The sequence below is a fragment of the Clytia hemisphaerica genome, unplaced genomic scaffold (genome assembly GCF_902728285.1).
Source record: "Clytia hemisphaerica strain Z4C2 unplaced genomic scaffold, Clytia hemisphaerica genome assembly, whole genome shotgun sequence".
In the NCBI taxonomy this organism is placed as follows: domain Eukaryota; kingdom Metazoa; phylum Cnidaria; class Hydrozoa; order Leptothecata; family Clytiidae; genus Clytia; species Clytia hemisphaerica.
This window is the reverse complement of record NW_027103829.1, coordinates 546,452-618,540: the sequence shown is the minus strand read 5'-3', so window position 1 is coordinate 618,540 and position 72,089 is coordinate 546,452. Positions and strand designations below refer to the sequence as shown.

The window sequence follows — 72,089 nt, the reverse complement described above, 5'->3', positions numbered from 1 at the left end:
TCTTGTGTGATTTCACTAGGGGTATAATCAAGGATGTACACAGACTTCTAGGTAGTTCCTGTGCTTGGAAAATTTTATTGATAAGGTTGGTAGTGTATTGCAATGAAATGCTGTCAAGGGCGTGAATAAAGTGCTCAGATTTCAAGTGAAACGGATCACGCGTTTTGTCCTTTGATAACGTGTTAATTGCTTTTTCAACCTCGCATTCAGATATGTAGAAGTCTTGCGAAGAAGTGTTTTGAAGGTGACTTAACAGCTGTATTAGATGGGTTTCGGTCTCTTTATTATTGATGCCTGGTGTCCTTGGTTCGTTTAAAAGACTTTTAAAGTGGTCATGAAACTCGGAGGTAATCTCTGATGTGGAAGTTTTCCCTTTAATGGTGAAAAGTTTTTGTGTTGGGTTACTATTCATTTTGATATTTTTCCAGTATGTTCTTGGATTAGATTTTCGTATTTTTTCTGTGTTAATATAGTGTTCAAAGTTGGATTGATTTTTGCAACGTTTGGCCATGGTTCTAAAACTCTTTCTAGCGTACAGATATCTTTGGTACGTGACATCATTCTGGCAACGAGGGAAATTCTTGTCTCTCCAGAGGTTAAACATTTGGTTTAGTTTGGTACGTGCCTTGGTGAGATCTGGGTTCCACCATTTCTTAGCTGGAAATTGGAAAGCTGTGGTATTAAATTGATGGTAACTTTTCTGAGGCACATTGGAGGAAAAGATTGTTAAGATTGTTTATGTCAGTCTGTAGATTTGTTGTGTCGGGTTGGAGTTGAATGGAAGCTGAGACTTTGTGCTTGTAGATAGAGAGAAATTGTTCATTTCGCCAGACATAATTTGGAATGTGTACTAGTTCGTGTGGTTCTTCATTCTGTATGCGTGGTTCTATTGAGGTAGAATTGCGAGGTAAGTCTAGGATTGCGGTGACTGGCAGGTGGTCACTGGTATTTGTGGCTGATGGATTTAGCACTGCAGAGTCGACTGTTAGATTTGTGAGTCCATTGGAAATGAGGATGTGGTCAATGTAAGAGTGATTGGGTAGCGATAAGTGTTGGTACGTATACTTTGGTCCATTTCCAATTGTCATATCGATAGGGGTTAGATTGTGTTCTTCTATGAATTCTGTGAGGCATTTCGAGAGTCTATTTTGTTGGGCCATGCGGGAGGTGACTGGTACTATAGGACAGGATTGGAAATCGCCAAGTATTAACGATTCACAGGAGTCCATGAATTGTTCTGTTATGCCAGAAAGTGCTGCTAATTGTAGACTTTGGACTTCACTGGAAACCCTTGGGATTTCCTTTGAGAAGAGAACGATGGCGAAAAGTTGCACAAACACACAATGGGCGGAGGGCGTTTGAAATGGAATAAGTTGGGCGGGCTGGTAAATATACGGCCCGGGCGGCAACCAAAAACGCGTGGTAACTTTAACTTTCACAACACTGTTAAGTCATTTTCTGAGAGCGAACCTTCTCCCTCTGCTGTATGTAGTCTCTCCCCTACTTCCAAATGCTAACTTTTCCAAGCGACGAATTCTTTTTACCTTTCTTTTCTTGATAGGGCAAGCTTCCAAGAATTTGACGTTTTCTGCGAGAGCGAAAAAATACGAATACAATGGGTAGTTTTAAACATTACGCAAACGCAAAGTAAATATAAACAAATAAGTCTTTTTATAGCCATCCTGTTGGCGTCATCAAAAAGGCCGTGTGAATTGACCTCGTCAAAAATGGACAAAATAAACAGTGACATCACCATGTCTTTTCACACAACAGACAAGTTTGTCATGGATACTAAACAAATATCTAACTGTTTATACAGAAACGGTAAACAGAGCAAGGCAAATATACGGTTCTGACACAGTTGCCAGATACAAATAACTTCGTATCAGCTTGCATCCGCTACTTACTCTCTTGGTTAGAGCGGAGGAGCGGAATCGGCCCTTTTTTCGTACGAAGTTGGCAGCTCGGTTGGCAGAATTCGACGTAAAATTTAGACAGAATTAAAAAGGAAATTCGGAATTGGCTAGAATCTCACGGAATTTTGACAAAAATCTTGAATTTTAAAGGAATTTTCGGTGGTGGAATTGCGGAAACCTCCCTTAGAATTTTCGCCTTGATTTTTGTCACCGTGCCCTTTTGGATTATGCGGTGGCAAAAGGGATTCGAGTGAAGACGGGAATTAGGCGTTTTAGTATTCTCGAATTCTGTTAGATGAATCAATATAAGGCCTGCCTCAAAAAGAGCACATGATCGATAATGATGATAATACCGTGAAGCTATTAAAGAGTTTCCACTGACACATTCACATGACTCTAATAATCTACCAGAAACAATAGATGTTATATTATTATCCGAAAGAGCAGCGATGTACAAAAAAACATGATGTCATAGCAGGAGGTGAGGCACTACAACAATAATTAATGTAGCAGCGTATTTCAGTGAAAGATATTTTAGCAAAATTGATATGATTTTATCTAAAAATGAAATTCTACTTTTACCGCATAAGAATCTATTTTCATTTAGGACAAGATGCTTTTGAGGTGAAGTATTAATGACTTGAAATGAATAGGGCTACATCAATGTGCCTTTCATATAGTGGGTTTTGATGAGATGTTTACGAATTATAATTCTGTAAACGATGATAGTATCACTTTCTTGCTGCTGCCTATATGAATATGTCAAGCAAATCAAAGTATATTCAAAGAAGGGAATTGACAGGAGGATAAACGAGTGTCGTTTATGCATCACTAGTAACTCACTTCATCAATAAATGTAGTAAACCTCTATGCATGCAATGATCTGTTGTTTATTCGGATTCTAAGAACACTTCCAAAAGGAGTTCCTGTTTATTATGTATATTTTCGCTGAAAAGTCCGGTAAATTTTTGGTTCATTTGAGGAAAGATTTTCTTATCGTACATCTGAATATTCCCTGAGTGTTTTTTTTTTCATTTTACCAAGAAAAGAAAAACTATAGTCTGAATCGCAGACCTCTACAAAATCGCTGGTAGTATAAGGAGCACGAATGCGTTAGTGGATGCCAGCAGCCTAGAAAAACGCCAGAAATTCCTTTTAAAAGCCTTACCATCTGTTTGAATCTACTGATGCAGATTCAAAGAAAGTAATGTAAATGTAATTCAAATCTACCCATCGATCATTATGAAGTCAGTTTAATACTGATTTTATATGGGAGTACCTGTGTATTCAGAAATTTACACCATTGACACAGAGCGTAAAAAAGTGTAATGTCAAAAGCGGTAAAATCTGGCGATTTGCTAGTCCAGTTGAAATCATCGAGATATAACCTATTTGTCTTTAGACAATTCGGGTCTTAATTCTTCTCTTTTACACTAAATGGCGGCAATATAATTTAGAGAGAGGTCAAAGTTTGGTCAAAGTCCATTCTGAAAATTGATTACAAGTTGAAAGATTGTTTTATCTGTTTGTCTCTAGATTAAGAATTTTGTAATTAATTTCGCTCTCAAAAAATCGAGTTTGTTGCCATAGAAATCGAGATAGCTTTTTTCACTATTTTGATTTCAACACTGATCACACACAGTGTCGTGCTAAGACTGAATGAAATTTTAATCTCCCTCTCGTAAAAAACATTCCATTCTTTTCTAAGTGAAATAGCTGTTGTATATCCTCTTGTTTTTAACATTATCTTTTGATAAAACTGTGATTATATAAGAAGTAACAATTAATTAGTGTGCCTTGAACTTTGAGTCTGTCCATGTTGAACTTTGAATCTGTCTCAAAGTTCATCTAGCGTGTCTTTTTCGCCGGCTCCATGGCGGTCTAAATATACTATATATTTAGAACGCCATGGCCGGCTCCCATTAGAACACAGAGGTCTCGATTTAGCCAAGCATTTCAGCCGTCAAAAACTACAGTGAACACTACAGCTTAGCTTTCTCTGAAATTAATCTGTGGGGACAAACTGTAAGAATTTTATCGCGCTTGTCCAAAGAGTCGAAGATGGAAAGCACATATTCCCATGTTATAGCTCACTTTACACCCGTATAAATATTTCATATTCACAGGTAAAAACAAAGTACATGTGTATGCATTGTAATCATTAAACTAATTTGCTAAGAATATTCAACAGCCTAGAATCGATTATTCACAATTTCTCTCCAGAGTTGTCTTTTCGCCGTTTAATTCCAGTTTTTACAGTTCTGAGGAAAAGAGAGGAGAAGTGTGATCTTTCTCAAAAGTGATAAGGCTGAATCCAGGTCTTCACAATTAGTATCATGTGATTTGTAATGTTCAGGTATCATTGAAAACCCCGAGAATTAAATTAATCCAACTTAATGACGCTATATCCAACCGGATTTAATAATTCCGTCGCTGCAATTAAATCTAAGACATATGTATTGGATGTGTAGAGGGAGGAATTCCCGAACTAATCTTTGTGTTAAAACGTATTGAATATTCAATATTAAACGCTCTAATCTACTTTCCTGTGCATGCAGTGTGACGCTGTCTCTAAGACCCAAACGATGTCGCAATACTCATCTACTCATCTGCATTTGATGAGGTGAAAGTGAATTTTAATCGACCGTTTACCTCGACACAAGCAGTAATTGTTTTATTGACCTCTTTGTAAAGATAAAGATTCTTTGAAGGTGTTTTCAAAGGTATGGCTTCTAATGTGTCCAAGAATCAAGCTCGAATCAAGTCCCTTAGTTGGAATCTTAAGATTCTGGTAGTGCGAAAGGCTTACATAAACACTAAATTACAACGGTTGTATCGCGTCCATCAATAAATCAAAAGATGGTGAAAGTGGTGATAGCCTGAGAATAACTAGCTTAAGTCTTAGTTGATGGATACAACTAGTAATATCACTTCAGAGGGTATGCTCAAAACATGACTTGCATAAGAAATAAGCATATAGCACATGATGTGAGATTTAAATGATCAAAGTGTGGCCTCTGATATCGATCGATGTGTCAGGAGGATAATCCGACAACTTTGTACAGAGATTTTTGTAAGGAAATCTATTCAATATTAAAACTGACAGATCCGTGAGGCTGATTACCACTCACTAGAAGATTTAGAGGATTTGTTATCAAAGATGGAGAGCACCAATTCTAATATACGGAATATAAAACCAAGGCAGCACTCTCCTTCACATAGAAATAGATGTCGGCTAACTTGTTAGTAGTTGATGATGATTGACTTAACATCTTATTAAAGATGTTTCTGTTTTAAGTAAAATGTCATTAAGTTGTCAATTGCTCAAAGCTCTATCACATGATTTTCATCTAACTTAATTAATGACTCCATCTGTCATTACAATAGGCGGGATCAAGTGGTATTGAGATAATGAACAAGAAAAGTTGATTTCTTGTGATTTAATCACTTTTATGGGAACAAATTAAGAAGTTTTTAAACTTGCTAATGCGGTGGTTTGATGCACCATCAATAATTTTATGATGCTCTTATGGCGACACCTGTATGGTGTTGTTAGGTTGTTCCATAGTCCGTATAAGAAACCCCAGTCTGGATGCCTTTTGTTTCTTTCTATCATTGCGAACTTGAACTTGCGTTGAGAAATTGAGAAATTATTTTGTTTTGCTCAGTTTTTGATCATGTGATTAACTTTTGAACCGATCTCAAGAGGAGTATTTGGTAACGTGATCAAAAACTGAGCAAATCGATTTTTATAATCGTTATTAACAAAGGAAAAAGTTAACAAAAAGTTACAATAATTAGCTTCCAGACTAGGGTTTTTTATACGGACTATGGTTGTTCGGGGGTTGTTCATATAATCTAACATGAGTAACATTTTAAGCACAATGGCTATCAGCGTGAAATTGACTACATATATTAATCAAACCTTCTTTCCCGTTGGAAATTCTTCCCACACTGGGGATTAAAATTTCTATCGAAATCTTAATGGGGGATTGAAATTCTATTGTTCCAAGGTCAAAAAATCCAGTAGGGGTGGTTTCGGAGTGCAATTTTTTTTCAATTGAATTATAAGTGGGGATGAAAAGAAAGTCAATTTTCCAGTGGGGCTGAAATTGTAGGTTATATTCCCACTGAGGACGATTTTTTAGCCAAATTTTCCAGTGGGTCGGTCTGGGGTCCCAGCGGGTCTTTAACACATGGGTGTTATATCTGATAATTGCACATTGAGAGATGTATAAAGCCTTTAATAGAGTAAGTTCCATTTCGACTTTGAAATATATTTTCAAAATTTCAGTTTAAAATTCTCTACTTTGAAATGTAATCTTGGATCTTAACCAACAAAAAAAACCATAACAACTTTGGAAATTGACCAGACACGTCCACAAGAGCTTTACAGTAATTTAAAACCATAAAACTGTAAAACCTCTTGCTATATAATCATCATATATGTCAATGACATTCAAATTTGAAAAATTTAATCCTCTGTAATCTAGTTTCATGTCAAAGATTAACACCTTATTTACCGTAACACTGTTTTTAGAAATTCATAATTGTGAAAGGTTTATGTAATAGCTTTATATGAGAAAATTAAAAACTAGTTGTGAGCAAGGACGTCCTTGATATGACACTGTTCATTATAAATGAGAGTGAAACTGTCAAACTCGAACCTAGTTCCTTATGATAGCGCTCACGAAAGTGTTAAAGTTACAGCTGGAAAGGCCGCTCGGGTGAAACAAGGCATGTCCCAAATATATTTTGCGTGACGCACACCGCTTCCCATTATTCATTAACTTTCATATATAGCTCAAAAGAATCGTATCAACGAGAGGATTTCGAAAAGTGCTGGGTCAAAAATTTACATCAAGCCAATCTCAAGATATCGGCCAAAAACTGATTTTGACGTTATAAAATACATCGAAAAAACACGTCAAAAAGACAATTTAAATGACGTCATTATTGAAAAAAGGCGATAATTCCGATTTGCTTACTACAATCAAATCAAAATTTTGACTGCAGATGTAAATTAACGATTCTAAAATATTTCATGAAAAAAAAATTGAAAATTCATGATGACGTCAGCATTTTTTGACGTATTTTAATTTTTCCCGACATCAAATGACGTCATTCAAATTTTCTGAAAATTTTTGAACAAATATTTCAGAATCATTATTTTACAACTCCAGTCAAAATTTGGTGTTGATTGCATTGATAAAATTGAAGTTATCGCTGTTTTTCAATAATGACGTCATTTGAATCTTACTTATGACGTGTTTTTTCGATGTATTTTATAACGTCAAAATCAATTTTTGACCGATATCTTGAGATTGGCTTAATGTAAATTTTTGACCCAGCACTTTTCGAAATTCGCTCGTTGATATGATTCTTTTGAGCTATATATGAACGTTAAGGAATAATTGGAAGCGGTGCGCGTCACGCAAAATATATTTGGGACATGCCTTGTTTCACCCTAGCTGCCACAAAAAAAAAACAATGATTTTGGGCGACTTTAGTTTTTCCAAAACACGTAATGACTCTAAGCATAACCGTTTTCTGGAATGTTTGCAAAGTACTCACCAGATTTGTTGAAGTCTAAAAAAAAGTTTGTCAGTGAAATTGAACTTTGTATTTAACACTCTCAAAGTAAGACTCTTTGATCTGGTCAGTCGGATGCCCGTCGGATGTATGATGCTATATTAAGCTTCCTAAACTAACGCTGAGCCTTTTAGCTATGCAACTTTATAAAGCCATTACAAAACAATTATTATAAAATTAGTCAGAAATTACGCTTGAAATTCGAAAACTAGTATTCTTATCCTGTGTTTTATCATTGATAGCAAACCAAGCTGTTTGTGTTTTTTTTTTTTCGAGCGTGTCTCCTACATTCACCACAAGGAAAGTTTGCTAAAATTTAATCGGGAAAAACACCCTATAATTTCAGCCCCACTGAGAAATTTTCTTTCATTTCATCCCCATTTGAAATTCAATGTAAATAATTGTAGCTGGGAACAATAGAATTTTTACCTCCAGTGGAATTTCGAAAAATAATATTTTTAGAAATTTTTACTCCCACTGGGGAAAATTTCCACCCGAGCTGTGAGACAGGGATGTCTAATTGTTTTCTCTAGTTATTTTTTCACGATTTGCTTCAAACGGTACCTTCTTTGAATCCAAGTGAAGAATCTCAGAGGAAATCCCTCCTTCTCATTCTCTTCATAATTCTTCTTGATGATGTTTTCAACTTCGATTGTTTCATAGAGCATGATTTGTTTCACGTGAAAGTTGAACTCTCATCAGCAAAGAAAAGAAAAAAGGGTTAAATTAGGGGAAAACAGAAGTTCTTCAATTATTCATCAGCTTCCAAATTTCGACCAAAGTCCAAAGATTATTTTAGTAGAAAATTTCTAATATTTTTTTCAATATTTATTCATATTTTTACAAAAAAAATAAGTTCCCTTTGGGCCTTTGGGGGTGATTTTGAACTATGGAATTGACTATCTGCTTAATTTGAGGGTTCCGAGGAAACCTATCTCCCACATAGATAACAGTTGAACTGAAAAATGAAATAAATATGTTGGTTTGCCCTATCTTTCGATTCACAGTTTTCCAATAACTTTATCAAAACATAAACATTAGCTATATGGAAATTTTCAAAATCAAGACAAAAACTTTTTAGACCACTGCTGGGTTTTATAATTATGGGACTAATGAAAGAAATATCAACACTTTGGCTGAATTGGAGAGCTTTTCCTTTTTGCAAAAACATTAATTCTTTCTGAGGACCTAAATCTTTACCTTTTTTCTCTCTTTAAGATATTCAACGTTTTTGACCAAAGAAAGAGTGTAAAAACCTTGGCTTCTGCTCATCCCCTAGGGAAGAAAATTTCTTATATAGGAAGTATATACACCCTCTGCTCACAGATCCACTGGGACCCCTTTCCACTGGAAAATTGGCTAAAATATCGTCCCCGGTGGAAAATTATCCTCCAATTTTTGTCCCCACTGAAAATAATCAAATAAACCAATCCTCACTACAAAATAATTTACTATTTTTCCCATGCCCATTGAATTTTCTGACTTGAAAACAAAAGAAATAAAATCCCCAGCCATAAAAAATATGGGAATATCAATCCCCATTGAGTTTTTTCTGTTGTTTTTATCCCCATTGACTGAAAAAAATCCTACCGGATCTGTGAGAAGGGGGTGTGTATATCTATAGAGGTCTGCGATATTCAGACTAATAAAAGCTTGTTTTACAGCCTTTGAAACGGTCATATGAAAGATAAAACACTAAAAAATCGAGATGGTTCAAATTTCTCGGAAACTTGATATTTTTGTTTTTCAGATGTTCAGAGAGACAAACATTGTAAACTACATGTCTTTCTTTGTTTTGTTTTGAAACACAAGATGCGATAAGATAGATAGCAAAGATAATCGCATTTTAGAAAATTGGAAATAACATGGAATAACTTTCACGAATCCGGACCCCTACTTACAAAATGTCAGCCAAAAACTCTTTTCTTGGTGAGAAAAATAGTCTAAAATCTCATCCCCATTGGAGAAATACATTCCTTTTCATCCACAATGAGAAAACAGGAATCCCAAGAGGGTTAACAAGTGAGCCCCCCAGCGGTTGGGGATGGCGTGATAGTGGGTTTTTGGTGGCATGAGAAAGCATGAATTTGTGGCCCACTTGGGGATGGACTCGTAAGACATCCATTATTCTCAAATTGTTATCTTTTTTTAGTTCCAAAGGAGTTGTATCTGATTTACGTTCAAATTTCCCTCAGCTAGAAGTCAACTTGAATATTTTTAGTAATAAGTGAAAACTTTAAACTTTAACCAGTTTTGGAAAAATTTGTCAGATTAAAAAAATTGAGCAGTTGACTACGAAATTCATGAGGGTGCATCATACATTTGTTATGTCACCAAAATAATTTCAATTCATCTTTTTTCTATCAAATCGTTGATCGAATTCAAAACATAGGCAGGGAATTTCTTCTTCATTTCATTCAAACTCTTGAATAGGAAACAGAGCCATGTGGTCCATCACACGTAATAAAATTTCTTCAATTTTTAAATATTTTGCTTTTATTCCATCAAAATATATCAACACTTATTATCTACGTACGTGTGCTTCACCTCATGCAGATTAAGATAAGCGTCTTTCAGGTTTCCCTTAGTTTCTGACCGCAACTTACCTCATAGTCATGAAAGGGTAACGCTTCTTTCTGTTTTTATTTCGTTTAGAAGTTACACTTCTCATTGTACTCCAGGAAATGCCTAGAAAAATGACGGGTATCCACCCTATGGACGCCTTTTTGGAAGCCCTGTAAGACTCTTGCAAGTCAGAAAATTTAATCTCAGTTCCAACAAGGTTCGGAAAAATAGGAAAATTTCAACTTTTTGTCTTTTGAAATTTGGTCAGATTAGTCCCAACAAGTGTCATAAAATTCACAAAACTTTTCTATTTTCTTCCTTTTTAGTCCCGCTAAGGGTAACTTGGTATTCTACACTGGTTCACTGTCTCAAACATCACCGATGGACCTAAATTCCATATTGGGGATTCGAATCCAATGAATCAATGCGCTGAATGCTATCCCCACTGAACTTTCTGACTGAAAACAATGGAACTCAAATCCCTAGCCATAAAAAAACATAGGCATATCAATTCAAATCGCGAGTTCCAGTCTGTTATTTTTACCCCTACTGGCTGAAAAAAAACCACTGGGCCGGTGAGAAAGGGGTGTCTCTATCTATCAAAAAAAAATTTACTAGTTGAAAGGACTTAGATCAGAATCATTATTGTCGATATCAAAATTCCCAGTTTCCAAGCACATTGTCATTTGAGGCGAATCACGCCTTTACCTGTCAGGTTATGTCATCAATCACAAGTCAAAAATAGTAAATCACAACACCACAACAAGATGATACGAATGAACAGGAGCCAAAAGTTTTAGATTTCTGCTTAATTGCAAGACAATACTATGCTTACTATAGTATTTCCCTATCATTGTGGTCTCTCATGTTTTTTTTTGCCGACATTGTTGTTCTGCGTAAAATAAATTATTGTTTTGAAAATTAGATGCCCTGCAAGATTGACTGAAGATTGATTAAAAATGAAAGTAAACATTGTCAGCAGTTTTGAAAAAACGAGCAGACAGTAGTCGATAGTATGAAGACTATTCTCTAATCTATCACACCTGGCCTATATCACAGAAATTCGATCAAAATTTCGGTCCTACTACAAGGGAACTTATTTTGGCGGGAACCTTAAGGTATTGATATTAATTTCACCCCCATTCGAAATTCAATGAAAATAAACCACACTCTAAAACCAAATGGATATTCTAAACTAGGAACAATAGACAATAATAATTTTCATCCCCGATGTGAGAACAAATTCCACCGGATATTGTAATCTAGTTAGACGGCACTTGTATAAACAGGCCCCCTAAACAGTGTAAAATAAAATTGGAACCGAAATTGTCTGAAACTACAACAAGATAAAAGGACAGCAAATACTCCTTATTTTCAACTTTCCTTATTTTGAATGAACATCATAAAAGCAAATTCTGATCTGGCACTCGTTCTTCAATATGATTTGCATCAATAAAGAGGTGAATATATAGTTAGAGTATAGTTACTACAATCAGTTCCAAAATACTTGGCACAAAAGGAAAATTCCCCACGAAATTTTATAACCACAAACGATTTGTAAGTGCTCCAAATTAGGTTGCAAAGGTAGAGTTTAAACGCTAGACTTAAGACTTAGGAGGACACCTCGCTCAGGATCTGAGGATCCAAAAGTTCAAAAATGGTCCGAAATATAGCCTAGAAACCAATAAATCCCTCCCAGATCGAAATATTCGACGAAATCAAGTTGAGGGCCCGAAATTGACATTCTCGCTCGAACTTCAATTTTCGAAACATTGTAAAATAGCCATAATTGCCAATATGTTATGGCACTGATTGTAGATAACTTTAACTCTAGCAAATGCTCAAAATTCTTTATTTTCACTAGCCTATTAAATCTAACCTCAGAAATAACTGTCAAAAGGTTTTATAGTTTAGCAGAATCAGCCCTGGCTTCCCCGACCTATTTTGGATAAACACTGGCCCATAAGATATTTTAAAATATTGAATAAAAAGATAGATAGGAGAACCAAAAATATTTTAAGAAGCTCTAAAAATACTATTTGGAACTATTAAAAACACTATGGGGCCAATTAAGTTTTATGAATTTTCTATTTTCCATTGCTGTAATCAACGTTTATCAAAGCTCGATTAAAAGAAATTGATAGGTCGAATTCTATGAAAAAAAATGTTTAGGGAAAATTTTATTTCAATTGTGTAAATTTCAGAAGAAACTATTCCCCTTTTAATAAATAGATTTACTTATATTTACGATAAATATGGAGTCTTCTAATCAGGGCTTTATCGCCGGGAGGTCTTTTAATATTCTTTTCAAGACCACTAGTGGTTGCTAGTTGGTTGGTTAAAGGTTTACGTGCATTCATTTTGTGTGCAGTTAGAAATAGAGTCAAAAACAAGGTGACGAAAAAGTATCAAACAGGCCCGGTGGAAGCGGGGAGACTGGAGAAACTCCAGCTTCCCCACTTTTGAGTAAATGAGATTTACAATTTTTATCTCAAATTCCTAGTGAATTTTATCTCATTCTGAGCCTTTAGCCTCCCCACTTTTACGGTTGTTCCGCAGGGCCTGTCAAACTCCATCATATTTTCAAAATGAAGGTGTTGGACCTAAAAACATACATATAATATTTTAGTAGATGGTTAGGGTTAATTTGAATATCTAAACTCAAACCCAGACCCTTACTTCACTTCTTTATGATTCTGATAGCGCTCACAAAAAGATTGTATCAACGTTAATCGGTAGAATCAAAAACTGGTGCAAGTAGCCTTGGGTACGAGATTGAATACGTCCAAACACAGAAAAAGACAGTGTTCAATAACAGGCGATAGGACTCTATCATCATCATTTCAACCAGGATTATGATGACCTAGCAAGACGTGCATCTCTTAGGTTTAAGGCTTAAAAGGGTAGGTTTAGACGTGAACAAAAGTTTCAAAAGCGAACAGGAAGGGCCAACTCCCTCCATACAGGACTTTCTTAAAAGGACTCAACCCTAAAGATGACGTATTAGGTATGCATTGTAATTTATATAAGCACTTTTCTTGTTTCTGTAAGTCCAACTTTGAGAGAATATGGAATGTATAACTGGCTTTTAAAACACCCCTGTGTCACAGACCCCCTGTGTCACAGACCCACTAGGACCCCAGCCCCACTAGAAAATTAGGGAAATCGACTTTGATTTCATCCCCACTCGAAATTCAATGTTTAAAAATTACACCCCAAAACCATCCCCACTTGGTTTTTTTAACCTTGGAACAACAGAATTTCCATCCCCATTAGGATTTCAATAGGAATTCTTATCCCACTGAGGAAAAAAGTTCCACCGGGGCTGTGAGACAGAGCTGTTTTAAACCACTGAAATTTGGATAATGATCGGTACACTGCACGCTTATTTTTGATTTTCTACCAATGTTGATAAGAAGTTGTGTTAAAAAAAATGACCTAGCGGAATTTTAGTGTTGTTTTCAGAAGAATGTTTTTCAATTTTTAAAGACGTTTACAATTTTTGAACAGCATGCTTCAAAATTTGTTTGAAGCAAATATTGTTTCATAATTTCGTCTTCAGAACTCACTTCAAAACAAGAAGAAATGTTTTCCAAATAGCGATCAAATCTCAATTTGGGAGGAACAAGCTACACGTTTTTTTTATAAGAACAAACTATATAAGAACATAAGGCTTCGATGGCCAAAATGTTATGAACAAGTTAAGAACATTTTAAGGCTTTGCAGACTCTAAAACACCAAATTTCTTAGGAAAATGAATAAAAATGCTCAAAAATGGTGAAAATAAGAACATGTTAAGAACATTTTTAGGCTTAACACTCAAAAATTTAATGAAGGAAGGCTTCAAAAATTTTGGATGTTCTTATAAAATAAAAAACGTGTATTACGTCAAGTTGAAATTATATACGTCACTAAGCATAATTTGTAAGATTTGAGTAAGAAATATTTTCTGAAATATTCCACATAGTGACTTTCCCCTTTCCCCTAAGCCAATTTTGAGCAAAAAGGAAAATTCTTTTGACTGCACTTAAAATACAGTCAATAGTGAATTGATACTATTTAGAGGATTTTGACCCTAACCATCATACAATACTATACTTAATGGACCGTACATCCTGTGCCCAAGTTCAGGAGTTGCCATAAAGCCATTATGGTAATAACCGGGAGGGCACATTGCTATACATTGTATATTGGCTCACTGCTTTTGTAGTTTGAGCACTCTTGGATTGGGTGGAGAGTCTTCATTTAAGACGCTCACTATTTGCATTATGCATCGCTCGCTGCTCGCAGTTTGAGCACTCTTGTGACTCCACAATGCAATCCACAAAATGTGTAACCGTACATCCTGTGCCCAAGTTCAGGAGTTGCCATAAAGCCATTATGGTAATAACCGGGAGGGCACATTGATATACATTGTACTTAATGGATCAAAAGAATTTTTGTCTAAGAATGAAATTGTATATACATTGATAAATCATATAATAGGCTTATTTTTGTCTAATGATACATTACTGCATCAAATACCCGGTGGAGCCTCTTCCCCATTAGAAAAATTGACCGAAGTATCCTCACCGGCGAGAAAAATACCCTGGAATTTGACCCCCCGCCCTGCTCAACACTGCAATTGTTTTTGTTGACTAAAATTTTGAGAATCTCTGCTGGAATTCTGTCCTGTAAACAAATGGAATTCAATTATCCGCCCAAGCGGAACAAGGGGATCTTTCCAACCCCATTGGCATTTAGCTCTTTTATTCTATCATTATATTTTCACCAGGGCACTGAAACAGGGGCTTAATGCTACACTTATATGGTCAAACCTCTCCATTTCTGTACAGTTAGCCTACCAAGCCCTGAGGGGGGGGGGGTACATGTTTTTTATAAGCATAACGTTTATAAGCATATGCAGGCTCAGTTTTTGGTAACTTAACAATAACTACTCATTGTTTGAGAACAATAGAATGCCAAGCATAGTGCGAGCCTGGAATAGGGACAGACACTTGCCTTAAAAAAAACATGTACTTATGTAAAAACGGGTGCTGGGTATATACGTGTGCCGTAAGGGTTTCTCCAGTTAGCCTTGTCTCCCTAAGCTAAGAGTTAAAAAATCTTATCTCTCTAAGGGTCAGAATCTCGACATTAACACGTCAAAAAATGACAAATACTCAAATAGAAGGAACGATTTTCCGAAATTAGTCTCTCTAAGATTCAGGGTTCGGAGGTCCGGGCTAAAAATCAACCTATAGTGTTACTGAATTACTGAGGAATAGTTTGGAAGTTTGGAGAAAATTTCATTTTTGACCTTCTTTACGAATATTACCAAATTTAACTAATCCTTTCCAAAATTTGCTTCATTTTTCTTCGAATTGTGTGACCCTTGGATTTAATTTCCAGATTCTGTGATTTTGGAATCTTTACAGGTCCGAAAAACGACGTATCAATTGTTTCGGAAAAGGTCTAAAGATCACATTTTTCAGACAGCATTTGACGAGGTCAAATTAAACAACAACATTGAAATTTCATCACGTTTGACAGACATACTATCAGAAAGAGGATTAAATGATTTAATCCTCAGCTTAGACATGAACTGTTTTGGAAAATTCGACATTCGTCAAACAAGTCAGACTTAATATTGGGTAATCAGAAAAATGAAACTTTTTTTGCAATTTAGAATACGTCTCCACGATCAAAGTCATTTTGTTCTTTCAAAAAAATGCCATAAATTTGTTTAGCAAGCAAAAAATATTGAGAAATGGCTTAAATCGCTTATGAACCCTCGATCACAACCACAGGACCTGCCGGAAAGTTTCTACGTAAATTGTGCGGCTTACCTGTGGTGTCAAGTTGAATAGGGGGAGTTGAATCCTTTTACGGATTTTCTCCCAAAGTACCAATCCACCCCTTGCTTATTCCAACCATCCCTACAATTATGCACACAGAGAGCTGTTAAACGAATGGTTTAAAAAAAGGAATTAACAACAATTGAAGTTTGTTGGCATTACTAAAATAATATTGATCAGTTCCAAAAAAATCAAGTTACGTATATACAATCTCCTTAGCTCCTTTAAATTTACATAATAGTTCAAGCAAGCAGTTAAAAAATAATAAAATAAATTACATATATACCTGTTTGTTACAAAATAAGGGAGTTTGGGTACTAATTTGTTAAGTAGGTTGAGCGACCAATCCAGCAGCGCCTTTACCAAGTTGTTGTCCAGTGACATTGCTTTGAAGGGGTTTGAAACCGAGTTCTTCTGTGGGAACACCAAACGAACGGAATTTTGCTTCGTACGTTCGAATTAAATCGTTGTGAGCCTAAAACGTAGATGAAAAAGAACATTCGCTATCAATCAAACCGCAGTTGCCGTCAATGCTTTCAAACCATACACTTAACGTGCATTTTTCATATGAATTATCATACTATTTTCAAGCCTAATAATTGCAATCTTAGCTTGCAAAGTTAGGCCAAAGGAAGGGAAACAGCTCAGGGTTACGACCCTTGCTATTTCACATCAATAATTACAACTACCCCTGAAAAAAAGCATACAAGACGAACAGGGTTATAATTTAGTTTACCTTGCAAACACGAGCAAGTTCATATTGAAGATCTTTAATGGCGCTGTTCTTCGAGTCCAATACATCCTAAATAAGAATACAAACACAGTTTCAGTATAGTAAAGTAAGTATATTCATCTAGAGTGGCTGTCGGCTGAACCAGGAATAAGGGAGTCTACCCCCTTTTCTATTAGCGCTAGACCTATGAGATTGAAAGCTGAATGCTACCGAGTGAGCTATCCTACCACAACAGTCCAACGGTCCAACAGTTCTGGTGGCTGGTCAGAAGACAACATGAGAGCGACTGTATTCACTTCATTGGAAAACAAAAGAAATTTCACATGTAAAAATTTAGTGTCTCAAGGAGGTTCAAATGGACTATTTTAAAAGGTTTGTTTTAAAATAAGAGTGATATCGTTTGCTTACTCATCAATTTTAACTCACAAGCTTTTTCAAATTAGATTGGCACGGATATGGAGCAAGATTGATCAGAAAGAGGAAAAGAACAACAACGTTTTGCCTATATCAGCATAATATAACAATAGGCAAACACTGTCCTGATATGAAATATGTGTCTGATATGAAACGGGAACACTTATGTAAAAATAAAACCTTTAACTATTTTACGAACGTACCGCCGTGTAGTTTGCATTAATTGGTATAAATTACGAAAAGCATGATCACAAACAATAATTTTGAATTCATATTCATAAACATCCCGGACCACTTACCTCGAGTTTTCTTGTGACGACTGTCAATGCAGTTGGATCGAGATTGGATGCTGATAATACTTCATTCAATTGTGCTTCCTAAGAATGCAAATGGTTAAAATAAATTGGTAGAATGTCTCTAGAGATCGAAATCTTAGGGGAAATTAAGAATCCCAGGCTATCTTTTAGACTAGATATAAAAAAATTAGCTTAAAGATAAAGGCATTTGAAAAATATAGTACAGCGAGGAGGCCTGCGCAGACTCTAGGAAAATTTTATTAGCAAAAGCCAATAATAAAAAGAAATGTAAAAGCTTTACCAAACTGATGCATAACGCTTTTCAAAAATCGAATTGTTCCGAGTATATTATACATTATGCAAGACAAAAACGAAGCGCGTACCTTCTTCTCAAGGGTATCAGCAAGAGCACCCAATTTCTTTTCCAATAACAAATTCTTGAAGTTACTCTTCTGTTGCACTTCATGTATGGCGGTCACGAATTTATTATATAATTCATCACGCTCATTTTGTGTTTGTTCGAAACGCTGTCGAAGAACTTCATGCTCCCATTGTAATTTTCCGAGCTCTTGTTCTTGTACGCGAAGTCTTGCTTTGGCGCTTTGCAAAGAGGCTTTGTCTTTTTCGTAATTTGCGAGCTGAAATATAATGAAAATATGTTCAAAGCTTCATTTAAATTATTTCGGCAAGGATGTCACATTAAACTTTTTGCTGTGACTCATATTACTGTAATATCATAAGCCAAAAAGTTTAGAAATTCGACATATCTAGTTGTGTAATAAGCTAGTGTTCCGAAATTTTCCAAAATATCTATTACCCTTCACTAAGATATTTGCTAAAAACCCGGATACCTGTTTTTGTAATTCTTGAACTTCTTCTTTAGCTTTTTGAAGAGGTTCAATGAGGCGTCGATTCTCAGTCATCACTTCGTTCATTTGCTTCTCTAAACGCTCTTCCTTCTTACGCATCTCTTCTACTTGTTCCTGTGTATCGAAAGGTAAGAGACAAGATCAGAAAAAAGACCATAATAGACGTTTTATTTTTACAAGAGCAACCTATATAAGGATACAAGGCTTCGGTGGCCAAAATGTTAAGAATAATTTTAAGGTTTCGCGAACTCTAAAACACACATTCCTTATGAAGTTGCACAACAATATCACAAAATGACTCAAAAAGAGCATCGGAAGACTTCAAAAAATTTTGGACATCTATAAAAAAATGTGTAATTCAAAAGGTGTGAAAATGTTATACATGATATGATGCTTACATTTTGATTTTTAAAGATTTGCCAGACTCTAAAAGTAAGCTTCTCTTGATGTAAACCTTTTCCTTAAGATAATACTCAGTGTGGAGAATTCAAGCTTTTCAAAAGCAAACATGAGTTCTCAGTAACACATGAAGTACCGAGAGGATTATTATGTCCAAGAAGGTACTAGCTAGCATCACATTTAATCGTTTTGAGGAACCAGGACAATCGCTCTACAATCAGTGCCGAAATATATTGGCAATTTTGGGTATTCTAACGTTTTTCAGAATTTAAAGCTCGGGCAAGAATTACAATTTCAGTACTTTGTTTCAGGGAATTTTTTGATTTGGGAGGTGTTAAGTGGCTTCCAGCCTATGTTCTCAGTCATATTGAAACATTTTTGAGCTTTTAGATCCTGAGATTCTAAGGTCGTAAACCTTAAGTCTAATGTTAAAACTCAGAGTTAAACTCTACTTTCTGACCGTACTTTAAAGCACTTAATAATCACTTGCCGTTTTAAAGTTTTGAGGGAATTCCCCTTTTGTGCTAAATATTTGGGCGCCGATTGTAGATTATTTATTTACCTTCAGCGAGTTAATAAGTGCCAGATTATTGAGTGTGATGTCATTATAATAGTTCTTGATATCACTGAATGCCTTCTCGTGGTTCTTCATCAACGTGTTGATCTGACTGTTCTTACGTTCTTCAACCTCGTGAATCTCCGTCTTGCGTCGTAATTCCAGTTCGTCACGTAACATACGCATCTTACGCTCGTATTTTGATTCGATTTCTGGAAAACGAAATTAATAAAAATGGGACGTGTAAATAGTGTTGAAAGTAAGTGGAAAAACCATGCGCACAAGACACTTACCAATTTTGCACTTTCATAAGGTTGTCTTAAAAGTAGCAGAAAATAACTAGCTGCAAAAATATATGTTTTCCTAGTTTTTTCAACTCGTAATGATAGAAAAAAACATTGAATACCTTTTGCTTGTCGTTCGAAATCATTACGTAACGCTGTGATCTGTTCATCTTTTTTCTAAACAATTCAACAATCAAAACATGCATTGGGTAAGTCATTTGACAATAGACGATATAGCATGTACAGGTTGGCGGGTGTAGGGAAAAACCTTTGATTGGAAGTTTCTCAGGATAAAAATATCCCGAAATACAACTCATTATTGCAAGGAAAAAGGAAAACCAAAGAATCATGCCATGTCAATTATTGACAAAGTTTGACTTTTCGATAAGAGACAGTTCGAAACTAATAACATTTAAACCAATACATTAAAAACATCAGAATTTTCAAAATACAAACCCTAATTAGTGTTTTTAATAGATCTTCATTTGAAAGTTCTTGTTCTTTGAGTTCCACTTTGAGATTTCGTTTGTCTTTTCGAAGTTCTGATTCGTTGTCATTGTAATCATCTTGTGCTAACTTCAATGCAACAGCATCTTAATAGAAAACAAATAAATATATACATTAGAGTCTTCATAACTCGAACACTCACGGAGTTTTCATAACTCGAACACTCACGAGGAGCACAAATCTGTTCCAGTTATGGAGTAAAACTTATGAAACATTGTTAACTGAAGGGACCATAAAACTTGTTCGAGTTTAGGAGGTATTCGAGTTGTAAAACTTCGAGTTAAAGAGACTATACTTTATGAACTTTTTCAATGATGTTTATCCACAAAAAGTGGGTCTTTAAAATATAAAGTCAACTCAAGGTAGTTTACTACAAGCAACACAGAAAATATACTCGATAACGGTAACCATGAGATAGTTTACACCACCTTTTTAATAGAGGGATACCAACTTTTTGGAGGCCTTTCTGGGGGTACCAAGATTTGCCAAAAAGACTTGGGGGGGGAGGTGGGAATGTAGGGGGAGATCAAGTTAAAAAAATTAGGTTTGAAAATTTGGTTAATTCAAACATATACAAATGATCACGGTCTGTTTATGTTCACGGTTGTTAATATAAAAACGTTTGTCATTTTGTGAAATTGTTGGCTCGTGACTTCATTACTTTGTACTTTTTCACCATTTTGGTAGTACATAGAAAAATTTTCTGTAAAAAAGACTTCATTACAGAGGGGAAGATGGGTATTGGGGATGAAATAAACGTGGGGGAGGTTCTTAACTCTCTACACACTATGCATGGTGGGAACATAGTGACTCTACCAAACCAAAAGTTAATATAACATACTCTCTGCTTTTAGTTCTGTAATATTATTTTGATGCTCATAGAGAAGATGTTTGACTTTTTGTTTATAAACTTTTATTTCCACTTGATGTCTCTCCTCAGCTTCTTCCATTTCGCGTTCTTTGTTCCTTAGATCTGCTTTCCGTTCCTCATACTGTCTCTTGGTGATTTCCCAAAATGTATTGACCTTGTCACGTTCCAGTTGAAAATAATTCCTTTCCTCACGTTCTCTGTCTAGTTCTTCACGCAGTCTTACAATGTATTCTTCAAGCTGTTAAGAAATGATCAAACATGATAAAACCTTACTATTGCATTTGGACACCACCAGATAGTTCTTTTTAGCTAAATTTGACAAAGAAGGGAGTTCTTACAAAGACCCTGTTCTTCTATAATCTTTATCCCACAAACAACTGTATTATTGTAACAGGAGTTCTCTTTTTGTTCTAAACAAATATTTTTGTCAAAATTTGTTCCATCTTAAATTCTTTTATAACAAACCTGTTCTTTAGTCATTTCTTCTGTACTGATCCCATCAACGATTGTGGGTGCCTTTGCTTTGGCAGATTTCTTCCCTCCTTTTTTCTTTGGCCCCTAAAAGAATTTTTAAGAAGAAAGAATTGGAGAGATGCAACTCATAACATACATTACTTGTGAACGAAACCATTGGATTGCTTCATTTATTCAGCAATAAAGATATTTTGCAAAGATAGTTTACCAGGTTATTGAATCCTTCTTACCAGCACAATGCACACAGAGTGCTGCTTTTTTCCCTCAAAATTGTGATGCCAACAAGTTAAATCAAAAGCTTACTTATCGAGCCTGGAATTTTAAATGTCAAAATACCTTGATCAAAGAAAAGAAATTTGGAATGAGCTAGAAACTGAAATTTGTATGTAAACTTACCATTTTTTATGTGTGTTTAATGTATTCAATTTATAATATATTTTTGTTTGTTCTTGCTGCAAGAAGATAAAATTCATGTAAGATTATTTCCTTTCAACATAACAATTATTCCTCTACGCAAATTCCGAATATTTACGTTCAACGGCTTATGCCCAAAGGGTCCCAAAAAAAACAAAAAACATCAATTATTTCGAGAGAAAGTGGGTTTTCAATTTTGCGAAAGATTTTCACTGTAACGACTTCTCCTCAAAAACGCTAATTCCCCCCTGACCACTTTCGCTTTCATTTTCAACTACCCTTCCAAAATTGGTCACGTAACTCTCAAGGTCCATATCCAAAAAATCCTTAATGGCCCCCTCAAGACTCACTCACAATTCACATTAGACTTAAAGTAATATAGATAAAATAATTAAATGCATCTCGTGGTTGACCAAATAGATTCGTATTATCTTTTGTGGAATGCAACCTCATAAGATTGGATTGAAAGAAGAATCCAGCATCCACAATGACAAGAAAAAATCTCCACGCAGTACACACATAATCATTAATTATGTATCAGTGTGTTATTGTTAAATGCTTAAGATTTTCATAGAATGTTTTTGTAGAATGTCATATGGAATAATTAAAAGCTTCAGCATCCCAACAATAACACACAAAAGCATAATTAGTAAATATGTGCACACAATATTTTCTTATGTTGGAGTCTAAGTTTAATTATATTCAACATAAGGCGAAAATAAAAAAAGCCTATTAAAGCATTAAAGCTTTTTTCTTTCACCCGCATTCCGGAAACACTACATTTTTTTATTTTTGCCTAACATCAGGAATGACAAAAGCTTTTTTCTTTTTTAATAAAGGGATATTTGGTATGCAGATTCATTTTATAGTGCTGAGCAAAACCTATTTACCATAATGTGTATAACAAATTTGAACATCCTCTTCTCACAGACCCACTGGGACCCCTTCGCACTGGAAAAATTGGCCCAAATATCGCCCCCAGTGGAAAATTATACTCCAAATTTTGTCCCCACTAAAAATAATTGAATAAACCAATCCTCACTGCACAATATTTTTATTTTTCCCATCCCAATTGAATTTTCTGACTATAGATTTTAAATCCCCACCCATAAGAAATATGGTAATGACAATCCTCATTGAATTTCAGTCAGTTTTTTTACCTCCACTGGCTGAAAAAGTCTTGCCGGGTCTGTGAGAAAGGGAGTGTATTTGAGAAACAAACAAGTAGAATACATGAGATTAAAGTTTGCCCGGTGGGACTCAAAAAAACTATGTAACCATTTAACTAATGTAAGTGAAAAAATTGGGCAATGAGTTTTTTGGAGTTTCTGAACCTTCAGGATGTTCTTAAAGTTGGACTTTGACTTGGTCATTATTAGCATTCAACTTTGATATCAAAATATTTTTTCAAAATTTTTAGATTGTTTTATTTTGTTCAATCGCAAACACTCCTTAAAGTGTCAAATATTTTATTTTATTACCCAATCATTGTGATATCGATTGTTTTCAAAAAATTGCTGTGTGATTGTTTAAAAAGAAGTATCTGATCAAATGAAAGTAAAGTGCTTTAATCCAATCAGAAAGGATTCTTTGAAAAAATAACACTTGCATCAAATTCCCGCTTTCGTTTGAGAACGAAATATAAGAAAAAATTCAACACTTAGAATCAACGATTGAAAGAAATAAAGAAATATGACTGCTCCTCATCCAAGGTAACGAAAAATCATTAGTGCCAAAAATCAGTCATTTTAAAACCTTCATTATACGCAGCAATCTCATTGGTTGAAATTTAAAAAAGACTTTCGAAGGGAGCCACTTACCTTCAACTGTTCAAACTTGGGACGATTGGTCGAGACATGGGACTGTTGAAATTCTGGCCTGTATTTTCACTTACTGTTAAAATTCTCTTTGACAACAAATTTGTTTTGATAACTCCACCAGGTTTATCAATCATACTTTCTGTCGTAACATGTCACGATAACTTTCACTGATAGTGCGCCCTTTTTAACTTTTTTGTTTTCATTCAAAATGACCAGACAGCGATTGGAGAATTAGAGAACGCCCGACCGTCTAACCGCCTATCGCCCGATGGGATCAACAAATAACGAGTGTGTAACTTGCCGCGCAAGTCAAACGCTCCATTTTTGTTTTTTCTTGCAGATTTTGATATAAACATTGCATGGGGAATACTTCTATAATGTCAATGTGTATCATGAGGGGGGGGGGGTTCAAGGGGTACTCAATACCGAATTACCAGCATCTTTTTTCCGAAATACCGGAATACCGGACAAAATAAACCCCACCGTCACCGACAATTTTTAGAATTTATGTTATGCCTAATTCGTAAGGAAAGGCATTTCAACTGCAAGAATTGTTGATGAAATAAGAAGCAAGGGACACCTTGTTGAAACTTTCATTTTTCAACTGTTCTAATTTCAAATGTTGTATGAAAATTATCCGAGCGAAGCAAGCGCAAAATATAATAGCTAATCAAAAGCCCTCTATTATGGCTAAAGATGCGTTTTTCAATGTAAAAATAGGAAAAGGGGCTCCATAATTGGTTTAGTCCGTCCAATTTGCTTTTGATAATCGTTAATGATTTTTTATCAAATTCTACTCTAACCAAGAAAAATAGACATTTTTAAGTGCTTTAACAGATAGTATCACTTTTTAATCGAAGGTTGTGAAAAGTCATTATTCAAAGGATAGTGGATGGAATATTCGGCGCCCCCTCCCTCCTTGAGCAGTCGCCACTGGAGCTCCCCTGTTGCCCCTCTTACCCCCTGCCCCCACGCTACTGCTTTGGGGCAGAAGTTGTATACTGTGTCAAAGTTAATGGTATTAGAAGATTTGAATTTACCAAAATACCGAACTTCCATGGGTAAATACCAAAATACATTTTTAGGCAATTTAACGTCACCGGCAGCATTTCAAATACCGGAATACCGCACATTTTTCTTCAATATACCGGACAGAAAAAAGGCCTATACTGTATCACTGTAAACCTTGAAACCCCCTATTGTATTATATGTCAACTATGTGGATACTGTCAATAAGAAAGTACAAAAATTGACTGTTTTTGCATATTCTTTACACCCCTGACTAGTTTTGCAAATTACAGACTAATAAATGTCTACTAGGCCCTACATTGATACCTGTGGTTAAGTTAAAAGGTCCATCTTGCAAAAGGTATACTTAAAGAGATATATATTTAAACTGTGGTCCTAAAAAAAACGACAATGAATTTTCCTAACTGACAGCTAGTCACACTAAGAAATAAAGCTTTCAGAAAAACAACATCAGTCATCTACAGGATGTATTTGCAACAACAAGGATGAGAGTTACCTGAATCAAGTTCAAGATCCAAAGACAATCAATTAAGATTTGAAATGAAACAAAATGATTGATTGCTAAACGTGCAGCAGCCAATCAACCAACCAAAATTTGTAATTCAATTCCCGAGACAGGGCTTCAATTTTTTAGACCTTGATTATACGCTAAAGCAAAACTAATTCTGCACATGTAAATGGGCCATTGCTTGATGTCCGGCAAAATTTCCGAGAATAGCCTATCTGGCAGTGCGGATCTTGTTGGGTTCTGTCTCCCCTGTAGATCTTTTTCTTGGGAAGTTGATCTTCAAATTAGTTTTCAAGGTTGGCTTGGCTCAAATTTTTCCATCTACAGTATGGCTCAAATTCTAGGCAATTTCTCATTGTTTTTTAAAAATGATTTTAAATTTCATTAAAAAGCACCGGATTATTTTTTCATGAATTCCTTTAGAAGTTTCGCGGCACACTTTTTTACTTGCGAGTCAAGTAAACAATATAGCGCTTTTGCAGCATTAATCTTTGATACGCATTTTGGCGGGACGCTAGTGTGACTAACTGACCGAAAGGATAATGAGTTATCCAAGATCGATAAGTCTTAATAGGGTGCTCCAAACAAGTTGAAATTAGGTACACACGAAGAACCTTATCCTACAACAAGATTCCTATTAAAAAATCTTGTAAAAAGGTCCAAAAATTATAATATTTGGAATAAAAAGGGAAAAAAAGTAAGTCTAGCTTTGCCTTATTGTCAGCTGTTAGGGGGGGGGCATAAAAAAATGCGAGAGCTTATTTGTATCATAAAAAAAGAATCTCAATCGAACGTTGGATTCCTTGGTAATATTTAATTGCAGTCAGGGAAACCATCCAGGATCCTGCCATTCTATAAGCCAGCAAAAACTAAATGACACTTGTAAACTTAAGTTTCTTACCATTTTCCATCGAAAACAACCAAAAACATTGCTACTTTTCAAAGCCAGAGACCAAAACAAATTATCTTCCATGATTATGGCGCTCTTTTGGATCTATTATTAAGGCCATTTAAAATTGTGGAAAGAGTCCCGAAAAAAACAAAGGCACCCGCTGCTTTGAGGGGGGTAACGCCAAAACGCCCAATATGATCTTCCAACAGAAAGCGAGTTAGTTGCTGCACGAGTTACGTCATGCACTCCACAGCAGCACGTCATGCACTCCACAGCAGCGCACAACCAAGCGTGTTTCAATGAATATCAATAATTATAAGAATATCTTATGTGCTTACCTTCAGTAAACTTTGAGTGCTTCATTTAAAATGAAGAAGGGAAGAAGATAAAAAATGAGCTGGATAATTTTTATTGTAACAGTTTGGTCAATCATCCCTGAAAGTTTGAAAAACTTTTCCCTACACAAAAAAAAATTTCAGCCAATTAAGGCACAGCGTGCTTATACTTACTATATTTGCTACATTGTCTAGGCTAAAAAAGTGCGAAAAGACACGAACGCCATTTTAGACCATGGCCAGGTACCTCAAAACGTTTCACTTTTTTTCAAAATGTCGGTGAATAAACTTTTGATATCTTTCTTGGTCAATTTGAGGGTGTTGATTCCGATTTTCAATGTTACCAAGCTTGAAAACCCGTAGTTTTTGCGTAATTTGCGCAATTTGCGATTTTAGGCAAAATTGTAAGCCCTGAAAATTCATGATTTTGGGGGGGTCTTCAAAATCAAAAAAGATCTATACCACGTGATAGAGCTCTTCAAACTGAGCAAAAAAATGTATCATATCAAAGTCTCAACTTTTCTAGATCAAAAGTTATAGGCGATTTTATGGTCAAAAATTGATTGAAAACAGGGAATTTCCCCACAATCTGCATAATTTATGCAAAATTATAGCACTTTTTTACCACAAAAACGCCGTCAAAAGCCGGCAGAAATTGGCATAAATGACCTCATTTGGGTACCGTAACTTGGTCTAATGTCGACACCCTTCCTCTAATTCCGACACCCTTTTTATCAGCTGAAATTTATAGAAAGGTTGAAACTATTTTTCTTTGCTTAGTGGTCAGAGAGGAATAATCCTTTTTCAATCATTGATTCAAGCTTTCATATTATTCCTTTCTCTAAAGAAGGGTGTCGAAATTAGACGAGGGATGTCAACATTAGACCAACTTACGGTCAGGGTTCCGGGGAGTTTGGTTGGTGCCCACTGGTCAGGGGGGATGTGAGGGTACATGCCTCCACCAGCGGGGGTGCTTCAAAGTTCCTCAAAGTGTTGTCAAAGGCTGGCAAAAAGTGCGATCGAATTACGCGCAAAAAAAAGTTCGATTAAGTTCGATTTCAGTATAAATCGAACTTTTAATCGAACTTTGTATTTTGAGAAATTTGTGAGTATTCGATTAAAGTTCGACAACCAAACTTAGTCGAACATTAATCGGCCAAAAAAGTTCGATTAAGTTTGACAAAGTTTGATTAAACATACAGTTTGATTGGTTCGATTAATTATATACGAACTAACTACGTCTGGCAAAATCTGAATAAAAATTGCAAAACTGAAAAAGCAAAGAATTACAAGCCAAATCCTTCAAAGTTGAGAATCTCTATTTCTTATCATACTTAAGGAAAAAATACAGGGGAAATGTGGAATTCCAATAAGAAAATATCAAATAAAGAGCTCAATTTTCGTACCATGATATTTCACTTTCGCTTTGTTTACATTAGAAGGCCGCCATGACACTTTTATCAACAAATTTCCAAAACGAGGCTACAGAAATGCTGACCACGCAAAATATTTGAAAGGGCGTACTAGGTGATAGGGGCGGGGGCTAGAACGGGCGTTGCTCAAGTGTGTCTAGAAAGTACATTAGCTGACCGGTTAATTTAGATAACATCTGTTAATCATCGTTATTGTTGACATGCTTTGCTTATCGAAACAGTGGGCGAGAATTTTTTTTCTCTGTTTCACGAATGCGATAGTAGGGTCAAATTTTCAGTCAGTTTAGCCTTCACTGACAGAGACCCGGAAAACCCGAGTTATTTTTCCCGAGTTATTTTTCCGAGTTACGGAAAACCCGAGTTATGACGTCATTTTCAGAAAATTATGACGTCACACTCAAATTTATAACTCGGTTTTTCTTCCTTCCATTAAATTTTCGAGTTATTTCATGAATTTTAACTCGGTTTTTTTTCCTTCCGTTAAATTTTCGAGTTATTTCAAGAAATGAGCTGTGAGGCTGCTGGTCTCTGCTGGAAATTGGGCTTTGTGCATGGAAAAACATGGGTTAAGGCTTAGGTAAGTATTTTTTTAAATTGCATTGACCACCACTACAACACCTAGCCACTAGCCTAGAGAAATCTGAGCCAGATTGATTCACTTACCCCTATCCAACTTTTATGTACCGTAGGTCGGGGAAACTTCGGAATGAAGGAAACTTCGGACTAAAATCTTTAATAAGTGATTACCTCGCGAGGATTTAACATTTTATCGTACTTTTTTCTTTCTCAGTTCAGAAATGAAGTACACTCGACGATACATATCAAGCGACGGAACGCCGAAAGAAAAACGAAGAAGAAATTGAAGAAAATCACAATATTTTACCATCTTCCATTGTAAAGAGATTTGTTGGATATCTAAAGCGGCGACCTCATTAATTTATTTACGTGATGAAAAGAGGAGACATTGAATGTCACGTTAAAAGTTATTTGGGCTAAAAATATGCATTCCTCAATCTTCAATAGCTCTTCAAAGTTGCTCCGTAAATTCGCCGAGAAAGTCACTGCGAGAATAGCTTTACCGTCAGCCGAGAAAGATCTTCTTTAAACGAATCCCAAGAGAAACATAATGTGATTTCGAAGCAATTATAAGAACTTTGTTCTGACGTCACCAGACATTGATGATAAACGTGCAGGTAATTTGGTGCTTTATTAGTATAAAGTAAGGTAAAGGGAAAACCCTTTTTTTATTAGAAGTCGATGATGGTGGATTTTCTTCATTAGAACATTAGAATATGTCAAACAATTCTTGGAAAATGCTTGCTTGTAAGTCACCATCTGATCCACATAATATGTTGGATGCAAATTCTAATGATTTAAATCTAAGATTATGGTAACTAATTAAAGAGCCTCCGGTACACTTGAAGACGCGTTTGTCATGCTCTTTCCATGGTGGTGTGACAGTAGTGTATGTATTTTAGGCGTACAAACTTTCGCGAGCAGAAACTTTCGCGAATCGTTGGATATAAATGAGAACTTTTGAATGAAAATTGCCTTAAAATGGAAAAATATACCTTAAATCCGATAAAGACGGCTGCTCTTCGACTATAACAGGTATTAAACTATAAAATGATGTCAAAAATTTGATATTTATTACGATTTTGAGGTTCTATAGATTCCCAATTCTTTTGAGAAATTTTCACGAGCATAAACATGGCCCGTTCAGAATTTGCAAAGACATTTACTTTCGCCAAAAAGGCCAAAATTTGTAAAAGTCGCGAAAAATTCTGCTGGCGAAAGTTTATGCAGAAAAGAAATTTCTCTTTCAGGCCATTCGCGAAAGTTTATGCAGACGAAAAGTTTTTGACGAAATAGAAAATCTGTAAAAAGCTGTAATAAATATAAGATTCGCACGGATTCATTGCACTTTTAGCCTGATAAAGCCTCATTCACAAGTCAAAAGACAAAGGTTGCAATCCAATTCATTCAAGAAGTGTTTTTTCCTATTAATAAGCCATTATTTGTTTAAAAATTTTAAAATTAACGATTCGTGAAAGTTTGTCGTAAACTTTGCGCTATTTCGGCCTTGCGAAACTTTGTGCTCGTTTGTACGCCTAAAGTGATCAGTGATTTCGCCAGATCCAGGTGCCGAATTTCTCCAAAATAAATATAATCAATGTATTGTGGCTTTGATGTGAAAACTACCCCTAAGTTATTATCATTCAGCCCATTAACAATAGCTGAAATAGGTTAAACATTTTTATCATCTCGGTAGTCAAGACAGGGGTGTTTCCACCTAAACATTTTGTATTGAATGGTTGTGATAGAACCTGTTTACCTGTTCCTTTTTTGCCTAATGTTAATGAATGTGTCCACGTGAAAAAAATACTGCAAATTGACAATCGAAATATCATTAGCAAAATGGCCGCTTTGGTGCTATGACAGCCGATGGTTCTTACAGCTGGCTTACAAATCATTTTGACTCAAGAAACCTCTGTATCACTATGTTACTGGAGGATTATATGCGGTTTTAGACCATGTCGAACTTATCAGAGGAAGATATTTGTAATTGTAAATTCATTGTCTTTTAACGAGCGTTGCACTCCTTCGTATGCTTCCGACATACTTGCTCTATCGTCTTAAATCCGTAAGTGGGTGTATATAGTCGATACATTTTCGGCTGTATTAACAAACTAAATTTCGTTATCGTAACATTTAACCTTTAACTGAAATCAAAAGACGATAAGTTCAAAAATTTCAAACCCGTCAAATGGTATGTGCTTATTACGCCCCAGTGTCACAGATCATCCAGCCCCACTGGAAAATTTGGCAAAAATATCAATGGGAATTTTTATCCCCTCTGTTGGAAAAGATTCCACCGGGGCCACTGTGAGATAGGGGTGTCTTATTTAAAGTAAGGTAAGACATATACAGCGGTAATGAAGCAGAATTAGACACAGTATTATGTTTCTAGTCTACCATTGAAGCTCTTACTTACTCGGTAGGTATTTTGTATTTATTTCTTTTCATCTCTTTTTAATCTAATCTATAAAACCTGCATCGACGAACTTGTGAACCGCCCGTAGTCCCACTGGTAACAAAACATTTAATTAGTATTTAATTCGTGATTTACAGTACGGCGTTTCGTTCCGATTTCTTTCACTACTAAAACATAGGCAAGCCTTGTGTAGTATATTGGGTTACTTTTAACCACGATCTTGATCGCGCTAACTTCCTCGCACGTCCACCTGGTCCATCGTCGAACAATTATCTAAATCAAAATTGTAGTCTACTGTTGAATAGAAAGTCAATTTTCTATCTCTTGATAAATTGGAAACCTCATCAAAGACCGGGTTTTATTTATTCCGCTGGCTGTGTAGAAAAAAGCTGTGGCCTCCTAGTATAGTCAAGTTGAATATGAAAGTCAACAGTAACTTAAGTTATTTAAAGCGCTATTTTAGCAAACATTAAATTTCACTTGACTTGTATAAAACACCCATTTGTCCACAGCCGATGGCTTTTTGCTGATTTGATCCCGATTTCATTGAAACTACTAAAGTGCATGTATAAGTAATACGGGAATGTATAATGTAATACGGGAATCAAAACTAAATTCTCATATTGCGAAAAATAAAACTTGAAACAGTTTTTTCACAATGAACATTTAGCTCTCTCGCTTATATTTCTATAACACCCATGTTTCACAAAGCCCCGGTGGAACTTCACTCAAAACAACACATAAAAAATAGGGTTGAAATTTTTATCAAAATATCTGTTGGGGTCGTTTTGAAGTGCTTCAATTTCCTAATGAGGTTGAAATTGATGTTCCCCACCGGATACGAAATCTCGGCCCAATTTTTCAAGTGGAGCGGGAGTCGACACAGGGGTGTTTTAAAAAGACCGTCGTTACTTTATTTGAAAGTCGGAAAAGTTTATGGGCTTCCGAAAAAAATAATACTTAGAACTTAGCATCCGAAAGTCCTGCGAAAAATAAGAAAATATCTAATGAAATATAACGATAAGATAGTAACCATAAGGAAACGAGACAGTCTAATCGAAAAAGTTCTTATAAAACGTGTTTGTTTCACCAATTCACTCTGAGGAAGACCCTCTCATCATGTGTTTAGCGTCCATAAAAAGTTACGTGCAAAAACTAAAGATTGGTTGATGAGTTTTATTATTCACACTTCCATCGCACGCCCAGAAAATTAATGACCAATTAAGCGCAATCCGTATCTTTATGTCGTTAATTTCTCGGCTCACACAAATTTGTCTCTTGGTATTTTTTAACAAATAGCACTTCAAATTCAATGTTTTTGTTTTGAAATGGCGCAGCATCCAGTCATGATGGTAGATCGTTGGAGTGACGGCAAATCATTCCGAAGTTTAACATTTTACGAAGTTGACCTTTCTGAACTTGAGATGGTGTTTCTTTCATAATGACCTGGCTGATTTACTTGTAACGTTTGTTTTCTGAAAGACAATAACACAAATGTACCGTGGCTGAAGAGGACCTTTTAGTTTGTATTTAGTTTGCGTTGTAACGCGCGGCCGCGCTAATTATACGCGGCCGCGTGTTACAGTATGCGGCCGCGTGTTACAATACGCGGCCGCGTATTTTTTTGAAAACGAAAACATGCGGCCGCGTCTTTTTTCGAAAACATGCGGCCGCGTCTTTTTTCGAAAACATGCGGCCGCGTCTTTTTTCGAAAACACGCGGCCGGGGAATAAAACCTGCGGCCGCGTGTTTTTGTCAAGAAAAACACGCGGCCGCGCGTTATAAACATGCGGCCGGATCTTTCTTCGATTTTTGAAGCCGGAACTTTCTAAAATTCGCCGGAACAGCAAATTTTCGCCGGAAAAATGGTATTTCTTGAATTTCTCGAGCTGTACTTTATATTTTTTCATGAAATTTTGCACACAGATGCAAAATGGCAATACCTAAAATGTGACAGAGCCCGATTTTCAATAAACATTGTTTGTACATTGACTTTGTTTGAATCTCTGATATGGACAATAATAGTAATAGCGTTAAGTTTTCGTTTGTCGTTGTTCATTAATTATGCCCTTGCAGATTGATTATTAGCCCTCTAGTGCTATTTGCGCTCTCCGCTTCGGAGACCTACCTTTGCCTGAAAACTCTCAAAGAAAAAAGAAGATAAGAGGGGTATGAATGTTCGATCTGAGTATAAATGTGTTGTGCTTAGACTAGCTTTCAATCATTAACTTGGCTGGGAAGCCAACTACCTGCGGAGAGATAATATGCGAACGGAGCGCGGGAGATTGTTGAAATGACTTCCTCGGAATTAACACGAGCTAAATTCTTAGCTCTAAAAATCACGAATACGGGGACGGAAAATGTTTCAGGCTAGTTCACTGGATAAAAAAAGGTGGGTGAAAACGTTAGTTTATCTGGTGGCAGCTGTAGAAATTTTATATTATATTATATTACATAATTGGTTACTCGAAACAATAAAGATGACACGTTGTTCAGAAAATGGTAAATATCTAATAAAACGTCTCAATAGCAAGTTAACGACCAATCCAATGACGAAAATTCCTGCAATATGTTCAACTTAACCTAAATTTTCTTTCGACAGGCTAATATCCTCAAGGTTGAAAATCTTTAACTCTTTCGATTCCGCCCCAGCTAAAATCGTTCCACTTTTGAGGACCTTATTCAAAAAACTGGCACGCTGAAAAGATAGCCCTTGAAATGGGCTTTCCAACAAACCCAAACATGGCCTAATTTGCTTTAGAGGACGTCTATCAAAATAATCCTGCATTACTAAAAATAGACAAACAATAGAAAAACGACAATACTGACGAGTTAGGCTAACTAAAGACAAAAAGAACGACAACTTTCGCACTCAGATCATCAAATTGAAGCCCAGTGTCACTGCATACTGTGTCTGGGTAAGTTAACTTTCTAGATTTTTGAGGGAGTAATTTGGGTTTCCACAACAAGAGAAATGAAATTACCTGAGTTTAAAATCGATTGGGTCGGTTTAAAACGCGATTGGTTCAGTTTGAAACGCAATATAGGTCAAAACAATTAAATGAAATTTAAATGTCAATAGACGATATCGGCTTTCCAAATTCTCCCCGAATGATTACCCATGATGCAAATTCACGGACGATATCGACTTTGATGTGCAATGCATCATGGGTAATCATTCGGGGAGAATTCGGAAAGCCGATATCGTCTATTGGTCAACTTTTATTGCATATGTCATTAAAAGCTAAAAATAATTATAAACTTTTTGTAAATTAATGTCCGAAGAGAATTTAACCCTCTTTTGCACATGACATTAAGGAATTTGCACTTCACGTAGAGGCTTTTCGAAGAAACGCTTGCATACGAAATCTATCTAAACGTGACAAACCCTACTACCGTCAGCTACATAAAGAAGTAGGGTTTGGCACAGGCTAGGGATATATGCAATAAAAATGGCGCGTTGTTGAAATTTTTATACTACTTTAACCGGATTAACTTTCGCGAGATAAAGTTTCGCGAGGTCAAAAATTCGCGAAATGTTGCGCATAAATATTCGCGAATTGGAGCTATCCCAAAATTTTGCGAGATAAACTTTCGCGAATGAAGAAATTGATTAAAAAACAAACCACCAAACCACAGAACCCAGCCAACTCCCAAGGTTCTAGTTCTCACCAGGGCCATGCAATTGTGAGGATTTGACCATTTGGAAGTGGCTCAATAGCTCCAGAGGTCGAGAAATTAGGAATTAGTAATGGAATTGGAAAAGTTGCAGAATTTCGCGAGATAAACTTTCGCGAAACTCGCTAAAGTTTATCTCGCGAAAGTTAATCCGATTAAAGTACTTTTTCTAGATTAAGTTTAAGTAGGAATTTTTCTCAATTAGAAGAAAGTAAAATAAGGTACAGACTTTTTCTGTAGAAATCAATCGTTAATTAAATACATCTATTGGACCTTTGGTTTTTTGGCTTGGTGTTTTGGAAAAGTTGGTACCAAAAAATCGGCGCTTAGCTTTATCATAATTAGATCTAGTGAAATGTGACATTTTCCAGACCATACTTAGGAGGACTTAGTAATCCGATTTCCCGGGAAAAACGAAAAAACCAAGCCGATCACCTTTTAAACCGACCTAATCACTTTATAAACCGACTCAATCATTTTCAAACCTCCGACTGTTGTCTAAACTGGATATTTTTGACATACCACCCCACACAGTGCGCCCATTGGTGGGCATCATTTTGGGTAGACTAGCAAGCGTCCGGTTTTCCTGAGACACAAGACGCGGAAATTGTGCTTATTATAAAGTGATGTGCGGGCGGGGAAATTATTCTTATAAAAAAAAACGCTACGGGAATGAGAGGTTTGTATTCAGTGAACGTAGTGAGCGTGTTGAAAACGGAGCTACAGCGAAATACAACGACTAGTTACTAGTCTACATTTTGGGAGCCGTCGTGTGTCTTTTTTTCAAAAAAGACGCGGCTGCGTGTTCTTCATAAAAGATGCGGCCGCGTGTTTCTCATAAAAGATGCGGCCGCGTGTTTCTCATAAAAGATGCGGCCGCGTGTTTCTCATAAAAGACGCGGCCGCGTGTTTTTCATAAAAGATGCGGCCGCGTGTTTTTCATAAAAGATGCGGCCGCGTGTTTTCAAAAAAAGACGCGGCCGCGTTATCTGGCACCCAGATGGTGAAATTTTCAGCCGACACGCTAAGCTCTGAAGGTCGGGAAAATTTTCAACATCTGGAAGGTTTACATTACGGAATTTTGCGAGACCGCGTCAAGAATTTTGCAGCGGGAGGTCTGGTAACCCAGCCCTCGTTTTCGGGGATTGGCGGGTCCAACCGAAATATTTCTACCTTTACGGGCAAGGGCTGTTGAACCCGACTGAGGATGCGGCACATCAAAGGCCGACTATCATTCCTCTCCGATGGGAAATTGGCCCGCTCCCTTTAGAGCTTTAGCGTGGGCGGCCGCCAATCCGCCATCGGAATATCAGATAAGCGGCCGCGTGTTTTTCACGCGGCCGCATCTCATAACACGCGGCCGTGTATTATAACACGCGGCCGCGCGTTTAAACATGCGGCCGCGTTTCTTGAAAAATACACGCGGCCGCGTGTTAAAAGGCGCGGCCGCACGTTGCAACGCAAAATAGATACAAACTAAAAGGTCCTCTTCAGCCACGGTACAAATGTTATGTACAGTAAGTTTGGTTGATCTTTTTTTCATATTCCAGGAGAAATAAAGAAAAAACTTGAAAATCTGTCCGAAGTTTCCCCGACCTACGGTATGGTAAAAAATCTGATGATGGCAATTTTAAGTTGCGACTGAATTCTGGCTTTATATAAGTATCTAAACTTGGTTTCTTATCAACTGACAAAAAAAACAATTAAGATTTTCCTGGGCTTGTTTTTGTAAATGCACAAAAATTTGTATAATTTGTTCAACACGTAATTTTCAACAAAATATTTCCGATAAACCTTATTCACATTAAAAAGAGCAAAAGTATAGCTAGCTAAAAGCTAAAAAAAGAAAGGAATTTGTTAGACAAATACACCCCCTTCCTTTTTATTCAACTTCCCTTTCATGCAGTTAAATAAAGGCTTTTCAAATTAAAAGAGGGAAAGAGAAAAACATATCCAGACCGTGTCAATTGAACGAATCGAACGCCGAATCAAACGACCCACGGCATGACTCGAACATGTTCGGGCTTCTTGATTAATACCAGACGATCTCAATCGAACGGAATCGACACGATCGAACCAGTCGAACCAAATCGAATGCAATCGACCGATTGAAATTCGATTGTCGAACGCAATCGAATCTCAATCGAACGTCAAAATTCTGGGTAATATTCTATCAGTGTAGCTGGAACCTCGATATTCCAGGATTAGAAAAAGCTATACCTGTTATCTTTTTTCTTTAAAGAATCAACAAGCCATCAACATCGATAAATTACACACATTCCCTCAGAAACTTTTAAAATTATCTGCCATTATGACTTTCTTGAAGCCGTTTCGAAATTAACCAATCGGGTTAGGTATCGGAATTCCTATGGGAGTTCTTTTCCGAAATTTGTAAAATAGCTAAGTCAGCAAAAAAACTTTTCCCGGGGGTTTGAGCAATAAACTGAACTGTTATCATTCGTTTTTTATTTAACCGTATATCTAAATTTGCGCTCAAAAAATACTTTAATAAATAAGTTAATAATATTCAAATATACTACACGCTTTTTTTTTATAAGAATACACTTTATAAGAATGTCCATGATGAAAATGGCCAAAAAATTAAGAATATGCTAATAATATCACCATCATGGAATTTTGCTACTCAAGCTAAGAATGTCATTTTTAGAGCATTTTAAATTATAAATTGCCAATTACCCCCAAGTAATAAGAATACTGTAAGCATATTTTAGGATGATTTTCCCAAAAAAGTTAAGAATATCCATGATGAAATGGATTTACACCATTCTTATAAAAAAAAAAGCGTGTATTTGTATCTCTCAGAAAATAAACACTTACAGAACGACATAGTTTATCATTTAGACTACCCCCTTGTTTGGACCATTCTATCGTGGGTGCAAAATAGGGCGGAAACTAAGTAGCACCCTCAGTGCAAGATTGCCGCCTCATCTTTATTTGCCCGCACGAAAACGAGCTAGTCATTTTTTTCTCGCGCTCTCAAGGAGAAAAGGAAAGTGATCGATATTCTTTGAAGAAAAAACGTCAGAAACAAACCCAAAGACCAAAAGATGTATTTTGTTGGTAAGAATCGATCCTGTGAAGATGAAAATATTTCTGCTATGCGTTTTTTTCGGAACGCTGAAAAACTCTAATTTCGATCTTCCTTATGTAGTAAAGAGGTTGCGAGATTTGGGCTAGCGAGGCAAAAATCGCTAAAAAACTGGTAAAATCGTAATCCTCAAAAATCGAAGTTCCAGCCTCACTGGTTCGATTGTTGTTCGACTGGTTCGATCGTCGATTCCGTTCGATTGAGATCAGACTCACCGCCAGGGGAGCCTTTATAAAAGTACTTATTATATTTACAAAAAATTCTTTAGAAACACAAATTGTTTGAGGGTTTTAGAGTAGAACTTTACGGGGACGTCCTTAACCTGCTTTTTTGTCACTTTGGTTACCAAAGCCTTTTGTTCGTATAGCTTATGTTTTTATAAAAAAGATTTAACAGTCGCACTTTATTCGTTCTAATGTTAAAAACTACTTCACTAAACCTGCGGTAAATCTGGTGGATAGGGAAGTGAAATCAAGGGATCGAAGTTGCGGTTATATATGGCCCGAACATGGCCCGAGCAAATCCGTATCAATTGTAAATACATGGCCCGAACATGGTCCGAACAAAATGTTCAGGCCGATTCAATAATACTTTTTTGTGGCCCGAGCATGGTCCGAAAATATTTTCAGGGTGGTATAATATGATGAATAGATTGAACATACTAAAATTTGAGGGGATTTCGTTCAACAGAATTTCATTCGACAGAACTTTTAAGAAAAGCTCAAAAAACCAACTTTCCCTAAGGGAACGCAGGCAAAAACGGGTTTGTTTACCTCCAGTACCAAACGGTGGAGAGCATCAAAATAATGCGCGCGCATTAGTTTTACAAATAAAGGGAAAGGTGTATTGAACACAATCGAATAATTGCAATTCGATTGTCGAACGTAATCGAATATTACCTAGGATTTGCCGTTCAAAAGCTTCGATTACGTTCGATTGTATTCGATTATGTTTGATTATGTTCGTTTGATTCAATTTCATTTCGTACAGTACTTAAGCGCTCGGCTGCATACGCTAAAAAGCTCTAACGGAGTGATCCAATCGTAATCGAACGAAATCAAAGATCAATCAAATGTAAATGACAACCAATCGAACCAATCAAACATAATCAACTATTATCAATCGAACCAATCTAACCTTACTGGAACGACCTCAAACGCAATCGAACACAATCAAATATTACCCAGGAATTGGCCGTTCGATTGAGATTCGATTACGTTCGACAATCGAATCACAGTTATTCGATCGCATTTGATTACGTTCGATTGGTTCGATTGCGATTTTTGTTCGCAGTTGTTCGATTGACACCTTCTGGACATATCTTTTTTTTTGACAAAAAGTACAGAAAAAATACTTCATGTGCCAGAAATAAGTTACCCTCTTTGACTTGATATTGCAGGCAGTTAGCAGCAGTTAGCAGAAAGACTTTTCAAAGATTGTTTCAGAATCATTCAGAGGAAAGCGTGACTTAAAATATGGTGCATTACTTTTTGATTACTTCATTGGTTCAAAAGTTATGTTCAACAACCTAAAATGTCAAAAAAAGGCTGAAAACAAGGCAGTTCTCTGGAAGTGTCCCTTGTCTGGACCAACATTTATCAGGTGCGCTCAATGAAGTATAAGCCCGAAGGGCTAGAAGTCAATCTCCTTGGTAGGATTTGAAGCCAACAAATCCTACCAAAGTTGCGCGGCCTTGAGTGGCTCGCTTACAGCTCTTTATGTTTTTTTATCTCTTTTTGTTTTTTTTACTGATATATTCGAACATATATTTTTCTAAAAAAAACTACACTACATAATAAAAATTTAACTACGTAAACACAAAAGGGTTTTATATGTACAATTAGAATTTCCTTGGTTGTTACCCGTATTGTAATTTTCTACTTACAAGGTTATCTTTCGCGACCGTGAGCCATGTTTGAAAAATCTCTCTGCCTACAATATCAAATCAAAGAGAGTAACTTATTTCTGGCACACCCGGTATGTTAAAAAAGTCTTTTGTTGAGAAGTGAAAAGCATTTTCAAAACAAACAAAAGATTTTGTTTCTTTTATCACATTGTCTTTTATGACCAATTAGAAGAGGCCAACTTCTGCATTCATTATTTGATTGCGTGCTTCAATGAGCCCATTCACCAATTTTAGTGCAAATATTTGTCGATTTAATGGTGAAATTTCTAAATTTGGCAAAAATTAATTTTGGCGAACAACCCATTTTTGTTTAAATTGAAAGAAAATTAAATTTGGCGAGAATTTATTTTGGCGAATGAACTATAAATTTAAATTTGGTGAAAAGAAATTTTTAGGCAATTTGCCAAATTTGCCAATATTTTTTTCTGCCTAAGTTTCTGCCCTTAAGGTACATGCTTAACTTTATGAGATCTAAACGCGCAATTACACAGCTTTATCAAAATTGTAGGATTATTTAATGTTCCAGAAAAACGTCATTTTGTACACTGGAAAGTTCTGGTGCTCTTCTAGTGCAATAAATCTGTCATTCAAATTTATTTGACCCCAAACTTGATTTAATACTTCCAGTGGACCAGTCACAGAAAATTGTGCACAGGAACACCAGAAATGCACCAGAACAAAATGCGTATGTATATCAAAGATAAAAATAAATGCTGCCAAAGCGCTTTATTGTTTACTCGACTTGCAAGCCAAAGAATAGACCTTTTTGCCTTTCTATCAGCCATATTGAATTATATGCAAAAATACTGAAATGAAAAATCTGTGGTTTGATTTAGTCAGAAAATATGCAAGACATATACAAGTTTACACAAAGATAAAAAAGACAACAAAGTATCTTATAAAGAAATATTATACTCATTCAGTTAGTCACACTAGCATCCTTCGTCCTTTCACAATGACGTCTCCAGGCCATAGTTTTAGCCTCGTTTTGGTGAAAACTCGTTACCACGCCTTTAGAAATGAAAATTTTCAAAAAATGAAAAAAATACCCCCATGTATTCACCCAACGAACAAGTGAGCTAAATTTCATATCCGGCCATTTTTATAGTCTCCAGCCTGCCCCAAAGTTTTTGGACAGACATATTATTTTTGACGGAGAATGACACTTAAAAGGTTAAATTTATTTGGTAAAAGAGCGTGTAGTATTTTTTTTCTTCAGAAATTTGATATTTTGAAACTTCGGGACCTTGGAACTTTTAGGTTGGTATAATTTTTTTTTCTTTCAGAAATTGGATACATTTCAATTCGGAACGTTGGGACTTTAGGTTAAGTGTAATATTTTTTTCTTCAAAAATTTGTATTTCCGGATTCGGGACCTCAGGACTTTAGGTTGTAGTAATATTTTTCTTCAGAAATTTGATATTTCGGGACCTCAGGAATTCAAGTCTGTGTAAAAAGTTTTTCTGATAGAATTTTGATAAATTTCAAATCCGGACCTCAGGACTGTGGGCCGGTGTCGTATTTTTTCAGAAATTTGCTATATTTCGATTTGTGACTTTTGGTCGGTGTAATTTGTTTTCACAGAAATTTGATATATTTCAATTTGGGACTTCGGGACCTCTGGACTTCAGGTCTTAAATATAAACAAAGTAGCAAGGCGAGCGTCATATAGCTCAACAGGTGTAAATTTTTTCTTTCACAAATTTGCTATAAACGTAGTCGTCTAAGAAAACAGCTATTTTTTTTAGAATCAATCTAGTTTTTCTATTTATAAAAACTAGTTTGCTGACGTGTGGAAAGGAATTTCGGCATGACTGATCCTTTTGTTTCGATAATAACATCAAAGCGGGAATTAATTTTCTTCTCGATTCTTTCTTTCCTTTTTCTTTCTTATCAGTTCACGCTTTCTCTCACTACTTTCAAAGCGTGGTTAGCTCAAGCGGTTAGATCGTCTGTCTCATATGCATCGAGCTCTGAGTTCGATTCCAATGGATGTCCAGTTTTTCAATTCTAGATTTTTTTTGTGATTCTCATCACTTTAATTTTGTATCACATTTTCATTAGAGTGAAGAGATATCGACGCGTTATGTAATGTTAATTGCTATTAGGAATTACGCGTTCAATTCGAATCTATGATCTGTTCCCTCCTAGTGAGGAGTTTAATACTCTTATATAACAACCGTATTTTATAAGTGTTGAATACTGAAATTCAAATAACGACCACACAAGAAAGATAAGCAAACAAAAGGATCAAGTGCCAAACATTTTGACCCGGAAATCAATTATTATTCTGCCTTTAAAGTATAAAACGAGAAGTTCAATGATTCTGAAAGAAGTTATTTGACAATTCTCTTACAAAGAATCGCTCGCTCACTTGCTGGCTGAAAGTGAAACTGAAACTGTCAGTCAGCAAACGCAGGCGCAAACGCCTATACCCGCTCTTCTATATCTCAGCCTTGAATAATCGCTGTGCAGCCTGTAACTTTTAATTTTTTTTCAATGATAGGAGTTTCTTTGGGTTCTTTGGGTTCGTGTTATATCAGGTTATATGAAAGTTCTCCAGATTTTGAGCTTGACTCAAAAAATTACTATGAGCTGATAACATAACCTAATGACTCACAAAACATTATATAATCTTAGCAAAGGGATTACCTCAGACTTTCACAAACCTACTCATTGTAGGGTGTACTTGCAAAAAGCTTCATGATGTGATTGTTTATAATTTTCTTTTTCTTTCACCAAGAAGCATACAAACAATAAAGATGTCAAACTATACTGTATACAATAATATATATAACAAGAAGCAAAGCCCATGTAAAAAGCACTATGAAGAATTGGGTAAAAAAGTGATCCGTCCAGATTTTATGAGTGCATTACAATTGAAGTGTTACAAGAAAGAGGATGACTGTTCAAAGCCATTTTCAAACATTGCATTGTCGATTGATGAAGCTTATGTAGAAGCGAAGAAGATTGACATGAGCAACATTTTTAAAGATCAAATGAGTTGTGATCCGATGCAACAAGCTGATGAGGATATAAACAGTAATGTCAAAATCTTATTTGTAATAATCAACTCAAGTCCCTTATTTAACGTATTACCTTTTTTTAGCCTGTACATCAATACAAGCTTTTATATTCTATATTGTTTATCTTTTAGGGCTCAGGTTTAAAGATCAATATGTTATCAATAATGGGACAATCATTGGTAAACATTCATTTTCAATTACTGATTCATTCTTTTATACACTTGCGTTGTGAGATTCAAAACTGATTGGTTGTGTTTGTTTCTAAAAGATATCTTCATAAGGTCAAATGATCTTACTTATGAAGTTCAATTGTTCACCATAATTATGACAAACATTTTTAATAGCTGTAATATCACTTTTTACGTTCATTCTTGTATAGTCAAATCCAGTAAAGCTGAGATTGTTTTGGCCGGTAACGGAAGATTTAATCCCTCTTCCACGCAACCACAATTATTGAATGAATCATGGAGATCTTCACCAGGAAATGAAAACAAGGATTTGTTATTTCACGATGAGATTGAACCAGCTTCCAATTTTACAATTCCTAAAATTGCAACAGAAAACACCTATCAAAACGATAGGAAGTCCTCTGCTTCTGAGCATTCTGAAGAAATAGAACCAGGTGGTGATATTGAAATTACAAGTTCAGAACCTCCAGGTGACAACCAGCAAATATGGACAAATTCTATAGAGATGAAAGAAAAAACATCTTCAACTTCACCAATGCAGATTGATCAAGTTGTTAAAACAGCAGTCGAGCATTCATCTGATCAAGAAATGCCTACAGCTTCAGGGAGTCCAGATCAAAGTAAAGTAGCAACTGATGAAAGTATGCAAAGCAGAGAGGATGATGAAGATCATGAAGATCCTCATCATGACAACGCCGCTGGGGGTGGTGACGATGGCGGTGATGAAGGAAATGCACCACGGGAAGGTCCACCTTCTACTACTCAAGAAATATTGGTATGATATATTTACCTTTAATTTTATCTTGTCTTGTTTTTTTCTCAAAACCTATTCCTTTATCGTTATTTATAATTTCCACAGACCTTTTCATCATTTTTTAGATATAGCTCAGCTGGGGTTTAAATCATGATTCTTCTCATAAATCCTTTATTTGAAAGTTACTTCTCTACTTTAAACCTATTTTATTTATTTTACCCTTTATATATAGGATGCTTTTCAAACTCAAATGTGTGCGCAACTTACCGATCAAGAGGTCAGTATTTTATGGTAAATTGACCACAGTCCTCTGTATCAAAAGACTAGGATTAAAATCGCTTCCTTCATCCCTATAAATTACTTTAAAAGTTCTACAATTCTATAAATGCAAAACAAAGACTTAAGCGAAATCGTTAATAACATCATCACTTTATTTCCTTATAATCTTCAGAATGGATTTTTGGAGCACTTTTTACATGCACACAGATGTTCCAAACTTGTTAATGATCGTCCAGAAAACTTTGACGAATGTTTCCTCACAAATTGTAACAACCCGGATAGCATGGTCGAATACTGTCAAAAGATTCTTGGAATGACTCCGCTGAAAGACGATCAAAATTATGAAATGATCTCAAAAATCCTTATGCATCATTCCAAATTCTGTCGTATCCCGTTTTATTGTAATATGCTTCTGTGTAAATATTACAGGTTTGTGTCATTTGACAAATGTTATTGTTTGCTACCAGAAATTGGTTTTTGTTTCACAGTTTTTCAAATGCCATAAAATGGGTCTTGCATTACGCCTGCAACTTCTAAATTTACCCTGAGTTTTTTTCCTGACCATCTCGTTAACTTTTCACCCATGTGCAAAATACATACTCACTAAATGTATCTCCATTTTTTTAATAGTGATATTTCAAAGCAGCTTAATCTCGACTCCAACATTCCATGTATAAGAGGTCGTAATCAATATGAAGTTGTTTTATCGGTGAGTTCTGGTTCTTCTCTCAACTTGAAAATAGTACTATTAAATTGGTATCCACTGGAAAAAATTAGTTCGTTGCAAATTTGTTTGTCACAAAACATAAATCCAGATTTTTTTGGTGTGGTGCCCCTTTAAATTCAGAAAATGGCACCCCCATGACCATTTTTTGGCCCTTTGAAACCTGAATTTCCTAAATTTTCAGTAAAAATCTTCAAAAATCATGTTGATAAAAGTGAAATTCCAAGGATTGATGACATTTTATGCTTAAAACTTGAATTCTGTCAAAAATGATATCAGATAAGAAAAGTTTTGTCTGATTTAGTTTTTCTCTCTGGAGCTATCAGTTGTTTTTTTCATTTATAAAAATTTTGGTCTCTTGATTTTGTTCCTTCCGTTACGCTATTTAACTTTCATGGAAAAATCAGTATGACCATGACTACTATAACTTCACAAAAGAGTTCCTAATTTAATTTTTCATGGAACTGTCAATAAAAGTATAATAGGCGTAACAGAAGGGACGAAATTTGTGACCATCCCCAATTTAGACTTGATTTTTTAAAATCTATCCCACAAATAAATAAGACGATAGCATTAAAAACGGCTTAAAAGTGCTCCTTTATGATGGTATAGCATATTAAAGCAATGGAAGTTTACAAATGGGGAATAGATTTCTAATTCCAGACATTTTGCAACAGGTATTTGTGACGAACCTATTTTTTTCAGTGGACACCTAGCTTTAAATTTCCAATCCAGAAATTGTTGTCACCTTCCGATACAGCGATAACTTTAACTATGGCCTATTATTGGAAAGGTTTTTCTGTATGGAGGTTTATTCAATTTTTTGATAATTTTGTAGGAAAAATGGAGAAAGCTGAAATAGTCTTTTACGTGAAACCTTTCGTAAGGAATCAATTATTTTTTATGTATGGCTCACTCTTCTTCTTCATCTTTTTTTAGAACTCACCCAACAATGAAAGAATGATTGAAGGCGTTGATTTCTTCATACTCTATGCTAATTTGTGTGGCCAAGGTGCGTTTGGTTCAGTGTATGATGGCTGTTTCCAAAGAACTGGCGAGGGGCCAAACCATGTTGCTGTTAAAATTATTAAAATTGTAAGTCAGCTCGACATAGCAAACTTTGATACCTTTGCAATCTTTTATTGTTGTATATGTCTTCATGGAGTGTTAATGAAGCATGGGGAAAATCTTTTGGTGAAGACTTTACCCAATCGTTTGGATTTAAGTATTAATGGAATAAAAGCAGGCAAAAAAAGTATTTAAAAATATATATTTAATCTTATTTTAGAGGCTCCAAAACACCTATAAACCCTTAGCGGTGTGAGCGGTTTTTTAGGGGACTGGTGATGAAGTTATTTGGAAGATTTGTTTTCGGTTCACTGCATTTTTAGGCAAAGTCCAAACTCAAGAGACACTTTGCCGAGTCCCTGTGGTGGAGTGCATACTTTTTTAAGCATTCGTTAACTATAAGGACGTTACTTCATCGCTTCAATGCAAGGGTATCTTACATTTTTTACAAGAGCACTCTCACACTTGTGTTTCTATACCTTCGTCGAGAATGATTTTCCTTATAAATTCATTACATGTCTCCTTAAAAGCTGACTGTTAAGGGTAAGGCTAAGGGTAGATGGCTGTATTCATGATATGCACCATTGCAATGTCTTCAACGGACCCAACAGCTGATTGGTTGAAAGTGACGTTTTGACTGATTTTACGTCACTTACAATCAATCAGCTATTGGGGTCCGTGATGCACTGTCAGAAGATATTGCAGTGATGCATATACTGCAATACAATACTGTTTTATTGAATGTAGTAACTGACCATATTCGTAAATTTTTGGAATTTTTCTTACACATCTAGGATGAAGAAAAGAAGGCTGAAAAGATAGCATTGGCGAGGTCATTGCAGTGCATCAGGCGCTTAGGGGCTCATCCAAATTTATTGTTACCGAAATGGATTATGAAATGTGATTACCATTATCTGCAAATCATGGACTATGCAGGTATATAAAACCCTTATAAAAAAGACCCAGGTTTAAGGACACGATTCCAATTTGTTAAGTGATATTTTATCTGAAACTTAATTTGAGTATTGTTTTCATTTAATTTTTGGAAACTTTCCCCCTTCTCAAGTCCAATTGCTTTTCAAGAGGCGTTGGAATGGTTAGCACCCTCGCTGCTTTATTAAGATTTTACCTTGAGTCAGCTGAACTGGAATATGAATTGTTATTTTTGTATATTTTTCTGAAAGTTTGTTTGTAGCGGTCAATACCCAGTACGGCTTCAAAGTATTGCTTAAAATTATTAATTTAGCTGCGATGTAATGGGAGCATTCTTAAAATATTTGTCAAAAGTGCATTAGCTAACCTGCGCATCTTTTAGAAGACATAAGTTTTATTTCTCCTAACTTTAGATACCGACCTACTCAGTCATCTAGACACATTCCACAGACACATCAATCATCCTGATACCAACCTTCAAGTGGCCAAAGATGTTTTGATTATACGTTTCTTTTGTTTCCACTTTCATCAAATGGCAAAAGCAATCCAGTATCTTCACAGCCTTGATATGGTGCACGGTGATATCAAGCGTAAGAGTGTCTTTTTCAGTCCTTTTGCCCACTTTCAACTCCCTCGCTTCCTGAAAGTTTATCAGGGTCGAATGATGACTTTCAGGTAAACTCGAAACCAAGCCCCTTTCGCGCTAGGGCATTGACCTTTATATATCCCTGGACCAAGTTGCTCTATTACTCAATCCCGGCCAACCAAAAATCATTGATCGGAGTTTTTTTGATATTAGTACCCTAATGGCGGCATTACTCAATAGCGGTGAAAATGTATCCAGAGCGCGAGATCTACTTTTCCTCGAATACTTTTGATGATGTAGCGCCGTTAGACGTTAATTTTTAACATTGCAATGGCTTCTTCTCGGGTACCAATTCCAAAAAATGACTCAGATCAAAGATGGTGGATATAGCTTGGTCCAGGGATATATAAAGGTCACTGGCTAGGGTTGATAGGTGTGTTGATAGAGCCTCTTTGATGATCGAGGTATATAATCAAGGGCTAATCAAATCCATGCGTTTTGTTGCTGTCTTACTTCCAAACATAAAAAAATTAAATTGCTCTATTCTCTGTCTCTCTATTTACAATAATCGTTCTAGTCAGTCTGGTCAGCTCTCGATCCCAATACACTTGTTGTAATTTATTACATTTTTCAAATTTCAGCTCAAAATTTTGTGTTGATGAACAATTTGATGACAGTAAAATTAATAGATTTCGATTTCCTCAAAGAAGAAAATGTTCGTCAGAAATGTGGCAGCCCAGGTTATGCAGCTCCAGAAGTATGTATTTCTGTAGAAATTCTGTATGATTTTTTAACTGAGATATAAGTTCAGGGGGGTCGGTAGTAAAATCTCAGACATAATGACGTTTACTACGGTGGTGGTGTGACAAAAAATCGAAAAAACTTTTTACTACCCAGGGTAGTTAAATACTAAAATGGGTGGTATCTATGTGTTAAATTTTGAAAATTTTTTACTACCTGGGTAGTTAAAACTGGTAAAATTAGCAAATTTTAGCTATTTTTGTAATTCTTTTAATTTTTTGGATGACTTTTCTGAAAAAATCTGAAAATTTTTATAATTAAAAAAAAATTTTTGTTGGAAAGTTGTTTGCTGCAAACAAAAAATTCTCTAAATTTTTTGTCAATATAAAAATATTTCAATTCTAAGGGCAAAACATTAGATTTTGCACTAAGTGAAAAATGTGTCACGGAAATAATCATTTTTTAGCTTTTTTTTTTGTAAAATAAGTCCGAAAAGCAACCAAAAAATAGGTGGTCTCCATGACAAATTGTCCCAAAAACTTTTACTACCAGGGTAGTAAAATACCTCTTCCAAGAGTCTGGGTGGTGGTATGTAAAAATTCGTAAAAATCCCTTTACTACTCAAATATGTCTGAGATTTTACTATCGACCCCCCTGATAAGTTTACCCCTTAAAAATTTGTTGGGAACATGTTCTATTTACTGATTTGAAGGTGTGACTGTGTCCTCTATAAAAATATTACTTGCTTTTTTAAGGTGAGCCAACATAATACAGTAAACAAAGCTTCGGATGTGTATTCGTTGGGAAGATGTATCATTCCCATGGTACTTGGTGACCAAAATGTTCTGGTTAATGATCATTTCACAAGAGAGCGACTGGTATGATATGTTACGTGTTCGTTTCCTGAGTTTTTTTTTCATTTTTAGCTATGTTTATGATCAAAATAGCGAGCAAGCCTTCAACCCCAGAGGATGGCGCCACCGCGCTATCACGCCAAACTTTTCGATTGATCCATCTTTCCAAGAAAGCGAGAAATAGCCCAAATCACGTCTCAATTATTTTGCGCCCATCTTTCCAAAATTTAGCCTGTTAGACGAAAATCGCTTTTTTAAAATTTGGTTTGTGGGAAGGTACTGACTAACTAAAATTTTGATCATACCACCATACAAAGCTCTAATCACGCCGTCACGCAAACCGCTTGGGGTCTCTCCCATATCTCCAACTATTCTAAAAACATCGCATTGAAATACCTCATCCTTTTCACCTTAGACAGAGATGCTGATGAAGATGAATGAAATGTTTGGGATATACCGTGATATAGCTGGCCTCTTCTTCAATACCACAGAGGTGACGATTTTAATGCTCACGTATTTCTTTGAACTGTAGAACCACTAATTTTTCGCGTGTACACTAAATAAGGATGAATGAAAATGTTTTTTTTTCTTTTGACATTTTAGATAGAATATTTTCGAAAGTTAATAATCGGGGACTGGAAAGCCAATGAATTAACAAGCAGGACGTTTATTAGCAATAAGGCATCTGAGAGAATATGTTTGTTTCCTTCTGTAGGATATATCTGACAAACGCCTTCCCATCCACAATCTGTTATCTCATTTTGAGCATAACAATGATGATTTTTCACCCCAATCACCGTTCTATGAAGCGAGGATGCATTATCAGACGCTCGAAATTGAACCTCCAACTGTCAATTATGCTAGTCCCGAAGAAATGTGCCTCAATTTCGTCAGAAATTGGTTAGTGTGATTTGAGATCTATTTCATTTTTGATTTTTGTAGCATTAAACCTGTAACCATCACTCACAAGGCTGCAAAAGATTTATTTTATTTCTTACCAACACTTTTTTTTTACCTAACAAGGAACCAATCCTATGAATGAAACTTTCGGTACATGTTTTTTTCTTTATAAGCATTTCACTTGTAAGCATATCTAGGTTCAGATATGGGGAAAAATTAAGCATACGGTAAGCATTACTTGAGCCAACGAAAAATGTTTTTTCCTGATTTTGGCTTTTTTTTGGCTTTTTTTGGCTGGAATTTTAAGGCTTTTCAGTATTTCCCTAAATTTTTGCTTTGGATATAAGCATCCCTCAAGCATTTTTTCAGCCTTATTAAGCTTTCGACCCAAGCATCGGAGTTTTTGGATTTTTATATGCTTATATAAAAAAAACATGTAAGACGTCTGTGAAAACTTTAATCGGACAAATTTCAAGCAACCTCTCCTAACCTCTTCATCTCTTAGAAACTGTTCCTTGTTTTTAGGACCATGAGGCGATTAAGAAGATTCAATACATTGAAAAGTTATAAAAACGTATTTGGTTATCCCATCAGTAAAATCGATATAACGATAGAGAATTGAATTCCCATGTTGAAGCTCGTTGACATTCCCGCTACAATCGAAAAAGTTTTATATGATCTGATCATCACGAACTTCCAAAAGACGGTGATATGTGATTAATTAACACAATGAAGCGTCTGTCAAAGACAAGCTTTATGAAAAGAAAGACTTGTTCGTCTACTTGTTCAATAGATGAACTTATTTTGGAAATTGGACCACTACTTTTTTTGTTTTATCCTATCCATAGACATTATCATTAATTTTGAATTTAATATTTTAGATTTTAGAGATATTTTTATTTGAACCGAACTTACTGGAAACCGAAAATTTTAAATCTGAACTGCAAGTGAATTTGATTATTTTGAAATCTTTGAGATGACAAATTAATGCATAATTTTAATGCTGGAGTTTTTTTTAATTATCCACATGACATCCTAATTAGCAAAAGGTCTATTAGAACACAAGGTTAGCCAAAAACTGGAGAAAAATTTTGAGCCTTTGTCTTTAGGTAATTTTTAATTTACCCAGTTTTTTCCAGTTTCTTTTTTTTGCATGTAGTGTATGTGTTTTTGTAAATATTTCATAAAATTTATAAGGGAGCATTTTCTCAGAGCTTTGCATTTTGATGTATTGTTTTGTAAACATTTGTAATTAGAAATTACAAAAATTAAATTAAATGAAAATTAAATTTAAATGGAAAGTTTTCTGCAATTTAGAGTAAGTTTTGAAAGGGCCCTCTGTCTAGTTTTTGCAAAGGAGAAGAAATTTTGGCTCATTCGTCAATTTTCGTGCAATTTGGCGGCATTTATTTTGGGGATTTGATAAAATTTCTAAAAATTTGGTGAGAAATAATTTTGGCGAACGACCCATTTTTGTTCAATATTTTACGATGAAAAAGGGGTTTTTAGGAGAAATAGAGACTAAATTGAAAGAAAATTAAATTTGGCGAGAATTTGTTTTGGCGAATGACCTATAAATTTTTTTTTTGGCGGAAAGAAATTTTTGGCTAATTCGCCAAAATTTTTAAGGGATTATAAACTTGGATTATCTAAATCTGGAGAATGAAACAAAACAAAAGGATTTTGATTATATCTTAAAATCCATTGAAATAATTTATTTTCTTTTTTAGCATCGCAGTAAATTAAATAATACAAAGGTGTATAAGAAAGTTAAATTTCGTTCATTAATAAATTTGTGTGTAAAAATTCATTTTTTGATAAAACATATTCAAAGCACCGCAACCTTCAACCGAACACTTGTAACCGACTATTCAAGCTATCCGTTACAACTAAATCACCATTCGAAAACAAAGACAACGATTTCGGACTGTTGAAGCATCCTGGCATAATTCCTGCTTTTCCTAGTGAGTGCAACCAGTGACCGTCTTTATCAAAGATTTGCACCTCGTGTAATCCTTGGTCAACCACAAAAATACGTCCATGATCATCAGTCGTTATACCAGATGGATATTTAAAACATCCGCCATCTTTAACCTTTAGACACCGCTGTTTTTAAAAACAGTGCGCGCTGCTGCCGCTGTTTTTTTCATGAAAATGGAGGTTTCACGGAAAATGTCATAAAATCTGAACCGCTAAAGCTTAAGTAAAAAGTAAACCCATTTTGAAAAGCTAAGGATCTATTATTTCAGATAATACCAAAAAGATGCCTCATCACCCTTTTAAACCTGACACCACAGCCTCAAATCAAAACAGTAAAAATTCCATGTTTACGATTTTTTCACTTTTTTTCTTTTTTTTGACAAATTGAATGAAAAAAGTGGGTACAAGGTAAGGATTGGTCCCAGAAAAATTATTTTGTTTTAGTTTATGTTATAAGCCACCATTGTGTGAAATTTCAGGGCTGAAGAAGCTCATTTCATCTCAGAATCTAAGTTTCGGCGAAGCACACTTTTCCACCAAAATCGACACTCTGGCCACAACAGGTAAATTAAGTGGTCCCGTTGCTCTAAAATTGGCCCTACACTTACCCTAAACCTGTAAAATTACTACAATAATCATAACAGACTCTCTATCATGTAAATTCAAGCAATAAAACACCAGAATAGTGAAAAAACTGAGGCAAAACAGCCCTGAGTTGTTGGAGCTAGAGATAGGCATGTATGTCAGGAAATACCCCCTAAAACCCCTTCAAACCACATAGAAACTGCCAATAAAGGTTCTCTATCTCATATAATGATATTTATATGCTGAAACCAAGAAAAAACCAGACATAAACATGACTTTTCAGTCCAAAAATCCATCAAACACCCTCTGTCCACCACTAAAACGATGTTTTGTTGACATTTGAAAAATACACCGACATTGAGTTCCGATATCTCGAGATGTATAAAAGCAGGACCCGTAAAATTTTGAATGAATGAACCTTCACCCCTATCCTGTCTGCTAAATTTTACAGAATAGAAAAATTCAAACTGGTCTTTATTTTATTAAACTTTGAAAGGACCCCAGTATCAAAACGTACGTGGTACGTCTCTCGGCCTGTATATATGACGTACGTGGTACGTCTCTCGGCGTCTAAAGGTTAAAACCGAATTCACCAAACGAAAACAAGAACTGTCCGTCAGCTGTGAAAAGTTGGACACGCGCATTCGCAGTGTCTGAAACAATAAAGCGTTGATTAAGGTTATCCCAATGAATGAATTGTGGAAGACAGAACTGTCCTTTATCAGATCCTTCGCTCCCGAAGGAATGTTTTATGTCGCCATGTCCGTCGCATACCAACACACGTCCTGATTCACTATCTAATGCTCCGATTAATTCGTTCTGTGTTACGCATATCCCAGATAAAGTATCACACTTCGATACCGTGATATTCGAATCAAAGATGGTGTTATTTTTACGTATATCGTCACCAAGGGAGACGCAATGTATACATTTCTTGACTGGATCACTGACCAGAACGTTTTTACTGGATTCGTGCACTGCTACATCAAAAACAGATGAAAAATAACATTCTTTGAGTGGCTTTGTATCAGCTGCTATCATAATGTCTCCTTTTGATTGGCTTCGTATGGTAGACTCGTTAAAAACTGTCAGCGAATTTTTCATTGGATCTGTAACGCATACAAAACCCTCCATAGTTGAGATACCCATTGGATCGAGAAACTGTCCGGGTTTTTTACCGTGTGTTCCATACATTTTCAAGTGTTTCACTTGCTTGTAATTCTTTACGATTTCAGCTTCGGAGTGGACCCAAAAGTAGCCATCGTCCTCGCTGGAATCCATGGCCTTTTGACGCCGAATTCGACTCTTCTGTCGCTTTTTTACCTGAAGTGGAAAGATGGATAAAACGTTATAACTCAAAATGTGAGGAGAGTTTCAAAGGGTTTGTTAACTGTCTGGCTATCAATGAATAAATGAACGGTTATCTAAACTTCATTTTTTAATCTATAATCCCCGACTTCATTCTAAACTCGAAATCAAGTAGCTGGAATAAGTTACCGGTTCGTTCAAGCTATCGTTGTTCTCTTCACTTTTTGTCAGAAAGTTCTCGTCATGCGCCATCTTTGTTACAAAAACAGTTTTACCGACAAAACTTGACAAACGTGAGGTCATGTGCTTCTGATTTGAAACTTTATACAATTATTATATAACAACAACTCTCAAAAGATCTTTTTCAGAAAGTACATAGTTTGTGTGATGGCATGTATATCAAATCAACTTTTTAACGAATGCACAGACACCAGTTGAATATCATATGACTGTCATATACCTTTTTTGTATTGACTACACGCTTCTTTTTTTTATAAGAATACACTTTATAAGAATGTCCATGATGAAAATGGCCAAAAAATTAAGAATATGGTAAGAATATTGCCATCATGGAATTTAGCAACTGAACCTAAGAATGCCATTTTTAATGCATTTTAACCTGTAGATTGCCAATTTCGATCTTAACCTAAGAATACCGTAAGAATATTTTTGGATGATTTTCGCCAAAAAGTTAAGAATATCCATGATGAAATGAAAAAACACCATTCTTATAAAAAAAAAAAGCGTGTATTTACATATTTGGCTTTAGGCATGAAATTTGAGATTTTCCTAACTGCCAGTTCTGCCAGTTATACTTTTTCTATTTGTTTAAGTTAACAAGACTCAGGAAAAGAATTGTCTGAAAGATGTCAAACCCTGGAAATTGTCTAAAAACTAAAGTAAGAAAAACTGTTCAATAAGCACAATTTCATATAATGTTTTTTGTTACAAACAATGAAAGTTGAAAGAAAATTTCTGTGCTTTAATTGTCGTTAAAAATTATTCAAATGAAAATGGACGGACTAGTCTATATTTACTGTATTTAAGTATCTTCTTAAATAATAACTTGCTGAATTTCTTTTTGTAGAACTAAAAAAGAAAGTAGTACTTGAGAAGCAAAGATAACTTAAATGCCTCCAATAAACAAGTTGAATTTGTTCAAAAACACTGAATAACTTTCTATAACTTTCCAACATGTACTATCATCAGCAAAAAGAGCACAATAATAAACACACAACACACACAAAACACGACAAAATAAACTTTTTCTTTTAATGAATTGATATTGCTTCAAAAAATAATTAGATTAGATGACGTAATGACCAATTAAAAGATAATTGGATACCGCTGATTCTTATTGAGACTTGGAGAAGGAAATAAAATTGTTCTTTGCCTGATTGTTGTAATGTATTGAATAAATGAAATTGAATATCACCTTTGGGAAATAGCCCACCCGTACAGTGTATTTTTTGGCAAAATAAGCAATGTCTTTTACGCAATCCGCTCCGGCGGCCGCTCAATAATTTCCCGCGCTTTTTGGATTGAGCTCCGGTCTAAATACATAGATTTGTCTAAATACCGGCAATATTACTATACGGACTATCAACTTTCCGGTAATTTCAAATCATAACAAAAACAAAGATGGCGGCTGAAAATGCGACTTCTAATCTTCCCACTCCTGTTTTGGCTGTTTTTGAAGTAAAATTTGAAAATGATTCAAATGGACAATCTTCAAATGTTCCAGAAAATAAAGGTGATCATTATCCTTATATTGTATTTGATTGTGAAACAACTGGGTTGGATGAAAATAAAGACAGAATCGTGCAATTGTCAATGATCAAAGTTCTCTCAAAAACAAAACAAGAAGTTTTTGATGAGTATATTAATCCACAAATTTCAAGAGAAAACCAGCTTAATGGATTCAAGATTCACAAGATAAGTCCTGATATTTTATTAAAGAAAAAGTCTTTTCAGTTCCATGCAGAGAATATTTTAAAGTTTTTCAACAATGTCAAATATGTTTTTGGACACAATGTTCTCTTCGACTGGGAGTTTTTGACTAATGCTTTCATGAAACTTGGTATAAATCAGCAGCAAGGGATACCATGGATAAAGCTACTAAAAGGGCTTGATATAAGACTTGTTGACACTTATAAAATGAGCATTGCAGCCTTTCCAAAGTTAGATCGCTATCGCTTGGTTGATGTAGCAAATCATTTAGGCATTGAAAGTGCTAAAAAGCAGGTTGTTTCCTACAGTGTATCAAGTCCCAAAAAGAAGAAACTTGAACCTGTAAAAATGGTTACTGGAGATGGAGACGGTTTACACGATGCAATGATGGATGTTTTAGTCACAAACGAGATCATTGTTGAATGCATGGAAACACTATCAAAACAAAGCGAAGATATTTTGAATGATTCCAGATACTCTTACCAAATCAAAAACTTAGATTTGATTGATAAAGCTATAAACAACACTTCTGATATGACTTTTGATGAGACAGAATCTTTGAAAAAAGTAGCAAAAGAAACAATGTCTTCCTTACGATTCACAAAAGGAAAATATCTGAAAAACCTTTCTGGAAAAGAACTGACAAATGACATTGATTTTTTGAAGAAACGGAATGGTGTGGCTGATAAAAGAGAGACAAAACTGAGACAGACTTTATTGGATCTTATCCTGTCTTGAAATAGTTTTGAATGAATTAAAATAAAATAATAATAAAATAAAAAGAATAAACAAAACATAAATTTAGAAAGAAATTTTTTAAAACATTACAACATATTTGAGTTTTACACTTTTTTAACATTTATACTAGATGCTAGACTAGTTACGCTTTTATCTATTTCATAGGACTTTTATATATAATTTTTTTATCATATGCTAGACTTAGAAAGGTAATATATATATTTAACTTGGAAAAAGATGTAGAAATCCTTATAACTTGTTTAAACAATTTTTAGGAAAGATGCTATTTAAAGATTCAAAATATAAACAAAAAGTTAAATACCTTATAATCAATCAAAAACATGTTTCGAAAATCAAATCAACAGTTTAAACTGATCGTCCTTTGATAGTGCTGTGCCTCTAGCAGTTACATTAGAAGAAAACCAAACTTTAATCTTAATAGTAATTTATACATGGTCCCATTACAGCAAATAAAGTTACTGATATTTTCCAGTGAAAAAACTCAAATTGTTATTCTTTACGCGTGTGAACAAATTTAAAATGATCCTATTTCATCAACACAGCAATTTATTTTGATTGTTATTTTACAAAAAAAGAACAAAATTATTTTCAAAACAATAAACGAGAAATACAAGACCAATGTGTGGGGAAAATACTCAAATTTAAGTAATATTCCCATAATATAACAATTGGCATTGTGTTACACACTGAGTCATTTTATTGACGTCAATTGTTAGACAATAGATCATCTGAAATGCCGACTATTTGGGTCCAATTTAAACATTTCTATTGAACACTTTTTCATGAAAATCAACTTTTTTCAAAAAGTTTGAAATTAGTGATCTAAAGAGCATTTTCCCTTGTCTATTAGCGTCCAAATGTAGATAGAACTCAACTTGTCAATATAATAGGCAGTGCAGACAAAAAAAGACTGTAACTTTTGATAGAATTTACACTTGAATTTACATTTGATAGCGGTTTCGTGCTTCTCGTCAAGTCAAATACATAAAAGATGTTTTGCAGCAAGAACGTACTTTCCAGATTTAGTAATTTCTACTATTTATAAAGGTTTTTGATAATTAGATATTTCTACCCTTTATAATTATATGAATTTCCGAAAACGAAAGTGAAAATTGTGTCGGAAAATAATGGTCAAGTTCTGTCGCAAGTAGTACTATAAATTGGTAAGGGGCATCTTATCAATGACACATGGCTGTCATTAAGGAAGATTAACGATGACATCTCAATACTTGATTTCTTTTTCTTTTTTACATAATAAATAGTCGAACGTGCGCAACGCACTGGGCTCAACTTCAGTGGCTTCAAATCATTCATAGGCCCAATTGTAGACCCCCAGATATTCACCCAATGAACAAGTGTGCCAAATCTCAACCAAATCCGATCATTTTGGAGGCCTGTAGACTGCTCCAAAGCTTTAGCCTCGTTTTGGCAAAAAACTCGTTCCCACGCCCCAAAAATCAAAATTTTTGAAAAATGCAAAAAGCACCCCCAGATATTCACCCAAGGAACAAGTGTGCAAAATTTCAGCCAAATCGAATAATTTTTGAAGTCTCCAGGCTGCCCCAAAGTTTTAGCCTCGTTTTGGCGAAAAACTCTTGCCCAGGCCCCAAAAATCAAAATTTTCAAAAATGAAAAAACACCCCCAGATATTCACCCAAGGAACAAGTGTGCAAAATTTCAGCCAAATCGAACAATTTTTGAAGTCTCCAGGCTGCCCCAAAGTTTTAGCCTCGTTTTGGCAAAAAACTCGTGCCCAGGCCCCAAAAATCAAAATTTTCAAAAAATGAAAAAACACCCCCAGATATTCACCCAAGGAACAAGTGTGCAAAATTTCAGCCAAATCGAACAATTTTTGAAGTCTCCAGGCTGCCCCAAAGTTTTAGCCTCGTTTTGACGAAAAACTCGTGCCCAGGCCCCAAAAATCAAAATTTTCAAAAAATGAAAAAAACACCCCCAGATATTCACCCAAGGAACAAGTGTGCAAAATTTCAGCCAAATCGAATAATTTTTGAAGTCTCCAGGCTGCCCCAAAGTTTTAGCCTCGTTTTGGCGAAAAACTCGTCCCCAGGCCCCAAAAATCAAAATTTTTGAAAAATGAAAATAACACCCCCAGGTAATCATCCAAGGAAAAAGTGTGCCAAATTTCAGCCAAATCGAACAATTTTTGAAGTCTCCAGGCTGCCCCAAAGTTTTGGGACATACACACACACAGACACACAGACAGACACACACACACACATTCTCAGATTCTAACTCAACTGAAGTTGAGAATAGATTCCAAAAATATATTAACATTTAATTCATACCTACAATAAAATATTCATCTCACAAAAAATTGGTAGATTGGATTTATTACGGATTTTCATCATTGTCAGTAATCTTGTTCGTTTATGGTTACGACAGTACTTCCAGTCGATACATGTTCAGATTTAAGTATCATTATTGTGTCCAAACTGTTCTATGGTCTTTTCTTGATTTCGTTTCTTCTTCTATCGCAAATTTCAATCAACCCAATTTATTCCATCACACAGTCTCCTTCCTTTTGATTCCGTTCCTTCGAGCAGTTGGAATCCGAACCTTTTCTTTACGCATGCGTTGTATCAAGAAATGCTGTAGAACTGACATTGTTTTCGGACAATTAAAAATGGCTTCACTCCATTCGTTAGTACGAGTTAAACTCATATCATCTTTAATCAACTCGACAATTCGGTCTATCCATAACTGATCAAATCGGACTTTTTCCATGGTCTCGATTGCCTCAAAAATATTTTCATTGTTAATCAAGGCTGATGCTTTATGAAAACTATCACGTATTTGAAATTCATCATTTTCAAAATGGCTGACATGTAGAAGATCATTCAAACTACTCCATGAATGTACTTGCTTTCCATCCAACGTGTAGAATCCATCGTCTCCTTTTTGTATCAGAAAGTTTTTTGGTGGGCTTGATCCGAGTTCCATATCAGGATGCATTTCTTCTTTTCTTTTTGAAGGCAATGTCCAGCCTCGCTGTCGAAAGTGATCAGCAAAATCTGATGATTCTTCCATAGTATTGGATTGATGGTTCTGGTTCATCTTGTCTCTCTGTATTCACCGGGAAGTAATTCTTGACGTTATAGCTTTTAACGACTTCTTATTAAGGTGTCTGTTTCCCTTTCCGTATTTCTGAAATGATTTTCTAGAAAATCTGAATTTGAATCTACAATCTTCAATTTCGACGTTTCTTTTGCCTTTCTTTTTCCTCAACTGACTTTTCAATTTGGTTTGTTTAAGAGCATTCTGTTTGTGAAAACAATTTCTTGCTGATTTGCGTGGTTTTAATTTTTCTTTTGAGTTTATTGATTTATCAGCTCATCTCAAATTTACGCAAACTCTAAAACAAACATCCGTGTTCGTGTGAAGGGTTTCGTTTCTCGTCCTCCAAACGTTCTCCTCTCTTTGTCGCCAAATCGATAATGATGTGCGAAGATGCCCATATAAGAAAATTGAGTCTCTAGAAAAATAACCAGAGATTCGCGGAACTCTCGGATAAACCCCAAAGTCGTGAGAAATAACCACAATTTGAATTGTGAATTTGAAAATCTTTTGTGTTGAAAGAATGGGTTAAGAGGGAAAGTAATGTTAAAAATTTTAGGGATCATGTAAAGGATATACCAAACTCTCAAAAAAAGATATAGTGGTGATGATTTTTTACACTTTATTCCTTCAAATGAATTGTAGGTTCAGGAATTTCGGAATGTAGCACCATCTTTATACGTGCTTAACACTCTTTACACTTCCTACATGGTTTAAAAAAGATTGATTTTTCGGTCTACCATTCGGAATATAAACTTTCAACACCCCTGCTTTATTAAATCAGATGAGATGGAAATTTTATAAGATAATTTAATAATTGGTCATTTGAAGTAATAAAAATGACGTGTTCTTTAGAAAAAGCATGAATGTAATAAAGATAGATGGAGAGTCAATGCCTTTTGTTCTATTCTGATTTATCATCGGAAGCAAACAGCTATTTGGTTGCTTTGGGAATAAGATGATTAATTTTGGGTATACTCGCGGGAATATTTAAGATGAATGAAAAGACATTACATTTTTAACAAGTATATTGAAATATAATAGACTTGTCATATGAAAAATTGAAAAAAACTTCACATAATAAGCACAATACTCCAAACTTATAGGGGAAGCTGCCCATAAAGCCATCGATAGATTTAAAAAAGAATTACGTGTTACGATTAGGAACCTTGTATCGATCATTTTGTCAGAGTATGAAAACCGCTGCCCACTTAGACGTGAAGATTTTAAGATAAGAAACTTTCAATGATAATGTGATGCGACTCTCAATGTTCACAAAATGCCAGCCCAAAAATATATCCTTATGAAATCAATATTTTCTTTTATCCTTAAATCAGTTGAAACTATTTCGAATCGCATTTTAACTAAGATTTCTCGCAAAATTAAGTTTTTCAAAATAAACGGACCAGCCTCTTTCTGTTCTTATAAAGTTATAAGTTGATCTTTTTTGCTTCCAATGATGGTACATCAAAGAAAAGACGCTTTGAATAGATTTATAAAAGATTTCAACGACCATTTAGGTCATTACCGAGACGTTTTCTCTCCATCTGTATTTTTATTACTTTCATGGAAAAAGTAACAGAGTTGTTTTATTACTGGTTAACAACTAACCAAATCAAATAAAGAGCTTGTAAAAACTCCATCTCGTCCCTATTCAATATCATTAGCTAGAACTAAAATGTAGATATTTTGGATGCTTATATGGAAAAAAATCCACAAAATCTTGAACAATCGAAGCACCTTTCATTCATAAGAAATGTTTTGTTGAATAGGAGGGCCAGAAAATTCAAAGGGTCCCAGCTGGCACACAACGTTGTCTTGACGGCCACCTGACGTCCGTAACGTCCATACAACGTTAAATTAACGTTCAAACGACGTTGTGTGTCGACTGGGGTAATTCTAAATTTTCTATAATTTCTTACTCGTGATTGGTTTATAGAGCTCCACAGTTGTCTTTATGTAACTCCTAGTATGGGAGTATTCTTTCTGACAGAAGAGTTTATAGCTTTGCTTTTCTCAATTATTATTATACACTCTTTTAGTCTATTGAAAACACTGAACGTTTGACTTGTTGGGTACAGAAACTGGGGTCCTCTTGTAAAACAAGGCATTGTTGACCAAAGAGAAAACTTGTTCGAATTGAGGAGACATTCCAGTTATAGAGGTTCGAGTTAAAGAGACTCCACCTGTATATTTAATATGTGCAGACTTTACACAGAAACGTAATGTTATCATCGGCTAAAATAATCGAAATGGAAATGGTCACGTTATAATGATGTGCGTTGCAAAAGGCGACGTTTGTTATTTTTGGAAGATGTCAATGAATACTTTCGATGACATGGCGTCAGGGGTGTCAAAAGTGACGTAATGAAGTTCTGAAAACCTTTACTTACCAATAACTGGCAAATTCCACAGAAATGATATCTACGAAATCCCTACAAGGATAAAAACGAGATGGTCAGGGCGGACCCAAACCGTTAGGGTAATAAAGATAGATGGAGAGTCAATGCCTTTTGTTCTATTCTGATTTATCATCGGAAGCAAACAGCTGTTTGGTTGCTTTGGGAATAAGATATGATTAATTTTGGGTATACTCGTGGGAATATTTAAGACATAAAAAGACATTCCATTTTTAACAAGTATATTGAAATATAATAGCCTTGTCATGAAAAATTGAAAAAAACTTCACATAATAAGCACAATACTCTAAACTTCTAGGGAAGCTGCCCATTAGGCCATCGATAGATTTAAAAAAGAATTACGTGTTACGATTAGGAACCTTGTATCGATCATTTTGCCAGAGTATGAAAACCGCTGCTCACTTAGACGTGAAGATTTTAAGATAAGAAAATTTCAATGATAATGTGATGCGGCTCTCAATGTTTACAAAATGCCAGCCCAAAAATATATCCTTATGAAATTAATATATTCATTTATCCTTAAATCAGTTGAAACTATTTCGAATCGTATTTTAACTAAGATTTCTCGCAAAATTAAGTTTTTCAAAATCAACGGACCAGCCTCTGTTCTGTTCTTATAAATTTACATTGTGGATTTTTTTGCTTCCAATGATGGTACATCAAAGAAAAGCCACTTTGAATAGATTTATAAAAGATTTCAACAACCATTTAGGTCATTACCGAGACGTTTTCTCTCCATCTATATCTTTATTACCTTCATGGTATTACAACATGGTTGAAGTATTTGGTCAACTACAGAGCTAAATAAAAACATCGAACGCCACCCGTATGGATTGTGCTGAAAGGAAATTGCAAATCATTGAGAACCGTTATATTTCAATAATAGCATTTATTAAGTAATAACCTTTCAAGAGTACAAAAATGATTTGAGGACCACTTATATAGTATCGAGAATATTTGTTTCAGTCCTGCTTCAACTCATTTCCCTTCAAAAACATAGAATCCTTGGCAACGTGATGTTTACTTTTGAAAAGTAAATTTCATGCTTTGAACGAAAAAAACTTTTGCTTTCTTACTCCCTAAATTAGCAGTTTTCAGCCAAAAAAGAGGAACATTTTTCGTGTTTGCTTTGCTTTTGCCTGATTGTTTGTCTTCGATCCCTCTATCTTTGGGAAAATGTCTCCCCAACTTTTGTTCGACCCATCACACGTATTTGGTAAAAAAATCAACTCTTTAGTTAAGTAAAAGTTGTGCTTTCGTCATGACGCTTGAATAAAATAGAGAATCATGGCTTTAATCCGATAAAGCATTTCTATTTTTTTAATGTACACAGTCGGAAAAATAGACTTTTATCTTGTAGATGGCGTGGTGTCATTAAAACTTGCACCTCTTTTGAGATCCACAAAATCATTCCATGTGACACAAATGAAATAACCAGTTTAAATAAGAATTGGAATTGATATTTTAGTTAGAACATCTTATGTACAATATGGTAAAAAATAATACAATATTCTAAAGAAATTAACCTATAAAGAGGAACTGAAACAGCTATGTACAAAATATGATTTGGTGGAATCCCAGTGGGTATCCACTATGTCCTAATAATGGACATGAATGGAGGTTTGACCAAACTGGGAAAACTACAAAAAAGGTAATTTTCAATAAAGATACACTTATTCTAGACGATGTTATTGTCGCTGTTACAGTAAAGACAGGAAAATATGGCGGTATGTCGTTATGTTATGGTATACGGAAAAAAAATCGGCAGCAGAGTTTCTAAGACACTTTCAATTATTCCTGAAAAGATGGCATGCAAAATGGAAAGTATATCTGACAGAAAATTTCATTTTACAGAGTAATATCTCTTTTGATCAGTCTGTTGAATTTTTTCGATTTCAAGATGGTAGGTCGTCGCTCTGACAGCGGTGGAAGCATCAACCGTTTCCATGACTCCCTTATGAAAGTTTCATCCGCTTCAAGCCAAGAGTCGATTGTATCTCGGATAAATACCAAGTCTTTTCGATGACGTGGTTCAAACTTCCAACATGACTTCATAAGGGCGTATATATTGGGCGGACAGCAGTAAGGGCGTTCCAATAATTTGTGTCCACGAATCATATTACAAACCTAAAAGATCCAAAGAAATGTAATTGAAACTTAAAATATCTCATAAATTCATACAAGGAAATCGCTGGAATAACGAAGCAGTTTCCATTAAAAACAGCAAAGGATTTTCAGTGTTTGCCGTTAGAAAACACTTGCCTTTGCTCCAATCAATAATTCCCAACATCAGGGACTATAAGCGTACACTTCATTAGAATTGTATCAAATCCATGATGATGATCGATCATTAGGCCTTTATGCGACAATATCATTACTGCTTGTATTAAAAATAGGTCTATGGTAAAAAGGAGACAATTTACAAAGTCACTTAATTTCAATACCTCTTCATTGTTCAATCCATAATACGGTTGCATACCATAAGTGAAGATCTCCCACATGGTCACACCGAATGCGAAGGTATCAGAATACACAGTAAACTTGCCAAGACTCAACGCTTCTGGTGAAAGCCATCTCAATGGTAATAATTTCTGTGAACTCACTCTAAGATATAATGTAGAAGTTGTTGGGAGATTCATTTCATTGGATGCTCGGAAAGAACTAAAATCTTGGTAAAGTTGAAAATGTAAAGAGGACAACCCAAATGAAATACCTAAAGTGCAGGGCTTCTACTTAAGTAGTTTTTCATAACAGGATTGTTAAGGGGGTGAATCATTATTCGTTCCAGTTATATATGTAGTACGCTAGTATCTCGAGAACCTGAGAAATCGAAGAACATTCGAATTTTAGAAGAGACCTCCTTGGTAAGACCGAACTAAAATAAGACATAAAAAATATCCAACCTGTAATAATCCGATCCATAGATGTCATGCGCCAAACCAAAATCCGATATTTTCACTTTCAGATTTTCACCAACCAAGATATTCCGCGTAGCGATATCACGATGGACAAATCGCTTTGATGCCAGGTAACTTACCCCATCAGCAATCTGACTTGTGATACTCAGAAGGTTGTGGTATGAAAGCTCAGGTGATTGGAATTCAACACCGTCCGGGAGATCTCCGCAACTTCCGGCGACCGCATGAAAAGATCCGGACCTCAATCGAATGTATTGGTTTAAATCACCATACTTCATGAATTCTGGAAAATACAAAAGGATGATATGTTGATAGGCTACTTTTAGAAGAAACCAGGAAACGAAACATTGGTACCCAGAAACAGATGACCTGTTATCCTAAGAAATTCTTATACGTTTATCATTTGGTTGGTAATGTATGTATCCTGCAACTACACTCGGAACCGTCTGAAAAATTAACTTATGCTAACTTATTCCAGACGAAAAAATGTACTTTAAAAAGTAAAATATTTTTGCTCAACGTTTCACTCATGCACTCATATTTTTAGAATATGATGGTTTGAAGCGTTTTTCCTGAAAACTCTCATTCCAAAAGGGCTGAACCATTGAGTTTAAAGCCTGAAGGGCTAGAGTAGAATCTCTTATCTTTCGCATATGCAAGAAAAAGTGAAGCCACTTTTTTCTCATCCAGAACGCGCCTAGAACGCGCCGCATTAATGACGACGGATTGTATCAAGTGGTTCCTTTGTTTTTGAAGACTACTTTTTTTTCGAAATCTAGCGATAGATTTTATTTTCAATCCAGCGTTTGTGTAAAAACCAAGCGTGGGCGTTCTGCATGGGAAATAAGTAGCTCCATTTTCCATCCAGGAAAATGAGTCTAGCCTTTCGGGCTTGAAAGTCAATGGGCTGAACTCCTTGTTACGTTTTTAGTGCATGCTTACCCAATATCAAACACATAGGTCCTGACTTATCGAGACAAACACCAACAAGAGGTATAACATTGGGGTGATCAAAATTGGACAATATTTCTAGTTCTCTTTGAAAGGTCAGCTCCATCTCAGCTTCCGCGTTTTCTTTAAGATATTTGACGGCCACCATTTCTACAGTACCGAGTTTTGGATGATCAATGCTCTTGGTGCGACACTTTACTACCTGAAGATTGAAATATGCATGTGATTTAAGACACTTAATAACTACCCTTTAAAAAATGTCAAGACAAGAAGAACAACATAAATTCCAGAATTGCTTTCCCTAAGAAGAAGTGCTCTTTGAAAAAAAACATCTAAATTTCTAATTCAAAATATGGCTTGTTGCAAATTTATTAAAAGCATTAAGGCCATTAAGGCAGGACTGTCAACCATGATATACATACTTTTCCAAAAGCACCTTCTCCAAGATTCCGATCAAAAACCAAATTCTCCTTAGAAAAGACGGTCAAACCAAGTGTGGTCACCAAACTGATAACGCTTTCATATTTAGGATTCGTGATGCCAAGGTTTTCGAAATTATCGTTAACTTGGACTGTACGATTTGAATGGACATTTTTCACTTCGTGGAGTGATAGTGTTCTAGAAAAAGCGTTATTGTGGCGCCTCCGATATATGATAAACAAGATGACGAGAAATATGAGGACAACCCAAATAACTGTCCCGATTACGATGAGTGTTACGAATTTGAAGGGTGCTGGTTTTGTATTCATTTGTCGTTCTAAAGAAAAAAGACGATATCATGCTAAAATCTAGAAGATTGTCCTAAATAATTGAGCTGTGAGAATAGAATATACACAGCGAAGAGAGTACAAGCAAAAAATAAGAATTCAAGATGGTTGGCAGGCTCAGGGATACTTTCTGATCCTGAGTAAAACCTTTTGTCTGTTTATGTCGATTTAAATTTGGTTCTTACATAAAAAATAGTATCATACTATTATTTTCTAGCTAAACGTTAAAAAGTATTTGCAATTTGAACAATTATAACAAAAAAGCAAAATGTTTTCTGAGGTTTTGATCAAGTTCATAGAAAGTTATCAGTAAGGGATGAAATAAAAAGGTAGCATACGCAGAGCTTTAAAAGCACATTTTCCATCTTTTTGTTTTCCAAGTAAAAGACAATCAGTTCTCAGATGTTCATAAAAAGTTCGATCGTGAGTAAGAATGACTTCTTTGATGTTGCTATAACAATCATTCACTTGGTTACATGTTTCTTGACATGGTAACAAGCTACCATTTTGAACATTGCATGATGGAAAGACAAGGCTGCATAGAAACCTACAAGAAATATTATTTAGTTTATATTTTTGAAACAGCAGTCCTGGGATTATGATAATCAGATAGTGCAAAGGTAGAAGGTTCGGTTACGGTAGCAAACACACCCCTGTTGTGTCACAGACCCACTGGGACCCCAGCCCCACTGGGCCCCACTGGAAAATTTGGCAAAAATTTCGTCCCCGTTGGGAAAATACCCTGGAATTCAGCTCTACTCAAATTTACTTTGATTTCATCCCCATTCGAAATTCAATTTTTTTAAATGACACTCTAAAACCATCCCAATATGATTTTTTAACTTTAGAACAATAGAATTTATATCCCCACTAGAATTTCAATATAAATTTTTGTCCCCATTGAGGAAAAAAGTTCCACCGGGGCTCCGAGACAGGGGTGTGCAAACGGTCATACCAGTACATGTTTTTTTTTATAAGCAAGTGTATGCCCCTTGGTCAGGCTCGTGCATGCTTAAGTTCTCAAAGCATCCAGGCATGGTTTATGCTTATTATATGCTTAAGAACATGCTTATGATTCACCCCGAGCCAAGTTTTTAATGAAATTTCAGAAATTTTGTAAAAATTTGTTCAGATTTTGGAAGCAGTGGAATGTTAGCTAGCCGTGAAATGTCTTATTTTTTACTTGACCTCTACCAAACCCTTTTAAACAGATAAAAATGACCACTTGAAAAATATTTTAGCCTGACATATATGCTCATGTTATGCTTAGGAATTCTGCAAATCTGAGCCTTCATATGCTTATAAGCGTTATGCTTATAAAAAAAAACATGTACCAGTTAAAAAATGGTACTTCATGTTTCTCTGCCTGACGCTCAGCAATTAATGAGAAGGATCAAGGGTAAATGGAGTTACCCACGGAGAAAGAGTGGTACCCTCCCCTAAATTCAGATAGGTAGCTATATCGAAAGGGTACCCTTCGGGTTGTCTCCTTTTCTTAAAAAGGATCCAAGCATACCAATGAGTTAGATTTCTGCAAGCACCATCTATACTTCTATCTTTATCCACGAGTCGAATAATCCGTGAGATATGGTATTCCAATTCATTGTTACCATAGCGACAGTCTCGTTTCACTGTCGTCTGATTGGTCAGACCAAGAACACGAGAGCAAGTTGGACTTTGATGAAATTGCTGACAAGTTTTGTCATTGCATCTCTTGGTAGAGTTTAATTGAGCAGTTGTTTTGACTGGTGATGAGGTACTTCTAATCAGTTGGATTCTACTGATGGAGTTTAATGTCGATTGTGAGGATTCGATTGTGATTGATCTGTCGAGAGAGATTACGTATTTAAGTACGGAGACTAGTAGAATATCCAAAGTTGAATGTTTCAGGTTTCGAATTTTATACGTGATCACTCTTTTAGTTCGTTTTTAAGATGGTGCTAAACATTTATTCGCACCCCTCTTTTATCAAAAGATTGTATTTCATGACATCATTTTCTTATACCTCAGCAAATCCCCTTTTTGCCTATCTGCGTATGTATCTAATTTTTCGTATCATTCCAACAACTAAAAAACTATCATATTGTATTAAGAGAAAAATGGACTCTTCGAATGCTCATTTTAGAAGAATTTTTTTTTCAGAAGAAATTTCTCCCATTAATGGATGCTATACTTACCTAGGCCTTGAAACTGGCGTTTGAAATGCACCTAGAAATAAAAAGATGATGTTAAATTTATGGCAAACTGTTGGTTTATTAGTTTGTGTAAAGAAAACGAGTTAAATAATAAACTTCATACTTCATATTAAAAGTTGACCTTTATATACTCCGATCAAAGATTGTGGATATTGCTTGGTCCAGGGATATATAAAGGTCAGTGCCCCGTCAGTGCATGCAATACATGATGACAATCTTCAGTTTAAAAGATACTTAAATTAAAATAATTATTTAAAACAATTTGTCAAATCCTATCAAACAACAACAAAATAAAAGGAAACTACCTTGAATTTGACAAAATATCCAAAATAAAAGACTCCATCTCTTCATTACAAGTTCCGAAAGTCTCCAAAGGCTTGTAGAATGATTTCAATTCTCACTAAAATTATAAAAATAAAGACTCTAAAAGTGTATAAACTGAAACTTATCCAAAGTCTTCTGATGTCAAAAAACGATGACTATGTTTCTTTCAATTTTTCATCAAACTCAAAATTTAATGATCATCAACAAGCTATTCAAGAGCATCAGTATACATGTATCAGACTTTCAATACAAGCAAAAACACATCAGAAAAGAGGAAACTTTTGTTGACGTATCGATGATCAGAGCTACCAAAATGAGTTATTTACGATATTTATCTTATGGTGTTATGTCAACAAAGAAACAACGTCATTTCACGCAAAGTGGCAGCCTCAACAAAAGGCTTAGGTCACAAATGTCTTTTCTTCTTTTACTTGGCACGTATCGTTGACAGAAAACTTGGGCTTGTAAGAGTTGACCCTATGAACAACAAAAATATTTAAAAAAAGTCAATATAGTGAACAAAAAGAGGCTACGTAGAATGTTTTTTGTAAGAACATCCAAAATCTTTGAAGGTTTAGCATGCTCTTAACTTTATTGAGCTTCAAGCCTATGTTCTTATTTTCGCCATTTTTGAGTATTTTTGTCAATTTTTCCAAAGAAATTCGGTGCTGTAGAGTCCGCAGAGCCTTTTATAACACCAAGAGACTTTCGGCAAAACTTTAGAAACAATTTGAAACAATCCTAGCCCAGGTTTCGGAAAATGAAAAGGTTGGTTAGAGGGTCATTAAAGGTTTTGTTTAAAAAAAAGAGTGATATCGTTTGCTTACTCATGAATTTTAATTTACAATTGACACAGATGATTAGAAAGAGGGAAAGAAAAACATTTTTTGTTTATATCAGCATAATATGGCAAACACTGTCCTGATATGAAATATGTGTCTGATATGAAACGGGAACACTTGTGTAAAAATAAAACCTTTAAGTCAATGAACGAATGAAGTGAGTTTACGAAGAATACTTTATTTGAGCTTCAAAATCCCAATACCTTTCGTAGCGTTCGTAGCTTTTTTGCTCCCTTGACACGTCCAAGAGTTGACGTAATTTCGTCATCATCATTCGAGTACATACTACGTGTGAAGAATTTCATAAAACAGAAGCTGAAAGACTTTCGGAAAGTCAATTTTGCCCATAGTTCAAAGTAAAGGGCTTTAAAATTGCTGACAAATTCAAGATAAATTTTTTTTTCTTTTCAGTAAGTAAGTAAGTAAGTAAGTATTTATTTACCATTTAACACTACAGAAAAGATACAAGTGATGATATGCACAAAAAATATATGGAAGGAGACCGCCTTATAGTCTAGCTAATCAAAAAGATGCGGCCACCTAAGTACAGATTGCGTTTATAACACTTTGTAAATTATTTATAAATATTTATATTTTTTTAAGAATTTTCTATCTAATGAAGAATAAATTAAAATAAAGTTTGCTAAACTTTCTTGGTAGGGGAGGGGTGTGGTCAGTATCTCCCAGACAGCCCGGGGGGGGGGGGGCACTCGATCTGAAAACGACCATACGTTCGGCCCAAAATTTGGCTTCTAAAATCGGACCCTTACAGTGCAGTGAATTACCATGAAAAATCATACCCTTACAGTGCACTTGTTCAAAATTTTTCGCCCATAAGGGCGAAAATTTTTTCAATTTTCCAAGAAAATGTGGAATTTTTCCTCCAAAACTGACCAATTTTGTGCCAATTTTACCAAAAAATGGCCTTTTATCACAATTTCCTACCCTTACAGTGCAGTTCAGTGCAGTTTTGTAATTTCCTACCCTTACAGTGCACTAGCTGAACTATGAAAAACCTACCCTCAAGGGCCGAACGTCTGGTAGGTCATTTACCTTGAGTGCCCCCCCCCCCCGGGCAAGACAGTGATTAAGGGCGAGAGATTTAACAAAACTGAAATCAGATGAGCTCAGGGTAATATTTGGGTAAGATCGCTGGATGCTGTTCCAATGTGTTATGCAAAACTTAGAGAAAGATTTGTTTCCAAATGTAATGGTGTTGTAGGAGGGAACAAAAAGTAGTTTCAAACATGCTCCTCTGGTACTTTGAGTGTTTTCCTCTTCAGCATCAAGCTGAATAAAGTTAAAAAACTCCAGAAGGTCAAAGGGTAATTTGTTATTTAGGAATCTGTGGACAAAGGATATATTAAGGCATTTGACAAGGTCAAAAATCTTGAGAATTTTGAGGTCAGAAAAGAGTGGAGAAGAAGGGCATCGAAAGTTGTTAAAAGTAATAAGACGTAAGGCTTTCTTTTGAAGGATAAATATAGGCTTAGAAGTGGTATTGTCAGTGAGACCCCAGAGTTGGCAACCATATTGAAGATGGGAATGAAAAAGAGCATAATAAATGTTAACTAAGGTTTTTGTTGAAACATAGTGCCTGAGCTTAGATATAATACCATTTGCTCTGGCAAGTTTAGCTGAAAAAGATGTGGTGTGGGCTTTCCAGTTGAGGTGCATGTCAATCAAAACGCCAAGATATTTGATATTTGAACTTTGAAAAATTTTCTTACCTCCAATTTTAAGAAAAGGGACAATTTGACACTAAAAGAAGAGACCTATTTGCAACACATCCAAGTAGTTGATGAAAGTTAAAATTTAACAAATCTTTCAAAGTTAAGCGTTGGGGACACTAAAGGGAGGCGGCCTACCGTAGGTAAGGCCCAAAATTACTCAAATTTGGATAATTGCTTTCGGCAATGTAGGGATCCCATTTCAAAGGCCTAATTTTGGGCCACACATTCGTTCTTTTTAAAATCAAGTGCCCAACCCCCTACATTCATCATTTATTCAAATTTGCTTAAACCAGTATAACAGAGCATGCTCATTTCACTTCTTATTCGCCTTGGGTCACGATCTATAACCATTGAGTTTCAAGCCCGAAGGGCTAGAGGTCAATCTCTAACCTTTCTCAGGCAAGAAAAATTGAAGCCTTAAAATATGCGCCGTATTTTTGATGACGGATTGAATCTAGCAATTCCTTTGTTTTCGAGTGATATATTTTTCAAAATGAAGCGGTAAATTTTAGTTTCTATCTGTCATTTGTGTAAAAACCAGGCGGGTCGCTCAAGGCCGCGCAACTTTGGTAGGATTTGTTGGCTTCAAATCCTACCAAGGAGATTGACCTCTAGCCCTTCGGGCTTGAAACTCAATGTCTATAACCCTTCAAAAACTTGGAGCAGCCAGCTGTGATAGTAAAAACACGATTAATACTAACTTGGATTAAATGCACTTTGCCACCCAATAGCGTACGTTAATTAAATACTTGTGGTGTAATCTTTATTTGGAAAGATTTGAAAGACTCTTTTTTATA

The 72,089-nt window shown here is 35.4% G+C and overlaps 4 protein-coding genes across 4 annotated transcripts; 1 reads left to right on the top strand and 3 right to left on the bottom strand.

Annotated features, from left to right (window-relative positions):
* Positions 1-16,058: 16,058 nt before the first annotated feature.
* Positions 16,059-21,767, bottom strand: LOC136806796 (dynein regulatory complex subunit 4-like). Its single transcript, XM_067063374.1, has 11 exons — positions 21,710-21,767; positions 21,305-21,397; positions 20,810-21,077; positions 19,918-20,054; positions 19,584-19,638; positions 19,184-19,389; positions 18,205-18,336; positions 17,737-17,991; positions 17,357-17,434; positions 16,647-16,712; positions 16,059-16,385 (listed from the first exon to the last, which is right to left on the bottom strand). The coding sequence occupies exons 1-11, from the start codon at positions 21,710-21,712 to the stop codon at positions 16,236-16,238; spliced, it is 1,443 nt and encodes a 480-aa protein (XP_066919475.1). The 5' UTR covers positions 21,713-21,767; the 3' UTR covers positions 16,059-16,235.
* Positions 21,768-42,150: 20,383 nt separating this feature from the next.
* LOC136806837 (uncharacterized) lies at positions 42,151-49,117 on the top strand. The gene is made up of 12 exons (XM_067063416.1): positions 42,151-42,474; positions 42,590-42,637; positions 42,838-43,421; positions 43,633-43,677; positions 43,852-44,108; positions 44,310-44,388; positions 45,343-45,498; positions 46,266-46,407; positions 46,818-46,994; positions 47,632-47,747; positions 48,487-48,609; positions 49,001-49,117. Exons 1-12 carry the CDS (start codon positions 42,195-42,197, stop codon positions 49,115-49,117), a joined length of 2,124 nt encoding a protein of 707 aa, XP_066919517.1. The 5' UTR covers positions 42,151-42,194.
* A 3,503-nt stretch (positions 49,118-52,620) lies between these two features.
* LOC136806836 (E3 ubiquitin-protein ligase TRIM71-like) lies at positions 52,621-53,704 on the bottom strand. The gene is made up of 2 exons (XM_067063415.1): positions 53,548-53,704; positions 52,621-53,373 (listed from the first exon to the last, which is right to left on the bottom strand). Exons 1-2 carry the CDS (start codon positions 53,659-53,661, stop codon positions 52,621-52,623), a joined length of 867 nt encoding a protein of 288 aa, XP_066919516.1. The 5' UTR covers positions 53,662-53,704.
* A 9,313-nt stretch (positions 53,705-63,017) lies between these two features.
* Positions 63,018-67,891, bottom strand: LOC136806795 (tyrosine-protein kinase transmembrane receptor Ror-like). Its single transcript, XM_067063373.1, has 7 exons — positions 67,715-67,891; positions 66,537-66,745; positions 65,854-66,188; positions 65,423-65,633; positions 64,466-64,763; positions 64,007-64,166; positions 63,018-63,689 (listed from the first exon to the last, which is right to left on the bottom strand). Exons 3-7 carry the CDS (start codon positions 66,178-66,180, stop codon positions 63,411-63,413), a joined length of 1,275 nt encoding a protein of 424 aa, XP_066919474.1. The 5' UTR covers positions 66,181-66,188; positions 66,537-66,745; positions 67,715-67,891; the 3' UTR covers positions 63,018-63,410.
* Positions 67,892-72,089: the final 4,198 nt, after the last annotated feature.

Bases quoted from the DNA above. Each gene is read 5' to 3' on its own strand.
- LOC136806796 (XM_067063374.1), bottom strand. The intron at 21,078-21,304 runs GTTTGTTATAAA...ATTTCTTAACAG, and splicing joins AAGAAATGACTAAAGAACAG to CTTGAAGAATACATTGTAAG. The intron at 17,435-17,736 runs GTACGCGCTTCG...TTGCATTCTTAG, and splicing joins CTGATACCCTTGAGAAGAAG to GAAGCACAATTGAATGAAGT.
- LOC136806837 (XM_067063416.1), top strand. From the start codon at position 42,195: ATGTCAAACTATACTGTATACAATAATATATATAACAAGAAGCAAAGC. The intron at 42,475-42,589 runs GTAATGTCAAAA...TTTATCTTTTAG, and splicing joins AGCTGATGAGGATATAAACA to GGCTCAGGTTTAAAGATCAA. The intron at 44,109-44,309 runs GTTTGTGTCATT...TTTTTTTAATAG, and splicing joins CTTCTGTGTAAATATTACAG to TGATATTTCAAAGCAGCTTA.
- LOC136806836 (XM_067063415.1), bottom strand. From the start codon at position 53,661: ATGACCTCACGTTTGTCAAGTTTTGTCGGTAAAACTGTTTTTGTAACA. The intron at 53,374-53,547 runs GTAACTTATTCC...TTTCCACTTCAG, and splicing joins ACGATAGCTTGAACGAACCG to GTAAAAAAGCGACAGAAGAG.
- LOC136806795 (XM_067063373.1), bottom strand. From the start codon at position 66,180: ATGAATACAAAACCAGCACCCTTCAAATTCGTAACACTCATCGTAATC. The intron at 64,167-64,465 runs GTTGGATATTTT...ATTATATCTTAG, and splicing joins TATGGATCGGATTATTACAG to AGTGAGTTCACAGAAATTAT. The intron at 63,690-64,006 runs GTATTGAAATTA...TGGATCTTTTAG, and splicing joins ATGGATTGAACAATGAAGAG to GTTTGTAATATGATTCGTGG.